This window comes from Aotus nancymaae, unplaced genomic scaffold (genome assembly GCF_030222135.1).
Source record: "Aotus nancymaae isolate 86718 unplaced genomic scaffold, 86718_ANA_hifiasm-v0.15.2.pri h1tg000039l, whole genome shotgun sequence".
Classification (NCBI taxonomy): Eukaryota; Metazoa; Chordata; class Mammalia; order Primates; family Aotidae; genus Aotus; species Aotus nancymaae.
The window spans coordinates 4,527,724-4,596,234 of record NW_026988453.1 but is presented as its reverse complement, the minus strand read 5'-3'; the positions used below and the strand labels follow the sequence as shown (position 1 = coordinate 4,596,234).

The following is a 68,511-nucleotide window of genomic DNA, read 5'->3' as shown; positions in this document are numbered from 1 at the left end:
TGGAGGCCATGTCCGGGATGGAGGGCCGGAAGAAGATGTTTGATGCCGCCAAGTCTCCAACCTCACAATAGAGGTACCTAGAGACCAGCTCCCTTCTCTGGGGTCCAGCAGAGTCTAGAGGATAATGACGGAGTCCCCAGTCAGCAGGCGGGTTGTACCCAGTGTGGTGCAGGGGGGAAGGCACCGATGAGACTGATGAGGGCCAGCTAGCTGGCTCAGTCCTGGCTCCAGCACCGTGATACCTTGGGCATGTCATTTCTGTTTAGGGGTGCTTTTTGTTCCCCATGTCTATGAAATTAGGGGCTGTATCAAATCTGTGGTTCTTCGAGTGTGGTCCTGGGACCAGCAGCATCTTCATCACCTGGGATGCAAATGATCAGCCCCCACCCCAGATCCACTAAATTGGAAACTCTAGGGTGAGGCCAGCCTTCCAGGTGATTGTGATGCACACGAGAGTTTGAGAACCACTAGGTTAGAGGATCCCTGGGGTCCCTCCGTCTCTGACTTTCTGAAAATCTATGCTCTTTTAAACATCTCCTGGCGATGTCCTTTATTTGTGCACCCTGCAAAGTACCCAGCAGTCACAGTATGTGTTCCCAAGGAGCTACCACTCAGAGAAGCTAAGGCTTCTCACCCCCTGAGGAAATAGCCGGGGAAACTGGGCAGAGCAAGGAAATTGGGCCGCATGAAGCCCTCCATGGAAGTGCCGAGAAAACGTGCAGTAGGGCAGGCATCCACCAGATAGCACTGGTCAGAGCAGGCGCTCTGGAGAGGAGGAGCTCTCTGAGGATGTGATGGGTGAGTGCTAGCTGGTAAGGGGAAGGGCACGTCCAAGGGCTGATGGTGCCACAGAAGCATGGAGTTGGGAATTAAGCAGCCACAGCGTAGCGTGGTAAGGCCAGGTAAGAGCTGAGGGCCGCAGTGTGGAGGAGCGGTGTGAGGGGCCCCAAAAGGCGGAGAACTGTGCCCATGGACTGAGAAGCTGAGGTTTTGTAGGAGCTCCTATGAATGAAGATCCAGCCAGGGGTGTGCTAGGTGTGAGAAGCCCTGGGACCGCATGTGCTGTAGGTAAGTCAGGGATTCATGCGCTGCACACAGGTCCATGGGAACTGATGGCTTCGCCTCTTTGTCCCTACAGGCCAGCTTGCTGTGCTGCGCTCTGGGCTCCTGCTTCATGCTTCTTCTCCAACCCAGCTCACTCACCTCTCTGCCCATGTCCGGAGCATCCCTCCCCACCCCTACTTCTTCCCTCCAGCCTGCATGCCCTCCTCTGGAACTGGGAATACACAGATACCCAAGAGGCAGGACAAACGCGTGTCTGAAGACCTCACCCCGGCAGAGTGGGCTTCCATCCACCCATGAGGCACCTGGGGCTTCCTGGCCACCCCGTGGTGTCACAAGTGGAGGAAGAGGAGGGAGTGAGAGCAGCTTTCCTCCAGCCCCGTGCCACGCCCCTTCTATGACGTGTACAGTGTCCACAGGCATCTCAGCCTCTTCATTAAAAACCCAGTTTCCTGGTCATTTCTGCAGCTCTGACTGCGAGCACTGAGAAGAAAGGGAAGGCATGGGGCTTGTGAAGAGAGGGCTGCGCTGGGCTCCAGTCACTCTGCATCTGGAGCTCGGGATCTGAAGGGAGGGCTAAGGAATTGGTGGCTGCTTGCCAGGGTCCCCAGATCCCCTTCTGTCCAGTCCCCGTGACATTACACAGCACACATTCACCACCCAGGGTGCTCAGCTCACCAGAGCCCTGACCTCTGAGAACTGACCCAGTCCTGCCCCTGACTCTGGCCGTCAGGAGAGGCCTGTCTATTCAGAGCTGCTTCTCCTGCCGGGTTTCATGCTCTCCTTCCTCTGCAAACCTGGATTATCTCTCCCTGATGCCTGCTGGCTATACCTGAAAGTGTTCTGGTCAGAGCACTTTCAATCCCTCACCTGGCCCTGTGGCACAGGGCGGGAGGCCCTGCAGAAGGGATACTTGCAGTTCCAGACATGGCCACCAGGTGACTCTTTCCCTCTGTCCTGGGCTCTCCTGTCCGTCCCGACTCCGCTCTTCCCACCTTCACTCACCCTCCTCCCAATTATTTCCCCTTCACACTCCTGCACTGGTTCTATCCCCCAGGATTGATTCTTTCCCGGAGGTGGGGCAGCCACTCGTCTGTCCTCTGGGTCAGGTCCTTTCTCCATCCCACTAACTTCTGGGTCCAAAGCCTGCTGGGGTGGAGTAGAGGTCTGGGGCAGCCCCTCTTCCACCAACATACTCATGAGAGTGGCTCTTGTGAAGCAGAGACCAAAGTTCTGACTTCTTTTCTTTTCTTTTTTCTTTTTTTTTGAGACAGAGTCTTGCTTTGTTACCCAGGCTGGAGTGCAGTGGCGCAATCTCAGCTCACCACAACTTCCGTTTCCTGAGTTCAAGCGATTCTCTTGCCTCAGCCTCCTGAGTAGCTGGGCTTACAGGTGCGCACCACCACACCGGCTAATTTTTGTATTTTTAGTAGAGACGGGGTTTCACCGTGTTGGTCAGGCTGGCCTCGAACTCCTGACCTCGTGATCCACCCGCCTCAGCCTCCCAAAGTGCTGGGATTACAGGCGTGAGCCACCGCTCCTGGCAAGTTCTGACTTTTTAGGGCAGTAGGATGGTGACTTTTGAGCTAAGCCTGCAAGGGAAGTGGCTGGTGTCAGACCTGGGGTCCCTTGGCTTTGTGACCACCCCAGCACTGGCCCTAGGAGGGGCTGAGTTATCTGAGCAGCAACCCTTCCACCCACCCTACTGAGTCCCCATTCTGCCCTTGAATCCCATGTGTTATCTGCCATAAATACCAGAAACTGGTACAAAGTGCAGTGCCAGCTACTCCCTGGGGCATGGTCTGGTTCCCTGGGTTGCTGGGCTGCCAGCCCCTTTCGGAGAGCATGGCAGTGGGAACCAGCAACTTGGGCTACATTGGGGGAAGCAGCACTCTTGCTATAAATAGGTCAGTAGGCAGAGAGGTAGATGTGTGCAAAAAGCACAACCCCAACCACTCACACAAACCGGTAGGCACGGACACACCCAGTCTCAATGCACAAAGTTGGAGAACCTGACAGGGCTGGTCCAGGCCACAGAGGATGGGGTTAGGCTTCATGCCTTCATGCCCAGGCAGCCACAGAAACCCACCCTTCCCCGCCTCACAGGGCTCCTCTGGTTGGCCTGGGTCCAAAGCGGTCTCCTTGTTTCACCTCTTTCCAGCCCTTCCCTAGAGCCTGGCCCCAAGTTCCAGAGTCAAATCCCAGCTCTGCAGTCAACTATTAACCTGGGGCCTGGCAGATTGGGGTATCCACCCCGCCATATAAAGGCAGGAGACCTGCTCTGGGCCTGACTCAAAGCAAACATGTGGGTGCAGAGGGCCCGTGGGAGGCGGGGCCCACTCAACACACCTAAGCCTGTGGCCCTCTAGGAGGGGCAGAAGAGCCAACCAGAGGCTTCCTGGAGGTCATGAGGTTCCTCCTTCTGCTTCCAGGCAGGACCAGACCTAATTCATCTCCTGTCAGGATGGAGCAAGAGCAAATATAGGCATAGACACATTCAGAGCACAAGGATTGAGAGGGCCTGTGGGCAAGGGGGAAGGAGGCCTGGGGGCGGGAGAAGGATCTATGGAAGGGCTGTTGGAGCCCAGAATGGCGCCTGGGGGTGAGAGGCCTGGCCTCTGGAGAGCCCTGGTTCCACGTAGTCCTCTCTCACAATGGAGGGCTAACACCACCCAGCCTGGACACGAGGCCAGCAGAGCTCGGAGCTGGGGCCTGCCAGTAACAGCTCACACAGATAGCACACTTATGTGTCAGGCACCAGCGTGTGCACCTGAGTTCATTTAACCTTCACAACAACCCTAGGAGACAGTACGGCTGCTATTCTCATGGTACAGCGGGGGAAACTGAGGCATAGAGAGGTTAGGGACTTTTCATGATTACACAGCTAGTAAGTGGTGGGATCGGGATTCAACCCAAGAGGTCTGTTAGAATCCATACTCTTATCAACTATTTTAATGATAGCATTTCAGTAATAGTAATGTGTGATGCTAAGTGCTTTTTCTGAATTATATCATTGCATTCTCACAAAAATGGTACATTTGTTAGCTTAAATTTACAGATGAGGAAATGGAGGCCTGGGAGTTCAAGTAGCTTACTCTAAGTTACAGGGTTTGCTAGTTGCAGACTGGAGACTGGAACCCCAGTCACTCTGCCTTGGGGCTGCCCTTTTCTGAGATCAGACTGGCCTTCACAGAACCCAACCAGCCACTTTCTTGGAGGGACAGAGCTGAGGGTCAAGGGCCCTGCGTATGCACCCAGGGAGTCCCCACATCCCCACCAAAGGGGAAACATTCAAAGGAGACTCAAGGGACATCCAAATGGACTAAGGCGAGGCCTTCTGCAAACACGTGGGTGCAGAAGGCCCGTGGGAAGTGGGGCCCACTCAGCACACCTAAGCCTGTGGGGCCCAGGCTGAGGGTAGAGGAATGGGGTGCTACTTGGGTGATATCTGTTCTAATCAGCACACAATAGCTGGGTGGACACCCCCTCTCTCTGCAGCTGGTGGAGATGGGCCTGATGCTCCTCTCTGCTTGGTAGGAATGACCAGGGCAGGACGCCACCTGCTACACCCTTGCCTGTCCCAAAGCCCTTGGGAGACCAGCTGTTGCCCCCACCTTTCCCCACAAGGTGCCCGGTCCCTGTGGGGCAAGGAGGCCAAGCCCAGCTGCATGTCTGGAGCCCACTCAGCAGCAGGCATGATCAGGGCAGGGCCAGCGCTCAGGGCTGCTGGGGCTAAAGTGCCCTGCTGAAGGAGGGGCAGAGTTAAACATTAGCCACAATGGCCCCCCACGAAGTGAGTCACACTCCCCACAAGGCTCTGGGCTGGGCAGCAGGGGGAGGGGGGCGACTTCGTTCCAGGTGGGTGACCAAGCTGCGGAAACCCGGGACAGTTCGCTGAGACCAGTGCAAATGGCAGCCTCTTCTCCTGACCCCCATCAGGTCTCTTCCCTCAGGCATCCCCAAAGCTTGTCTGCCTCCAGGCCCTTCACTAAAGGTGAGGGGCAAGGATGTTTTCTCCCTCTCAAGACACACTCCTAGGCTGCCCTAGGTCCCTAGGTCCTCAGGTCCCCTGAGGCCAAGGCTGAGCAGCATGAGCCTCGAAATCCCCGTAGCAGTGGCCTAGAGCACTGTGGTCGATGTTCGAAGGCCCAGAGAGGGAGAGTGACTTGCTCGAGGTCACAGACCTAACTGGAGCTAGGAATTGGTCCCCAGACTCCCAGTCTGAGAAAACTGTATGTGGACAGGGCTTTGCTCTCCCTGCCAAAGGCAAAGGCCCAGGGACCTGAGCCGGCTGCCCATCTCTGGCCTCAGCTGAGCACCCCAAATGGCTCCAGTGCCAACCACTGCCCTCTCTCACTGGTTGGCACAGTCTGGGTGAGCCTGGTCCTTTGCCCTGGGTTTAAAAGAGAGGTATAGCCTTGCCTGGCAATCAGGGGAAGTGGGGTGTGTGTGTGTGTGTGTGTGTGTGTGTGTGCAGAATGCAGGGTAATGACCTGCCTGCCAGCCCTGAGTGTCACTGACACCTGTGTGTCCCCTGTACTACTGCCTCCCAGATGCTTTTCTCCTGACTGGCTCCTTGTGACCCGAGTTTCAATTGCTCCACCTGACAATGAGGAAACCAGGGCCACAAATGTAGTGAGATATTCATAACGCTAAATGTGTTCAGTGGAAATGGCTCTGATCTGAAAGCATGGATGCCTTTGTTTTATTACTGGAGTATTAAATGAGCCCTTACTCATGGAATAGGACAACAGTAGGTACAATTGTTTTCTAATGCTCTTACTTCACAAAATAAAATGGTGGTAGCACAATGTCAGTATTTATATTAAACAATATTAATAGCTTATTAAAACCCAAAGCCAGGGAGCTTACTGCCCTGGCTTCTCCAGGGTGTGGGTCTTATCACTTCATTCATTTCTTCCCCTCCTCCAAGAGTGCAACAAGCATGGCAGTTGCTCAGCTGAGACACATGAATGGGAACAGAACCTGAAATGTCAGGATGTGACCTCGAGGTAGCCGGTTGGGGCTGGGGATCCCCCCGGATCGCCACTCTGTCCTCTCCGAAAAAGGAGAAGCTGCCTTATGAGTCTTTTGTCTGGGAGATTCCAGAGCTCGAACGTCTGTTCTGAGGCTTCTCAGAACCTCAAGGGAGGAGACGAGAGAGATAGCTCCTTCCCAACCACTGGCTGAAAAATCTTGAAATTCCCTGATTTTGACCAGGGGCTTCCCAGTTGTGCTAAGCCCTGCCTGGTGGAAATTCCCTGGAGGAAGTGAGCAGCACATGCGTACATTTTTAACGTACGTATAAAGAATCATAAAGTGAACACCCATCTGCCAACCACTCATTTTAAGAACTAGGAACTTTTGAAGCCCTCACGCACCCCTCCCCAGTCACAACCCCTTCCTCTCCACAAAGGTAAATACAATCCTTAATTTTGTGTCTGTAACCCTCTTGGTTCTCTTTATAATGTTACTACCTATTTATGAATTCCTAATACATCACTGAGTGTTGCGTCTTTTTGTAAACCTTAAGTGCATGCATTTTGCTTTCTCCCCTTCGATGTTAAGGTTGTAAATTCATCCCTGTTGAATAATTGTAGTTTATTTATGCTCACTGCCATGAAATGATGGAAACACCATTTATTCATTCCCTTTCCTGCTGATAGACATTTAGATTTCTGCTACTACCAATTGTGCTGATCTGAATATGCATGAGCCTCACTTCTGATGCTCAAGTTCAAGAGCTTCTCTACCCAGGAGTGCGACTGTTGGTCAGCAAGCATGGCATCCCCAGCTTTGCTAGTTGTACCACTTATACTCCCATCAGCAGCTCTGACAGTGGCTGATGCTCCACACCCTGGTTTCACCGGGTCCTGGATGTTTAAACTCCCATGATCTCAGCTTCCCCCCGACCCAGCCCCCTAATGTTACTCTTGGCAGGGGCTCTCAGGCTATTTGGGTTTTCCTGTTCTTCCCAAGTCAAGTTAGTGCAATTCTCTAAACCTTCATTAAGTACCAACTTTGCCAGGCAGTGTTGAGAGGGTACGGAGGCAAATAAGACACCTTTTTCTTCTCAAGGCACCACAGGATGCTTGGGGAAGCCAGGACGGGGGCACAGAGAACTTGAACTCCAACCTCTCTGCTCACAAGGAATCATTCCCTCCTCCTTCGTACTCAGCATTGGCCTTTGGGTGCTACAGCACACACAAGGCAAAGCTGTCTCCTGAGCTCCCCAACTCCAACATTCAACCATCTATTGGGCAGTTCCATCTGGCTGTCTTCAGGGACCTTAAATTCGAGTGAATAGAGGCCAAGGATGCTGCTGACCATCTCACAATGCACAGACAGCCCCCCACAACAAGGAATGATCAGGCTTAAGCAGCCGTAATGCTGAGGCTGAGAAACTCTCAGTGGTCTAAGGCCGCCCCTCCCCAGATCCCCTGCTCTCACATCCTGTCTCATCAATGGCACCTCATTCACCCAGTCCCTCCAGCAGGGAGGTGGGAGTCACCTAGATTTCTCCTTCCTCATAAGCCATAGTCAATCAACTCAGTGCTGGCCATCCAGCCTTCCAAAACTCCTGCCAACACCTTCTCCTCCCCTTCCTCCTGGTGCCTTTGCTCAGGGACCCTTCATTTCTTTTGTCGACTATAAAAAACAGCCCCCAAGCAGTCTCCCTTCCAGTGTGACTCTTGCCACACTGCTCCAAACGCTTCTCATTTTCTATTTTCAACTTCAACTTTATTCTATGGATAAAGGCTGTTTTTTTTCTGTTTGTTTGCTTTTTTGAGACAGAGTCTTGCTCTGTTGCCCAGGCTGGAGTGCAGTGGTGTGATCTCGGCTCACTGCAACCTCTGCCTCCTGGGTTCAAGTGATTCTTCTGCCTCAGCCTCCTGAGTAGCTGGGATTACAGGTGCACACCACCATGCCCAGCTAATTTTTGTATTTTTAGTAGAGATGGGGTTGTACCATGTTGCCCAGGCAAGTCTTGAGCTCCTGACCTCAAGTGATCCGCCTGCCTTGGCCTCCCAAAGTACTAGGATTACAGGCATGAGTCACCACACCCAGCTATTTTTTTTGTATTTTCAGGAGAGATGGGGTTTCACCGTGTTGCCCAGACTGGTCTTAAACTCCTGACCTCAAGTGATCTGCCCGCCTCAGCCTCCCAAAATGCTGGTATTACAAGTGTGAGTCACCACACTCAGCCAAGACTGACTGACTCTTTAGCACAACACACAAAGTCCTTACTGTCTGTCTCCAACCTTTCCTTTCAGTCTTGAAGGGGCTCAGGGCTTCACACAGACCAGTCTTCTCTCTGTTCCAAACACGCGTTTCATTTTTATGTCCCAATGTCTTTGTTTATGCTGTGTCCTGTAGCTGGATGCCCTTACGCCCTTTCTGACTATTGCATTCCACTCACCCTTCAAGGCCCAACCTAGATGTTCTTTCCTGTATGAAGACTTCCCCAGTCCCTCCTGATGACACAATTTCCATTTTTAACCACAGTCTGACTTGAATGAGGCTTGGGGTGTCTGTATGCTTGTGTACGTGTGTGTGTTCACCAGCATGTGTGTGTCTGCACTGCTAGATTGAGAATGTCCTGAGGTCAGGAGCTGAGTCCTTCTCATCTTTGTGTCCCTGAGTGTCAAAACCACTTGTTGATTACAGTGGGCAGAATGAGTTATAGTGGGTAGAACACGTCCCAAAAAGATGTGTTCAATTCATAACTTCTGGTACCTGTGAATGTGACCTTCTCTGGAAATAGGGTATTTGCAGGTGTAATCAAGCTAAAATGAGGTCATGCTAAATTAGGGTGGAGGGAGACTTGGACACCAACGCAGAGACACAGGGAGAATGCTGTGTGACAACAGAGGACAAGCTTGGAGTGATGAGCTGTAGGCGAAGGAGCTCCAGGAAGAAGCAAGGAAGGACTCTCCCCTGGAGCCTTTGGAGAGAGCCTGGCTCTGCTCACATCTTGATCTCAGACTTCTAACCTTCAGAACTGTGACAGAGTAAATTTCTGTTGTTTAAAGCCACCCAGTTTGTGGCACTTTGTCACAGTAGCCCCAGGAAATGGATGCGCTGATCCAGCACCAAGCACAGCAGCTGGCACTTAGAAAGTATCTTCGTAAGACCAGGCATGGTGGCTCACGCCTGTAATCCCAGCACTTTGGGAGGCCAAGGTGGGCCGATCACCTGAGGTCAGGAGTTCAAGACCAGCCTAACCAACATGGAAAAACCCCATCTCTACTAAAAAAAATAAAAAATTATCCGGGCGTGGTAGCGCATGCCTGTAATCTCAGCTACTAGGGAGGCTGAGGCAGGAGAATCTCTTGAACCCGGGAGGCAAAGGTTGCAGTGAGCCGAGATCGAGCCATTGCTCTCCAGCCTGGGCAATAAGAGCAAAACTCTGGCTCAAAAAAAAAAAAGTGTCCGGTAAATGTACAATGCCTGCCCTTAAGGAACTTTCTGGGCACTAACATGTGTGTCATTCACTTTTCCTTACTTCTAGAGTTGTCTGCATACAAACCTTCCAGGTCTTGGGGCTTTTATATCTGTAGAGAGACTACTAGAATTTGGGCTTTTAGAAACTGGGCTGTTCCCTGGCTTCATGAAGTGTCCCTGGCATGACTTCAAATGACTTCATAGGATTATTTTTCTTCCTGTGTTGAGGTGCCATCACTGACCAGCCATGGGAAGAACATTCAGTAGGTCTCTAGGGAGACAGGAGCTTCCCTGACAGTGGCAGGCCCGGGGTCAGAGGATCCAGGGATCTAGACTTTTGCCGTTCCCTCTTTCTCTTTCCCTGGAAAGAGCAAACGGCTCCAGGGCCTGCCTTGGCCTCTGCTCAGAACTCCCTGGGGCCTTGTCAATGTTCATCTGCTCCCTCCAGTGTCACTAGCAGGGAACTCATTTGATTTCCACAACCTGGATGGAAGCAGAGCAAGGTATCATCACTCCCACTCCACAGATGAGGAAACTGAGGCAGTTTGCACCAAGTTGCATAGTGCGCAAATGTCAGAATCAGAGCTTAAAGTCAAGTGTGCAGGTTACCAGTCCAGTTCTCACGCCCTGGATCTCCTCCCGCTCCTCCTATGCCAAGAAGGAAGGCTCCCTGGAGGAGGGGGTACTTTGGGAGGAGGAATCTCAACAGGCTGACTGTGTGTGTGTGTGTGTGTGTGTGTGTTTCCAGGCTTCTGCCCGGCAGCTGGCTTGCCCTTCGCCATGAGACCTTAGCGCTGGAAGCCTGGAAGGTTGAGGCTGGGCAGTTCCGCCTCGGCTCCCTTTTGATCTTCTCATCTTGGCGCTGGGGGCTGTGCCTCCTTTTCTCAGGGCAGGAACTGCAGCTGGGCGGACCCTGCAGTTCAGATCCATCAGGGAAGATAAGAATCCTCATGCTCAGGCCCTGACCCTCTCTCAGCCCACCTGAGGCTGGTCCTGGATAGAAAGCACCTGGCACCGCACCAGCCCAAATGCGCGCCTGAAGGGAGCCAGAGGGTGCCGGGGGCGCCTGAGCTCTCTCACGGTGCTCAAAACGTCGAGTCCTAGATATCTGTGCTTAATATTTCCTTGGGGGAGAAAAGCTGAGCTTCCTCTGCCCTTATTATACACCCTGCCACTTCAGCCCAAAGTCCAGTATCAGAGAGCAAGGACAGTGCCTTTGACATATTTGTGCTTTCAGGCCGTGGGCACACAAATGTTTGCTGAATTGAGTCTAAGATTCTCCCTTTGGGTGGGGCGGGCTCTACCAGGGACATGCTTTGTGTGCTGCTCAGAAAGCAATGCCCCGTTCATCTCAGCGAGGCCTACTGGGGCGGTGGGCCCGGGGTGGGGGTTCTGAAGCCCGGGAGTTGGGAGGGCTCTCCCCTGGAAGGAGCCCAGAAGGCGCGGGCGCTCTAGACCCGAGATTACGGTACCTGCGCTAACTTTTCCGCTCAGCTTCTTGCCCCTAGCCCAGCTCCCCGGCACCCCGGGCCGCGACACCGCGCGAGGAGGCGGCCCAGCGCCAAGCTGGTCCGACTGGTTCTGAGCAGGAAGTCTCCCGCCCTCGCCTGGGGCAGCCGACCAGCCCCACGCGGGCCCCGGGCGTCCGTCCGTCGGTCCCGCGATCCGTCCGAAGTTCCACCCAGCGCTTGCGGCCTCGCGGCCCGGCCGGCCTGGGCTGCGATCAATGCAGCTTTGTCTGGGACGCCCACACCCCAGAGGCCGCTCCCGGGTCGGCAAATCGGAGCTCGGCCGGGGCGCGCGGGGGTGAGATAAGCGGCCATGTGACCCCACCTGGGCGGGCGGGGGAGGGGCGCCAGGTGAGGCGGCGGCCGGCGGGGCGCGGGCGGCCACGCGGGGCTCCTGCAGCATGGCTGTCAGCAGGAAGGACTGGTCCGCGCTGTCCAGGTGAGCGCCGGAGGGAGCCGGGCGGGGCGGGGGGTCCGCGGCGCGCCTTTGGGTCTCCTCTCCCCAGGCACCGGCCTCCTCCCGGCCTGGGACCCTGGCACCGAAGCCGGACCCTGGTCTTGCTGAGACTTGCGGGAGACAGGATTGGGGCCAAACTCGGGATCCCTGAGGTTACAGGGTGGGTCTTCTCCCTTCCGGGCCTGAGGCTCCACACTGGGTGCTTCGGGAAGCCTGACGCCCCCTGGGGTCTGGGCCCCCTGTGGAAGGTGGGGGCGGGAAGGAGCGATTTGGGGGATTGTGGAGGTGTTCAGAAGTAACCTCCAAGCCTCATTCCTGAGAGAAGCCTCCCTCACTGCTCCCCTGTCTCTGGCAGAGAGGACCCCTGGGAGGTGTCCTACAGCCCTTCTTGGGAGGGGGAGCAGGGAGCGCCGCCTTGGAGGGGTCAGTGAAGAGGACTTGAGGGAAACAGACCCATTTTCCACTAAGGAGGCTCAAAATCTCAGCATGGCATTTTGGGGTGGCGTCTGGGCAGGGAAACTTAAGATAGCTGCCATCCCCATCTGTGCTGCTGCATTCTATATTTGTACACTGGTCCCTAAAGGGTCAGGGGATGAGGCATCCTATCCCTGCCTGCTGGACATCCCATCAGGGTCAGAGAGGCCTGGGGAAAGTGGGTGTTCAGAAGGCAGCACCCCTCGTGGAGATTGGTGACCTTTAGCGACCGCGCTTGGAGCGACCCCACACCTCTCCCAAGAAGGCCTCCTGTGAGCATCTTCACTCCTCCACTTGGCGCCCCCCTCCCCTATCTTGTCCCTAAGGAATAGCCCAGAGCTGGAGCCTGCTCTTTTGATCTCTTTCTAGCCAGGCAGACACTGGCCTCTTGGCCCCTCCCAGGTGGGCATTTGGGTCTTGGCCTTTCTTGAGCCAGGGCTCTCTCTGCAGGTGCAGACCAGCACCCTCCAGCTGTCTGGGTCCTGCAGGCCTTCCCCATCAAGGCATCTTTCACAGGTTTTTCCAGTGCTCTAGGATGTCCTCTACCCCACTCCTGCCCTCCTTTAAGGGCTCCAGAACTACCTCATTATCTCAGGCTTAGCCTCTCCATGGCAGCTCATCCCCGGGGGCTGGGGGGCCACCTCCCCAGACCCTCAAGGCCTCACAGTGCTCTGAAGCACAGCTGCCCATTAACCCCTTTGCGGGCAGCCCATGGGGTCTAGAGAGGGGAAAAGGTAAGCCCCACGAATGGAGGGAACTCAGTGCTCTGGAAGAGAAACCCCGGCTGCTACAGAGGAAGGTCTGTGCTGAGGGTGCTGCTGAGGAGTCAAGGTCTTGGACTTTGCATGTGGGTCAGTGTGCCTGGGGGTTGATGTGGGAGTGTCTTTGCTTCTAGATGTGGGCCTACCTGTGCCTATGAATGTATGCTTAAGTGTGTGTGTGTTGCGGGGGGTACGTGTGGACAAATGTGTTTATAGCCTATGAAGAGATGAGACATCTGTGTGGGGAGTCGCTTCTTGTGTGACTGAGTCTTGAGCTTGTCAGTCTGCATGTGTTCAGTTTAAATGTTTATTGAAGACCTCAGTACTGTGCATTGGGTTAAAAATACAAACCAGACACTCCTTCCTCAGAAGTTCCTAGTCTGGTGGGATAGATGTGATTTTGTGTCTGAAAGCATGCCTGGATATGCATAGCGGGTGTGTGTGAGGGGAGGCAGCTGGGGCACTGGAACTTTGAAAATGGGAGCAAGGTCTGGCCTAAGCTTGTCCACTGCTCAGATGGACATGGCCTCATGTGGCTGTAGCCAAGTTCCCATGAGATGTCCAGGGTAAGTGCCAGGGAGGCCCTGGGGAACCAGTCCTGCCACTGGGGCCCCTGACCGGCCCTCCCTGCCTGGTCCCAGCCCTCATAGAGCCCCGTGGGCAGACGCAGCTGCTGCCAACAGTCACCCTGATGAGACACCTGGAACAGAGGACCGCTCCCGCTCTGCTCCCTGGTTGAACAACAAGCCTCAGCGGGCAGGCAGGAAAGGGCTGTGAGTCACTGTCAACGGAGCCTCCTGGGCTGGGGAGGACCATGCCAGGGTGTGACAGTGTGGTCCCAGGTGGGGAGGTGGGTGGGTAGCTGGGGGCCAGCCTGCAGCCCATCCTTGGCATGAAGCAGAAATTCAAGTCTGCCAGTCCTGGGATGGGGCAGTGGGAGCTGGCTGGCTGGGTGCCTTGGTCAGAGGCCTTGTCCTTTTCTCCCTGGACTGGCCTGGTGACCAGTGAGGCTGGGCCAGGCCTGTCTGCAGGGGGTGAGGGGTGGATCTGAGAGTGCCTGGGACTGAACAGCCAGTGGTTAATCATTTCCCTGCCTGGGCCTTGAGCCGCCCTCCTACCTCCAATCATTGCCCTGGGTTCTCCCGACACCGCTCCCTAGAACTTTGGGGCTGGAAGAGACCTCAGTGACTCCCCAACACAGTGACCATGCAGAAGGGGAGCCTGAGGCCTGCCCTGCTCAGACGCAGAAGACTGGCCAAGGTCATGGCCATGCCCACCCCCATCTCTCCTCTGCCCTCCCTTCCCTAACCTCAGCCCCCAAGATTTGCAAATTATGCTCCTTGAGCCCCAGGGTTCCACAAAATGCTTCTGGGACAGCCTTCTCACTCTCTCCCAGCTGTAAGCAGAGCAGCTGAGCCTTGATCTGCTATATAATGGGCTTCTATCTGTGATTCAATTTGGGAAAATGAGTTCTACTGTTAAACATGACTTTTAACAAACACTTCACTTAAATCCTTGCCATCAGTTGCTGCAGAATACATGGAATTTAGACTTCAGGAAGAAAATTCCCAGTATAGACAAGCTCTCTAGCGGGTAGCAGGGCAGAATGTCCTTTAGAATTATTTAAGAGGAAAAGAGGATCCCCATCCCCAAAGGATGGAGTTAAAGTCTGGAGTGGGGAGGAGGATAGCAGCATTACGCGGCATCTCAGAGAGGGATGTGTGTCCCCAGATGAAGGCAGGAGGTGGGGAAAGTGTTGTTGAGAGGGAAGGAGTGGTGGGCAGCTGTGTGGGGCTGTGCCCTCAGCTAGTAGGAGCAGCTGAGCCTCCCCACCCGTTGGGGTCTGCTGGTTTCACCCTGAGCCTGGCTCTGGGGCTCGAAGGTCAGCGTTGCACTGGCCATGGGGTTTCCCCAAACCTCTGCCCTCCCCGGCTGTGCCTTGGGGCCCAGCCTGTCCCTGGGTAGGGATACCACACCTTCAGATGCCCTCTTGGCCTTCCGTTTCCTCCCCTGAATGTTGAGCTGTTGAGCTCACTCTGGTTAGGGCCAGCCCTCCCTGGACATCCTTTTCTGGCACTTGGTATCATGGTTAAGGGTAGGTGATTTTGAGAGGCTGATGTAGGTTTAAATCTTGGTTTCTTGTTTTTATTAGCTGTGGGATCTTGGAAAAGTATTAACTCTTTTGAGCCTCAGTTTCTCAAGTCTCACTCTGACACCCAGGCTGGAGTGCAGTGGCACGATCTCAGCTCACTGCAACCTCTCCCTCCTGGGTTCTAAGTGATTCTCATGCCTCAGTCTTCCAAGTAGCTGGGATTACAGGCGTGCACCACCACACCCAGCTAATTTTTTCTCTTTTTAGTAGAGATGGGGTTTCACTGTGTTGGCCAGGCTGGTCTTGAACTCCTGGCCTCAAGTGATCCGCCTGCCTTGGCCTCCCAAAGTGCTGGGATTACAGGTGTGAGCCACCACGCCTGGCCAGTTGTTTTAAAGATGAATGCTGGGGATATTAGAACAGTTCCTGGTGTTAGAGCAAGCACTCCATGTTAGAGGGCTCACTCCCCACCTTATTCCTTTAGTTATTGATTTATTCATATTCACCATGTTCAACAAGCGTTCAGCACCGTTTTGAGTCCTCAATTTTTTATTACTGGAGTTTCAACAGCTGCACCCACTGAGGCTCCTCCTGGGAACTGTCCTTTGCCCTTCCATCCGGTCCATTTTTATTCTCATAACTTGTGCTTACTGGAGATAACATTTCTCCCCAGGGTTGGGTGGTGCTGCTGAAGGGACTCATTTTTTGCCAGGTGTCAGGGTTGAAGGCAGCCCCATGATTCCCAAGCAGCAGGGGTGGTGGCCACATCATCTTGGGTGAGCTGTGGGGTCTTAGTATAAAGCTTGGGGACACTCAAGGATGCCTGGATTCTGAGTCCTGCAGCCCAGCCCTGGAGACCCCCAGGATTAACCTGGGGAGAGACTCATTTCCAAGGAGACCAGGCTCTGAGTGTTCACGCACCATCTAGATCCTCACAGGAGGATAAATAGGCCACTTCCCCAAGGGCTGAGAGTGGCGTGTGGGAGCTGGGTGGCTCAAGACCCAGGAATCCTGGAGGCTCCAGCTCCACCAGCTGTGGGTATGGTCAGGGGAGAGGCACTTTGGGCTTCCTGGGTCACTTTCCCCAGTATATAGATCCTTCAGCTTTCGGGGGCAGAGCTGTTTCCAGACTGTGGACAAGGGACAAGGGTCCATCCAGAGAAGCAGGGAGCTGGCGATGTGGCCTCACATGTAAGCCAGCAGAAGTTGGCATTTCTGAGTCTGAATAAGAAAACCGAGGACAGGTGGGACATTGGAGGCTGCCTCGTAAGAGAGCATCAGTTTGTGTGTAGTGAATGAAGGATGAATGAACAATGAATGTTCAATCTACAAATACCCTGATCTCACAGGAGTCCTGCAGAGGCCCAGGGGAGTCTTGTTTTAAGCTCCATGGCCAGGGTCAAAGGGGGAAAGCTGGATTTGGGCCCCTCTCCATCTCCCCTGAGGAAGTAGAGGTGTGACTGACAGGACGATTGAGGTTCTCACCAGGAAGAGCTGCCCTGCTGGCAGAATTGGGAGGGTCTGGAAGGTTCTCCTCCAAAGGCACCTCCTTTCCCATGGGGTGATTGCCTTTGCCGGGCAGACTGCCTTTGGGGGAGGCGTGGGCTTTGTGCACCTCGGCATCCAGGCAGAGGTTTGGTAATTCCTAGGGAGGAGGAGAGCCCGGCACTCCTGAAACGGACGCTGACTTGCCCTTCCACATTTGTCAGCACCTGCTGGTGCCAGGCGCCGTGCTGGGCACTGGAGATGGAAGACACCCTGCCCCGTCTCACTTTGTTGCCCAAGTTGGTCTCAAACTCCTCGCCTCCCACCGTGGCCTCCTAAAGTGCTGGGATTACAGGCCTGAGCCACCGCGTCCGGCCAGTCAGTCTCTTCAGCCCTCTCAGACCTTCTCCACTCTCCTTTGTTTTCTCATCCAAAAAAAAAAAAAAAACAGCGAAAGTTAACATCTGTACCTTTATGTATGCCTCAACTCAAACAAGCATTCTTTGAGCCCACATCCCCTCTAGCTACTGTCCCATTCTTTTTTTTTTTTTTTTTTGAGATGGAGTCTTGCTCTGTCGTCCAGGCTGGAATGCAGTGGTGTGATTTTGGCTCACTGCAACCTCCACCTCCCGGGTTCAAGCGATTGTCCTGCCTCACCCTCCCTAGTAGCTGGGATTACAAGCGCCTGCCACCATGCCCAGCTAATTTTTGTATTTTTAGTAGAGACCGGGTTTCCCCATGTTGGCCAGGCTGGTCTCGAACTCCTGACCTCATGTGATCCACCTGCCTCGGCCTCCCAGAGTGCTGGGATTACAGGTGTCAGCCGCTGCACCCAGTCACTACCGTCCCATTCTATTTGCTTCTCAAAAGAGTTGTTGCTCCTCACTAATTCCATTTACTGGTTTCCATTTACCCCCGCCAGCCCGCTCAGGCTCTGGCACACCCTGGCATCTGCTTTTCCTGTGGCACGTGGCGCCTCTGTGCTCACGATTCTGTCCTGGTCTCGCTCCCCTCGCAGCAGCATCTGAGTGGGGCCCTCACTCCCCTGTTCATGCCAACACCTTCCTCTGGTTCCCTTCCAGCTTCCCGGCTGCAGCATCTTGATCTTTGCTTTTCACTGGTTTCTTCTCCTTCGGAACAAGCCAGAAACACAGCTCTTCATCTCCCTCTCGTCCCTCCCCACTACCACCCAGCAGCCCACCACACTCCTTCCTCCCCTGGTCTTCCCCATCTTACTAATGGCAGCTCCAGGAATAGCTCAGGCCCAAAATCTAGCAGTTCTCGATTCTTCTCTTTTCCTCCCCCTCCTCCCGCCTGACATCCAACAGCAAACCCTGGTGGTTGTATCTTCAGACCATGTCCCGAATCTATCACTTTCCCTGTGTTTTCTGTCCCCACCCCAGTTCAAGCCACCATAGTGCTAGTTCTCGCCTGCGTGACTGCAGGTGCCTTCTGACGGGTCCCCTGTTTCCCCTCTCCCCTGGCCCCGTCAATTTTTTTCATACAGCAACCAGAGAGATTAAAAACAGAGCGATCCTATCACGTCGCTTCTCTGTGTACCACTCTCCAGGGCTCTCCAGCACACCTGGAACCAAACCTAAGTCCTTTCCATGGTCCCCAAGGCCCTCTGCGCTGGCCTCGCCTCCCTGTCCAACTTTTCCGTGGGCCACTCTGGCCCCGGCTTTCCATCTTCCCCTGAATAGCCAGCTCCTCACATGTGGTCTCTGCACTGGCTGGATCCTCTTCCCGGAACACCGGCTGCCAGATCTCGCTCTGCTGCCTCCTCCTCATGAACCAGGTCTCTCCGAGGGGGCTTCCCCACCCAGCCACCTTCTCTCATGTCACTCACTTTGTGCCCTTTTCTAGTGACACTTTGCTGGTGTCGTTTTGTGCATGGGCTGGTTTCCTTGCTCACTGTCTGACTCCCCCCATGCTGGATGTGTGCTCGGTGAAGGGAAAGACCCTACTGGTCTCACTCCCCGCTGTTTCCAGCCCCTGGAATCATGCCTGGCACACAGTAGGTGCTCAAAAGTAATTTTTTAGTGAATACTGGCTCCATCCAGGGGATGTGGGACCTAGAAAAACATCAGAGTGGTCATGTGGTTCATCCTTCTCGTTTTACAAGGGAGAACTGACAAAGAGATATGGAAGTGACTTAGCCGAGGGCAAAAGGACTCGAAACCAGACCACGTGACCCTGCCTTACCAAAGACTCCCTGAGGAATCGTTTAGGCCCTCCCGGAGGAGAGAGGCTCAGTGGGAACTTGGGCTGGGCAGCAGCAGAGGCTGGGGAGCAAAGAGCAGAGAGTTTGGCATCTGGCAGTGGCAAGGGGAGGACTTGCGGTCATTGCTGTAACTCTGGGAGGAAAGGCAGAGGCCTTTTCTACAACCTTTCAACCTGATTCGCAGACAGTGCAGGGGGAGCCACAGGGAGGTGCCAGGAAGGGCTTCCCCGGCTGACTTTCACAGCCTGGTACTCCCCTGTTCACACCCTCTCCTGTCTCCCGGGGTGAAGCTCAGCCTCCCACCCCCGGCAAACCCTGAACCTCGGTTGCTCGGTACCTTCCCTCTGCCTGGACTGCCAGCCGCCCCATTGAAAGCCTGTGTGTTCCCCGAGATGCAGCCCAGGTTCATCTCTTCCGCGAGCCTTTTCTGATCATCCTGACCTATAGCATTTGTTCTCTCGCTCTGCAGAGCAGCTTCTGCACTTTGGTGGGGGAGTTATTGGTGGACACACTTCTCTTTTTCACTAGATTGTCAGTATCTCCAGGGCAGAGACCCTGCCATGTTCTGTGACCTCACACGATTCCTGACATGGTGCTGGCCTGTCACAGTCACTCAATTGTCATTTGCTCTTTGGTTGGATTGGAAGGGGTAGGGTGGATGGAAGATGGGCTGGTGGGCGGTGGTGGGCGGATGGCAGGGCAGGTGGATAAAGATGGTGGAAACGGGTGGGTGGCTGAGTACATGGGTGTGTGAGCGAGCAGTAGATGGATAGACTGGTGGGGTTGACTGGCTGGCTGTAGAATGCCTGGTTGGCCCCATGAATGAAGAGTGACTGGGGCAAGAACCAAAAGTAGGGTGTGGGGTCCCCTTGCTCCCCAGACAAGTGAAAGTTGTCTGGATTTCCATCCAGATCTGTGGAGCTTCGTGGCTCAACTCTTTCCATGAAGCTTTTTCCATCTGAAAGGTGAGGGAGGCTCCAGGAATCCCTGGGAAGTGAAGGGAAGGTGATGTTAGAGTTTTTTTCCAGCTGTAAGTCTTCCCTTCCCAAAAGCTAAGAAAATCCATGGGGAATTGAGTAACTGAGGAAATATCTCCATGACTGTACTGAGGGTTATTACCTAAGAATCCCAGGGCCAAAAAGAGAAAGGCGCTTGGCAAGTGCATCTATTTCCTTCAGGCAGGACCAAGCCTGCCCTTCCACATTCCTGGTCACCCCCAGGGAAGGAGGCCCCCCATTCCCGTCCTGGGGTCCACAGTATGGTCCATCCCAGTGGTTCCTATCTGGGGTGACTTTGCCACCCAGGAGACATTTGGCAATGTCGGGAAACATTTTGGGTGTCCCAGCTGGGGAATGTACCACTGGCACCCAGCAGGTAGAGGCTGGGGATGCCGCTAGACATCCTGTGATCCAGGACAGCCCCAGACACAGAACTGTCAGCCAAAGTGTCAATGGTGCTGAGCGAGAGAAACCCGGGTCTAATCCAAAGCCCTGCAGCTTTACTGCGAATTTAATAGATGTATAATTTGAACTACATTTAAAATGTTAAGTTATTTTTGAGATGGAGTTTCGGTCTTGTTGCCCAGGATGGAGTGCAATGGCACTTAGCTCACTACAACTTCCGACTCCCAGGTTCAAGTGATTCTCCTGCCTCAGCCTCCCTAGTAGCTGGGATTACAGGCATGTGCCACCACAGTAATTGTTTTCTGTATTTTTATTAGAGACAGGGCTTCACTGTGTCCTGATCTCAGGTGATCCACCTCCTCAGCCTTTCAAAGTTCTGGGATTACAGGGGTGAGTCACCACACCCAGCCTAAAATGTTAAGTTTTTGAGTAGTCACATTAAAAAAATAAAAAGCAGCCCAGCTCAGTGGCTCATGCCTGTAATCCCAGCACTTCAGAAGGCTGAGTGAGGTGGGAGGATTGCTTGAGCCCAGGAGTCTAGGACCAGCCTGAGCAACATTGTGAGACCTCATTTCTACAAAAAATTTAAAAATTAACCAGGTGTAGTGGTGCACGCCTGTAGTCCCAGCTACTTGAGAGGCTGAGGTGAGAGGATCACTTGAGCCTGGGAGGTGGCAGCTGTAGTGAGCTGTTTTTGTGCCACTGCACTCCAGTCTGGGCAACAGAGGGAGATCCTGTTTCAAAAAAAAAAAAGGCCGGGCGCAGTGGCTTATGTCTGTAATCCCAGCATTTTGGAAGGCCAAGGCAGGTGGATGACTTGAGGTCAGAAGTTCCAGACCAGCCTGGCCAACATGGCGAAACCCCGTCGCTAATAAAAATACAAAAATTAGCCAAATGTGGTGATGCACCTCTGTAATCCCAGCTACTTGGGAGAGTGAGGCAGGAGAGTGAACCCGGGAGGCGAGGTTGCAGTGAGCCGAGATTGCGCCACTGCACTCCAGCCTGGGCGACAGAGCAAGACTCCATCTAAAAAAAAGAAAAAGAAAAGAAATAAAAAAAAACAGGAAAGAAATAAAAGTAATTTTAATACTCTAGCTCATTTACCCCAATATATCAACAATATTACCATTTCATCACATAATCAATGTACGCAATTTTTTCTTTCTTTCTTTTTTTCTTTTTGAAACAGAGTCTCACTGTGTCACCCAGGCTAGAGTGCAGTGACACAATCTCAGCTCACTGCAACCTCTGCCTCCTGGGTTCAAGTGATTCCCATGCCTTGACCTCCCCAGTAGCTGAGACTACAGGTGCGCACCACCACACCATGGTAATTTTTAATTTTTTGTATTTTTAGTAGAGATGGGGTTTTGCCATGTTGCCCAGGTTGGTCTTGAACTCCTGAGCTCAGGCAATCTGTCTGTCTTGGCTCCTGAAGTGCTAGGATTACAGGCATGAGCCTCCGTGCCTGGCCAATGTACAGAGTTCTTAATGAGACCTTTCACTGGTCTTCAAGATCCAGTGTGTATTTCACACGGCACGCCTCGGTTCACACCAGCCATGTTTCAAACGCTTCCGAGCTGCCTGTAGCCAGTGCAGGCCTGGAGGGCATTTGGTCTCTTCTCCCAGCCCCACAGGAGCCTGCCTTGGATGGGTGCTGGGTTTCCCGGCGGTGCTGACTCTCTTCTCCCCTCCCCTAGCCTTGCCCGGCAGCGGACTCTGGAGGATGAGGAGGAGCAGGAGCGCGAGCGCAGGCGGCGGCACCGCAACCTGAGCTCCACGACGGAGGATGAGGCTCCCAGGCTCAGCCCGAATGGAGACCGGCGGGCCTCTGCTTCTGAGAGGTAGGCGCTCAGGTTTCTATCCTGAGTGATGGGGATGGACTGGCTGCCTCAGACTAAGTGCAGCATGTTCAGTCTTCCCAGGGCGCTGTGGCCCAGGAAATGCGGCTGAAGGGTGTGAAGATGAACTGCAAGCTCCCCGCCGTCCCCAGACTCAGTCCTGCCGGCTTCTATCGTCTTCATGACAAGCTGGCTATTATTTATTGAGAGCTTCCATGAGCCAATGCTGTGCTGGACGTTTTATGGCCGTAGCTTACGTAATGCTCACAATATCCCTGAGAGAGAGGTATTGTTAACCCATTTCACAGGCGGAGAAGCAGGGTTGAAGCGTGCTTAGGTGACTAGCTGAGATCATGTACCTCAAGAGCGGCAGGGCCAGAGTTTCCTTCCAGATCTGTCAAGCTCCCGCCTCTTTCCTTTATCCAGGCTGCCTGCCTCTAGCCCTGACCCTCTATAATTCACTTCTTTTTTTTTTTTTGAGATGGAGTCTTGCTCTGTCACCCAGGCTGGAATGCAGTCAGCTTACTGCAACCTCCACCTCCCAGGTTCAAGCGATTCTCCTGCCTCAGCCTCCCAAGTAGCTGGGATTACTGGCACCTGCCACCACACCCAGCTAATTTTTGTATTTTTAGTAGAGATGGGGTTTCACTGCATTGGCCAGGCTGGTCTCGATCTCCTGACCTCAGGTAATCCAACCTGCCTCAGCCTCTGGAAGTGCTGAGATTTCAGGCGTGTGCCACTGTGCCGGGACTATAATTTACTTCTGAGGAGAACTCTGGGGCTAGCTTTGCCATCTAGATTTTGGGATTATGAGGCAAGAAAGAGCCAGGGGTTTACTGAATGCCACTGATGTGCCAGGACTGTGCTGGGCACTCTCATGAGTCTCATTTTGCTTCCTAACAAGTCCAGTTAGCAGATTTGAAAACTGAGGCTCAGAGAGTAAGTTACCTCGCCTGAAATCACATGGAGAGCAGGGTGGTGAGGAAGGAAAAGAATCTCCTTGTGCTGGAGGCCAGGCGCTACGGGTTTTAGACAGTCCTGTCATGTTGCTTTATCTTCTTCGGGTCCACTGAGAGGGGAGAGCAGGGCTGTGCTGACCCTCTCCTCTCCTCCCTTCCCCTAGCCTTGCCCAGCAGCAGACTCTGCAGGATGTCCAGAGCTGGGCTGCACCAGTACCTTTGGCAGTCCCCTAGTCTTGGCCGCACCCACGTAACTGACAGGAGTGCGGAATGGTGCATCGGAAGCCTTAGTTCTGCTCCCAGTTCCCCCGCCAATTAGCTGCGTGGCCTTGGCCGCATCCCTGCACATCTCGAGTCTTGATCTAAGGTCTAAGGGCAGCGACTGTGCTTATTCCTTTTGACCCCATGCCCCGCCTAGGCTCTGGCACACATTGAAGTCGCTATTGAGAGTCCGTTGACTACGTCTGAGCATGGAGCAGTTGGACTTTATAGGAATGTATAAGCGTTTAAAAGCATAGAGTGCTTTGTTCAGCTCATACCTTGGAAGTGCAATATATCGAGTGGATACAGGTGGTAGTGAGCTGGGACGGCCAGGGCCTGACTTCCTCACCCCCTCCTCGGTAGCCCTGGCAGCATCTCCTCTGGGTTAGGGAGACCCAGGATCCCTTCCACCTCTATCCTCTGATTCTGTGTCTCATCTTCTGACTCAGACTGCCGAGTGTGGAAGAAGCAGAGGTGCCTGAGCCACTGCCCCCAGCCTCCAAAGATGAGGACGAGGACATCCAGACCATCCTCAGAACGCGGCAGGAGCGGAGGCAGAGGCGGCAGGCGGTAGAGGCCGCACAGGCCCCCATCCGGGAGAGGCTGGAGGCAGAGAAGGGGAGGGACAGCTTGAGCCCTGGACAGGCCACACAGCCACCCCTAGTCCCCAGGAAGGAACCGGAGACCCCACCTCGCCGGAGACTGAGTCGTGAACAGCGGGGCCCCTGGGCCCTGGAGGAGGAGAGCTTGACGGGCAGGGAGCCAGGAGGGAGGAAGAAAGGGGTTCCAGAGAAGCCCCCAGTCTTGGAGGAATCCTCCACACCAGAAAAGACGGCACCCAAAAAGAGCCTGGTCTCTGAGAAAACCTCCATCTCCGAGAAGGGGCTGGCCTCAGAGAAGACATCCCTATCGGAGAAGACAGCGGTGTCAGAGAAAAGAAACAGCTCAGAGAAGAAGTCTGATCTAGAAAAAAACAGTGTCTCCGAGAAGTCACTGGCCCCAGGGATGGCACTGGGCTCAGGAAGAAGGCTGGTAACTGAGAAAGCATCTATCTTCGAGAAGACACTGGCCTCAGAGAAGAGCCCAACTGCAGATGCCAAGCTGACCCCAAAGAGGGCCACAGCCTCAGAGCAGCCCCTGGTGCAGGAACTGCCAGCCTCTGGCGGAAGCCCAGCCACCACCAAGGAGCAGAGAGGAAGGACTCTCCCCAGGAAGAACCTGCCCTCCTTGGCAGAGCAGGGGGCTTCGGACCCTCCAACCGTGGCCTCCCGCCTCCCACCCATCACACTCCAGGTTGGCAGTGTTCCATCCCTCCCACCCTTCCACCCTGCCACCTGGCTGGCCCGGCTGGCCAGTCTTACCCAGGTTCCTGGTTCCCTGGCTGCCTCCATCCTCCCACCTGCAGGCTGGCCTTGGCTGTCTCCTCTCTCCCTGCCTGCTTCCAGCCATGGTCAGAGCAAGGACACTAAGATGGGGCAGGCTGCTGGAGCTTAAACGGTCACCAGCTGTGGGGCAGGGAGCCCCTGGTGCTCCCCACCACATCCTCCTCCAGGGCCTGGGCTACAGGACCCCAGCAGACTCGTGGGAAGCCTCAGATCCTTCTAGAAGCTCCCCTAGAAAGCTCTGCCTGGTGCCCTGGCCCCAGGGGACCGTGTCAGCGAGCCACTCCCACAGCAGATGAAGGAGGCAGGAGAGAAGAAGGCACAGGGCTGTCTCACTCTCCCCTTCTTCCTGCAGCTCCTGGGGTGAGCCATGGGGTCTATGGCTGCCCCGGCCTGGTGGGCCCTAGACCTCTTGTGTGACACTCCCCCTGCTCCTTCCAGGTGAAAATCCCCAGCAAGGAGGAAGAGGCAGACATGTCCTCACCCACCCAGCGAACCTACAGCAGCTCCCTCAAACGCTCCAGCTCCAGGACCATCTCCTTTCGGGTGAGAGCCCTGGGCACCTTGGTCTGTGAGCCGCTGGAGGGCAAGCAGAGGAAGCCCGCATCCATTACAACATAGGAGCCTTAGGTTAGGTAGGAAGGTCCTCTGGATAGAGAGGAGCTTTTGATTTCTGTGGGTGGCCCGGAGCAGACCGGGCTGTATTCAGCAGAGGAGAGCAGGTTAGTGACCTGGGAGGTGGGTGCCAATAAGCATGAGCAGCCCCACCTAGTGGGCAAAGCCAGGGCTGCAGGAAGACTGGACAAGCAGGGCTGGCCCTGAGCTGCAGGGAGGTCCACACCTGCCTTCATCTGTTCCCGACCTCACCTAGGAGGCTTGCCCAGGAGGGGAGGGGAGGAACGCAGAGCAGCAAGGCTCTCCCTGCGCTCCCTGCTCTGTCTCAATAGTACAAACTCTGTAGATTGGGGAAATCTCAGCTTGCTTTGTCCCAGTGTTTGTTCTCAGTTCTTCTGTTCACTGGGTCGTTCACTCATTCATTGGATATCATGCTTCTAATGTGTGCCAGGCCCTGGAGGGGAGGCTGGAGGCCCGATAGTGACTGGTGCCCCCACAGAGCTCACGGGCAGTGGGAGGCAGATAGGAAACAGGTGGTTACAGGTCCCCTGAGAAGGAAGCCTGGGGAAAGGCTTCTGACCCAGATTAGTGGGTGGGAACCTGTGTCTTCAGATACAAACGCTGTTCTTTAAGGAAGGTTTATCCACATATTTCTCTGGTGGGGGTTGACCCCTGGTAGAAGGGGTGGGAGATCTGAGGAGGAGGAGGAGGTGGGGGAGGAGGAAGAGGACATGTCCTGAGAGCCAGTCTCCTCAGTTGAGGGGGCCACCGATTTCCCCAGGACTCCCAAACACCAACACCTTTCCTTCTCATTTCAGATGAACCCCAGGAAAGACAACTCAGAAACAACCCTAACTCGCAGGTGGGAGGCCTGGAGGCTCTGGTTCTTTCCTATCTGGCCGTGTTCAGGCTATTTTCTGAGTACCTGTATCTACCCTCCTTGTGCCAGGCTGTGCCGTAGGGCACATGAGGGGAAGGCGTGGTCCTTGCCTAGGGCTCCGGATCTGGGGGGGAGGGGGATGGGATTAATAGGAGGGACTCTGGCTGGATGAGATGGAACAAGGAGGGGAAGGATTAGGGAGAGCTGCTCAGAGGAGGCAGGGCTTGGGTGGGGCTACAAAGGGGGAGGAGGGTTTAGCCTTGAGGTTAGGAGAGGGAAAGGGGGCTTTCTGGGAGGGATACCACAAACAGTGTAAGGGAGGGGAAGCCCCTGCTTCAGCAGGCCTGGTCGGGGGCTGCGGGTCTGCAGGTTTAACAAGGATTCCTGGGCTCAGTGGTGTTGATACAAGTAACCTGAGGACTATGCTTTGAAAAATAGCAAAACTGAAATAGGATCTGAGAAGCAGATGTGTTTATGTGTTAGGAATGTCATCCACTCATGCTGTATTCATCTGCCCCACGAACATTCAGGCTAGGCCTGGGGACTGGGGTGGGGACAGAGGAGGAGGAGTACAAAGATGAATGACGCAGCTGCTGCCCTCAAGCGACTCATACCCACCCAGCGAACCTACAGCAGCTCTCTCAAATGTGAGACCATTACACACTGGCCAAGCGGAGAGGGACAGAGGCACAGGAATGCGAACCCAGGGCTAGGAGCTCAGGAGTAGCTGCACCTGCTCAGCCTGGGAGAGCTGGGGAAGGTGTCACAGAGCAATTGATGTTCCCTGACCTAGTAGGAAGTTTGTACATATAAAAACTGGAGGGATAGCATTTTAAATAGAGAGAACAGCATGTGAGAAGGCAGAGTGAAGAGCGTGGTGTCCAGCTGGCTGGCACACAGGCATACTGTGGGGCTGGGGGGGAAGGGGAGGGCCCAGATCACTAGAGCCTAGTGTGCTGTACCAAGGCCTGCGGGGTCTGAGCTGGAGGGACAGGATCCGAGGTAGGAGCGGCCTGGTGGAGAGGTCATGGTGGCCGGCCAGGAGAGCAGGTAGGTGGCGATTGCTGTGATGGGGAAGATGGAAAGGAACGGCCTGCTTCAGGAGTTGTTTTGCGGGGGAAATGATGAGGTATAGAGGAGAAAGGAAGGAGGGACATCCTGGGGATGTCCTGTGAAATGGGACGTTTCTCGGGAGTGGAGGGAAATCCCTGGAGTCTGTAAATTTCTCACCTTGGTCAAGTCAACACAGCCTGCTGTGTGATGGAGGGCCACGCTCTCTGCCACAGTGAGGACGTGTGATGGGGCTGCTCCTCAGGCCCTGGAGGCAGGCCTGGTCTCCCTGGGTGTCTCATTTGGCTCCCCTGTTCCATCTTTCATCCTGCAGCGCCAGCGTGAGGCTCCCAGCCAACACAGTGAAGTTGGGAGAGAAGCTGGAGAGATACCACACAGCCATACGGGTGGGTGGGGGCTTCTGCGAGGGGCGGCGGGGGCAGGAGGAGCAGTGGGCGTGGCCCTTGCCCCCCCACCGCAGGGGTCAGCTGTTGGTGTTCTTGGTCCCTAGAGATCAGAATCCGTCAAGTCTCCGGGCTCCTCTCGCACTGAATTCTTCGTGGCCCCTGTGGGTGTAGCCAGCAAGCGCCACCTCTTTGAGAAGGAACTGGCGGGTCAGAGTCGAGCAGAACCAGCCTCCAGCCGGAAGGTGAGGGGCTCAGGCCCCACAGGGTCCTTAGGCTGATTAGCCTTGAGGTCTCTAAAACCTGAGTCTTGGCCGTGGCAGTGCTAGAAAACTGTTTTCATATGTCAGTTAATGTTGGCAGAACCTTTACTTGAGTTTCCATTCACGTTCCTGAGCCTATCTCCTTAGCGGAGCACACAGCTCCCTGGGGGAAGTGGGGGGCTGCCCCGGGTATATGTGGCATGCACTGGATGCATACGGGAGTGAGGGAGAGTCCTATCCCATTCCAGGGCCTCTGAACGTGCCTCGCTGCTGCCAAGGGCCCCAAACCCTGAGATGGAAGGTTCTCTTTTTAGGAGGATTTGAGGCTCTCAGGGGTTGTGACATCAAGGCTCAACCTGTGGATCAGCAGGACCCAGGAGTCCGGAGATCAGGACCCCCAGGTGCCCTCGCCCTCCCTGACGTCTCTTACTGCGGATTCTTTGTGGTGGGATGATCAGGGACAGAGGAGGGACAGCCGAGAGAGACTGAGTCACTTCAGCAGTGGAAACAGTGGGGGATGGATGGGCGTGTGGGTCAGACTCCAGCAGAGAGAAGGGGTGGGTCTGGGTTCCTTTTCTCTTTCGGGAAGAGAAAGGATGTCCTGGGCTGGTGGCTGGGCCTGGGGGATGCTGGGACCCTCGGAGCCTGGCCTTAGTGCCTCGTCTACACCCTGATGCCCTCAATCAGGAGGCACAGAAAGAGTCGGCTGCTACCAAGAGGACTCAGTGGGGAAAGAAACCTGACTCCTCTCTGGATGCTGAGGTGAATGGTGGGGAGGGGCCTGGCCCTATGGGGGAGGGCCACAGTGCACCGTGGGAGACCCCATTGCCCCCCTGTGCACATGCTAATTGGCCTGCAGTCGCACAGTCCACCCAGAACGCCCCATCCCTACGCATGCAGGCTGGTCTGAGCCAACCGTGAGAACAAGGTCGAGCCCTCAGCTGGCTGCGCTGCCCACACGTCTGCAGAGCCCCTGCCCCTCCAGCTGGCAGATTGCAGGGCTCCGACCCATTGTGGGTGTGGGGCTTGGGCAAAGGGATGCCTTCCTGTCCAGTGGCCCCCTCCTCCTTCCGTCCTGAGCACTGCCCTGCCTTGTGCTAACAGCCCTTTGCCCCACAGGTGTGACAAGTTCTGCCAAGACAGACCTGCATGTCTTCGTCTCGAGGGGCCTCCCTCATGCCCGGCCCCTGCCTCTCACAGCAGCACCCCTGCCTCCTCTCATTGCCCCTGTTCCCTTTTTGCCTCTGGATCTGTTTGGGCGAAGCCTCTGGGGTAGGGAATATTTGCAAGACTCAGCCAGCTCCTTCCCAGCTCAGCCTCTTGGGGCTGGAACCTTCTCGCCTCACTGCAGGCGCAGCAGATGCTGGGACCCAGCCTCTGCCCAGGACACAGCACAGGTGCACATCAGCACTATGGGGCCTATGTCCTGGCCAGAGGCATCTGCTCCTTCCTGCTCCCATCCAGGGTCGGGGCAGGGCGTCCTCAAGAACTCCAGAGTCACCTGTCTCGTCGGCTCCCAGCAAGTGCCTCTGAGTGTCTGTGATGTCTCCATCACTGAGGCCTGGGCCCACCCATCTTAGTCCCTGGGACCTGTGCCCAGCCACCGAGGCCCACTCTGGTTAGATCGGGAAGGAGCTGCCGTGCATCTTCCACATGCCCCATCTCCCTGCCTTGTTCCCCCCTCCCTTCCCTGGCCTGCTGCCCTGCCCAGGAGCTAAGTGCCTTTTTGTGTGCAACCACTTACCCTTTCTCTGAAAAACCTATTCTCAGGAAGAATCTGATAAACTCATTCACTCTCAGGTGCAATTGACTGATGAGACCTGAAAAGTGATTTCCTCTCTAGAGGCCTTGCTTTCTAGCAGAGATCATCTGAAGTGTGTGAGGATTATTTTGGCTGGGGGGGAGGATCATCATTTTCCTAGTCCCCACTCTTCTCACATTAAGGTGGTGGCTGCCGCTCTGCAATCCTAGCTTGACGACTGGGGAACTGCCACATACAGGGCCAGGCCAACCCCGCTTCCCCACAAACTCCCTCCAGCCCCCGCCCCCATGCTCCTAACACCATGGCCCCTGTGAGCTTGGAGAATGATGAACTATCAGAGAATCTAGAACCAACCAAGCTAGGAACATCAGCCTGGTGCTGTGTTAACCCTTAAGGCTGTAGTTTAAAACTCAAAAGTTTTTATCATTAGAACTCTCCGTCTTGATTGGCTGCTTTAGTTTTGCTCAGAAGCAGCCGGGTGTGTGGCCAGGTGCAGAGCCCCTTGCCCACTCCTCCCTTTTGCATACCTGGGGAAGCTTCTCAGAGCACGACCCTTAACACGGCTCCTGAGGGTATCACTAGTCCAGTTCCCCAGGTGTGTGGGAGGTGAGCCCTACCCCTGCTCTGTGACAATGGGTGAGGGCTCCTCCGATCTGTGTCCCAGGGGACAGGCCCTCAAAGCCCCATCTGCAGAGGTCCCAGTGCCCCAGGCTGGCCCACCTCTGGCCAGTGAGTCTCCTGTTCCTGAGTGAGGGATATTGGGACCTGGGGGCCCTGCCCCGAGCACCCCCACCCACTGCTGGGGCTGGAGCTTTGTGAGTGTTCTAACTTCACAGCCGAGAGTTGAAGGACAAGGCTGGGGCAGAGCTGAGGAGCGGGTGAGTCCTGCCTAGAGTCTCGGGGCGTCTAAACAGCTCTGGCTCTGCCCAGACCTCAGGTGCGACCCTCAGCCATTCCCTTCTCCCAGCCTCAAGCAGATGACCTCAGAGGACTTTCACTTTCATGCCCTGAACTTTTTTTCTGAGACAGAATCTCACTCTGTTGCCCAGGTTGGAGTGCAGTGGCATGGTTTGAGCTCACTGCAACCTCCGCCTACCGGGTTCAAGGGATTCTTCTGCCTCAGCCTCCTGAGTACCAGGGATTACAGGTGCATGCCACCACGCCGTGCTAATTTTTGTATTTTTAGTAGAGATAGGGTTTCACCATGTTGGCCAGGATGGTATCGAACTCCTGACCTTGTGATCTGCCTACCTTGGCCTCCCAAAGTGCTGGGATTACAGGCCTGAGCCACTGCGCCTGGCAGCTCTAAACTTTGTAAAGTCCCCCTGACAGTGGAACTTTCCCAGTAAGCAAAACTGTCCCCACACAGAGTCAGGAGAGGCTCCTGGAAGCCTTTCCCGGCAGTGGGGCCTAACCCTGGAGTAAGAGCCTGCGAGGACACTGAGGGGCCTGTTCCTGCAGCTGCAGCCTCAGCAGGGCCCTTCACACCTGCACCCCTCCCTTGGATGCCCAGTGAGGGCAGGCTGCCAGGGGAAACGTCCCGGGGCAACACAGCACTGCCCCCTCCCCTCCCCTGCGAATCCGACGAGTGAGGGCCCCGCCTTCGTTCCTGTTGGGGACACAGCCAGTTAACAAGGAGACCAGGATGTGCCCAAGATGACCTCAGCTGGGGGTAGATGAGTGGTAGCAACTGGGTGTCCGGGCGGGTAGGAGGCCTTGAGGGGTGACGTTGGGCACCCTCTGGAGACAGAACAGGGTTCCCATTCACCACTCCTGGCCCCACCCTCCTGCTAGCTGTCCATAGGGGCCCTGTGACCCCACAAGTGGCCCGTCCTGTTGTGGAGCCTCAAATTGACACGCGTCATTTCAGTATAAGCTTCTCCCATTCGACTCTGGCTCTGTTTTCTCTTTACATCCCTTTGCAAGGACAGGGATATCAATCAAATGGGCTGGGAGTAGCCCTGCTATGTCCAGGAGTGGCTGCTGCATGGGGGTTGGATTTCCTCATCTGAGTGGCTGTCTCAGTGCTCTGAACGGAGCTCCTGCCGTAGAGCAATTAGAAGCCGTACACGTGTGGGCCATGACACAAGGATCTACTGGGCTTTTCCCATGGGGCTCTGTAGTGATCTGGGTGCACAGAGCCCTCTTGTAGGCATTCATGCAAATAAACTGTGGCCTGTTTGAAGGGTTATTTGACTTACGAGGAGCAGTAACCCACCCTCAAGTTAAAAAAGGGTTTGGGAAAAGTGTTGATAAATTCTATGTTATTCCAGGCCAGGACCCAAGGCAAAGCTGGCCCTGCTCATGGGCTAGGATGAGGCAGAGGGATGAGGGGGCTCCCCTCACTTTCCTCTGGATAGTCTGGCTCCTTCCTCACCATCCCTCGGGAATCTGTCCCGTCATCTGCCTCTCTCTCTACAAAGTCTGCCTGCTTCCCTGTGGTCCTCCTCAGTCTCACGATGCTAGCCAGCAGGTGGTTGGCTTCAGCTTGCCCTGCCACGGGTCTGCTGGCAGCGTGGAGGCCCACGTGGCAGGGGATAAGCCCGGAGCTGGCCATTCAAGGCCAATGGACTCAGAGGCCACAGGGAACCATGGAAGGGATGGAGTCAGCTGAGTGATGGGACAAGGGTCTGATAGCAGCATGGGTGTGGAGCACATGGAAGTGCCCTGTGCAGGGGACATTTTCAAGGACATTAGTGGTGGAGGCAGCATAGTAGGTCCTGAGGTAGAGGGATTGAGAGAAGAGTTTGAGGACTGGGAAGGCGGGACACATGGTTGTGTGATGGGAGAAGACGGCAGAGAATAGCGGAATTGCTTTCTTTGTCTATGGAGAAACAGAGGAGTGTGGATCATGAATGGGCAAGATCTGGAAGGGTCAGGGGGGTCATGGGGGAGGGGAGGGCCTGGTCCAGAGCCAGGCAGGACCTAGGCTGTGAGGCTTTAGAGAGATGGAGGGAGAGTCAGCTCAGCTGCCCACCGGCTTGCTTTCCTCCTCTCTCTTTTTCATCATCTACCGAACCCCGCAATGGGCCAGCCCTGGACATACACGTGCACGTGCATGGTCAGACGCAGGCAAGCGAGCATACCCCTGGCCCTGACCTATGCATCTGCAGTCTTGTAGGGTTGGCAGATCATGGTCCTGCACTGGTTGATTTAAAGCCGTTGGGGGATGGCCTTCGGCAGTCCTCACCATCACGCTCACACCATGAGCCGGCTGTTCAAGGTTCTTGACTGGAAGTTCTACCTTGTGTCTGACCTCTTGTAGCAGTTTAAGCCGATTCCCTGTGAGGAGGGTGTGCCATGTGGCTTTGGGGGTCACGGAGAAGACCCATCTTGCAGATGTCCTCACTGAGGCTGGCAGAGCCGGCAACCTGCCCAAGGCTGCTCAGCCCATTAGGAGCCAGTAGCCCAGAAGACGTCTTTACCCCCTGCATCCGTTCAAGTGGAGCAGCACATAGCTCTTGCCCTCTGCCTTCCAAGACCCTGGTGCTGAGACGTATGGAGTGGCTTGGAGGTTACCTTCTGCCCCCTAGCCTTGCTCCCGGCCGGCCCTCCCTGGTGTGGGTTGCCGGCTTCTGCTTTATCAGGATTCTCAGGAGGGACAGCTGGTTTATGTTGCATGCCTGCTCCCTGCATATCTGCTCTGGTTTTAAATAGCTTATCTGAGCAGCTGGAGGACCACATGGGCTTATATGGTGCGGGGTACATGTTCCTGTAGCCTTGTCCCTGGCACCTGCCAAAATAGCAGCCAACACCCCCCACCCCCACCGCCATCCCCCTGCCCCGCCCGTCCCCCATCGCGCATTCCTCCCTCCGCAGGGCTGGCTCACCAGGCCCCAGCCCACATGCTTGCTTAAAGCCCTCTCCATCCCCTGCCTCACCCAGTCTCTGCTGAGGCTGAGCAGACGCCTCCAGGATCTGTCGGCAGCTGCTGTGCTGAGGTAAGGCTTGGGCATGGCTCTGGGGAAGGGGCGAACAGAGAAAGGATGGGGCGATGTGAGGGTCTTGTGCCCTGGCATCCTTACCCAGAGTCTGCCTGCTTCCGCAGACATCCATGGCCCCTCCTGGTGGAGGCCACACTTCAGAGGAGGGATTGCCAGGACTGGGCTCAAGATTAGTGCAGTAGAGCAGAGGGAGAGACAGAATCCCATGGTAGCCGTTGGAGACCAGGGTTGGAGGACCTGCCGCTGAAGATGCAGCGTTGTGGACTCCTGGATGAGTCACTTTCCCTCCCCAGACCTCAGCTTTCTCATCTGTAGAGTGGGCTAAGTATTTGCTAGGCTTCTGCTTGCTCTAAATACAATGGGGCTCTAACCAAAAGGGACTCCCCCAGATTGCTTGTTCCAGGCCGAGGGGCACCTATACCTTTCCAGGCAGGTCCTTCTGAGCCCCAGAGAGCAGAGTGAGACTGCAGCCCTGTCAGTCAGGTGAGTCCCCTGGTCACATTCTCAAGGCCAGGAACTCAGAAACTGTCCCACTAGGAAAGACCAGGTCCGCAGGCCCCGCTGCAGCGCCTCTCCAGGCCGACGCAGGAATTCCACTGGATGCGCCTGACTCAGTGCCACTTCTGCCCAGACAGGACCCAGAGCTGAGCTGCCCTTGGGGGGCAGATGGGCAAAGGCCCCACTGGGAGAATCTTTCCTTGGGCATGAGCCCAGCTGGTTGGCATTAAAGGGTTTAACGTGGGTCCCCAAGTGTAATCCTTGTCCCATCCCACCCCAACACCCCCTCTTGGGACAGGCCTTGCTCTATGCCCAGGAGTGGTACAGACAGACTCCCTCGGTTCCTAGTTTCTTCCGGGCAGGCTGGGGACTATTTGGGGAGGGAGTTGCCTGGCATGTAAGGAGTTTCAGAGCACATTCCTGGCCTGCTGTAGCCGGGAAGCGACCTGCCCTCCCAAATTCCTCCTCTGACCCATGTCTTACAGGGTGAATACTTCTCTCTGCAAAAGTGCAATCTGAGAGGATCAGGTTGCCTGCTGCCCCCTACCTTCTGTCCCCGCTTCCACTCCCCCTGCCCTCTCCCCATCCTCTTACCTTCGCTCTCCTGGTGGCCCAACAGCTGTTGGCTTGGGAAAATCCCAGCTGAATGCTGGGGACAAGGATTGAGGGGTGGGGCCCATGTTCCTCAGAAACTCAGAGACTGTTTCTACAAGGCCAGAACTGAAGGCTCATCTGTTTTATAGTTGGTTAACTGAAGTCAGAGAGGCTAAGTGACTGAAATAAGTCCACACAGCAAAATCTAAGTTTTAAACCCAGATTGTTTTGACCCGAAGGTCAGTATGCCGTATGCCTTCTATTTTCTTTGCTTTACTCCCCAAGAAAGGTGACTCTGATCTCTTGGCTGTGAACGTGTTAGGCTGGAAAGCTGCCTGTGGAAGTGGGTGGGGCTTGGGTGAGAGGACACAGGTGTTTCAGGACATTCTGTTCCCTTGCCGTGCCAGGTTCTTGACCCTCTCCCATTCTGCAGCCCCCAGTCTCAGCCACCTCTTTCCCCTGCAACAGGTCCTGCCTTTGAGCCACTGGCTTGGTGGTGTCCTCTGGGCTGGCTGCAAGCCCTCCTCCATCCTCCATGTCTGCGTGCTATTTTTGGGAGCTGAATGGCGCTCCCAGGAACAGGGAGAGGAGTCAAGCTGCTCTGTCCTCCTCTGAGCCCCAGCACCATGCCCAGTGGCTCTGAACTGGTGGAAGGGCAGGGGAGGAGAGGAGAGAAAGCTAGAAGCTATGCGGCTCCTCTGAGAATTTTCTCCCTCCCACTGAGTGACAGGCTCAGGTAGCAGCACCTCAAGTTCTCAAGTCACTAGTTCTGGCCGCTCCCCTGGGACTTTGGGCAACACTTGTCACCCACACCCATCCTGGGGTTAGGAAGGCTATTCTTTGGCCACGCTCATCCTAAGACTCATTTCGACACTCTCTGGGGTTTGAGTCTTTTTTTTAGCAGAATGAGGCTTGATTCCCCATTATAACACCTCACACATTTGATTTCTCTTCTTTTTCCCCACCCACCCCACCCTGGACATTGGGGCAAAACAGTGGCTCGGAGCTGCTGTCCAGAGCTCCTTGTAAACAGGGCTTCTCCCTCACTGTCCTCATCCTGCTCCAGCAGAGGGAGCAGGGGAGGGACCACTCCGGTGCTGCCCTGCTTGTCCCTAACCCAGCAGGACTGGACATAATGGGAGCAGGGTCTGAAGACAGTCAGTCCAGGGCTGCAGTGGGTGCTGAGTCTGGAGAAGTCTCCACCCAGAGGGGCAGCTGGGGAGTGGCAGCTCCCTTGGAACCACTCAGCCTCAAAGGGGCTGCCTTACGGCGGACATCACCCCACCTAACCAGAGCCCTGGCTCTTGCTGGATGTCCACAGAGGAGTGCCTGGGGTTGTTCTCAGCCACTATGGGGAGATGTGCAGGGAGAGATGGTGAGGGAGTGAGCAGGACTCTCTGTGTGCCTCTGTCCCCATCCTGCAGCTTGGGTCTGAAATTGGCGCTGCGGCATTGGCAGATGTGAGTGGGGCAGGGGGCGGGCAGCAGAGGAGGAGCGTCGGAGGATGGTCCTGAGCATCACCGTGATTCTTCTGCCACCTCACTTTCGCCTCACTCTCACATCGCCCTGTCCATTCTCTCCCTTGAAAGCCGACATCAGGGAGGTTGTGGGGCTGGCTTATTGCACTACAACAGGGTTGCTGTTCACGTTTCAAACAATGTGACTGTGTCCCTGGAGCAGTGCACTGTCATGGCCCAGGAGGGCTGGGTCACAGTACGTATTAGCTGAATGCCTACACTGCACACAGCTCTGTTCCTCACACCTGCCCGAGAAGAACAGCAACTTCACAGCAAAGGGAGCTGAGATGTAGGGAGGTTAAGCGACCTTGCCAAGGTCGCAGGCAAACGCACGCTAGAGCCAGCATTCAAAGCGAGATTAGTCTCACACTCAAGTGCTTGCTCTCTGCCCCCTCCCTGTGATTACACGCGCACTGTAACACCTGACATTGCCTAATGCCGTCCCCTTTTGTTAATATCAGCTGGAGCCTCACAAAGACACTGAGTAGCCAGGATGTGGACACTTTATCTCCATGAGACAGAGAAAGAACTGAGGTCTGGAGATGTTAAAAAGACTTGCCTAAACACCCTCAGAGAGCTAATGGAAGAGGATCTGAATCCAGATTATCTGTTCCCGGTGCAGTGAGAAGATGATCTCAGGATGAGTTCCCGGGGAACATTTTTTTAATCAGAATTTTCATTGAGATAATTAAAGACTAATACGCAGTTGTCTTTAACAGCGAGCGCTTACACACTTTACTGTTTCTCTCAAGGGCAACATTTGCAAAACTAGTACAATATCAAAACCGAGATTGGACATCAATACAACCGATCTATGATCTTATTCGGATTTGCCCACAATTACACTCTGTGTGTGTGTGAAACTCTATACAACTTTAACCTGTGTGGGTTCATGTATCCATCGCCACAGTGGACATGCTGAAAAGATCCCAAACCACAAGGATCCCACCTGTGCGATTTCTTTCTTTTTTTATTATTTTTTTTGAGACAGGGTCTCACTCTTTTGACCAGGCTGGAGTGCAGTGGACCATGGCTCACTGCAGCCTCAACCTTCTGGGCTCAAGCGATTCTCCCACCTCCATCTCCTGAGTTGCCGGGACTATACTCATGCACCACCACGTCCAGCTAATTTTTGTTTTTGTGGTAGAGCCGGGTTTTCACCACGTTGCCCAGGCTGTTTCAAACTCCTGGGCTCAAGGGATCCTCTTGCCTCAGTCTCTCCAAGTGCTGAGATGACAGGCTTGAGCCACCGTACCCGGTCCACGTGTGTTTTCACGGCCACATTCGCGCCCCTCCCAGCTGCCTCAGAGCCCTCGGCAACCACGCATCTGTTCTCCATGTTGCCATTCCAAGAATGTTATACTAATGGAATTCTACAGTATGTGACTCTCTGAGTTGGCTTTTTCTCCTCAATCAGTGGAATTCCCTGGAGGTGAATTCCCTGGAGATGCAGTGGTTGTATATATACACAGTTTATTCCTTGTTATCACTGAGTAGTATTCCACGGTACAGATGCTACAGCTGGTTTGACCACTCTCCCAGGGAAGCTTTGTGCAGTGCTAAACAGATCCTGTGGAGTGGGGGTGAGCAGAGTGGACGGAAAGGTTGAGAAACTGCAGACATCGTCTTGAGTGTCACAAACGCGAAACAGCATCCCAGGAGGTATTGCCTGTTCAGGGGCAAGGAATGAAGTGGACATCAGCAGGTGGCCTTGCTGCCATGTGGGTGTCACTGTCTCCCCTTGGCAGGGAGGAAACAGGCTTTTTGCTGCAGGTCACACAGCTAATAAGGGGTGGAAACAGATTCACCCTGGCCTCTCTGATCTCTGTACAACGGGGGACAGAGGTCTTCTGAGGAAGGCAGGCTTCCCTTTGCACCCACACTGACTGTGTTCTCTTTCTGGAGGGAGAGCAGAGACCATGTCCGACACGGAAGAGGTGGTGGAAGAGTACGAGGAGGAGTGAGTATCTGGAGCATCCTGGCTGAGTGGGGTCTCCCTCCCACCGCCCTCACACCTGGTCCGGGAGCCGCCAGCTGCCCTGGGATTCTGGGTGGAAGTAGCTGTGTGTGTTCTGGGCACCCGGGGGAGAGATATAGCCATTTCCTTTCCACCTGAGTAGCCAGGATATGGAAACTTTATCTCCATGATAAAGGTTGTAGATCCCAGGCAGAGCACAGGCTGGGGGACTTTGGGAAGCACAGAGGTTCAACTCCGGGGTCATCGGGGTCCTTGGCCCGTCCTGACTAGGGGACAGGCCATGAACAGAGAAGCTGACACGTTGGGTCTCCTGAAACTGACTGAGAAAGGTTCAGTGACTCTCCGGAGGTTACAGAGCTGACTGTGCCCCCAAAACCCAGCTCAGAACCTACTGTTATCACTTTGTCTTGGATCCCTGCTCTCCCCTGACGGTGACCTGCCCACAGTCCTGACCCAGAGGGAAACCAGGGTGTGGAACACAGCCGGTCCAATAACTACGGAGCATGGTGGTCACCAGGGAGGAGTCAGAGGTCTAGGCACGGCTCCCGACCTCACAGAACTTACTCTGCCACTGAGATGTTAAGACATAAACTGGGGAAGAAATTAGCCAGTGGGGCCCGGTGTGGAGGGCGGGCTGTTGGTAGTGCGGGGGTTCTAGGAGAGGGAGATCAGGGGCTGAATAGTCAGGGGGCTGTGGAGAAGGCAGGTCCTACCTGTGTAGAATTTGGAGAGAGGAGAGATTTGGGAGAGGGCAGGACTTTCTAGAAAGGGGTACAGCCTGGGCAAGGATGGAAAGAGTAAGTGAGCAGAATGCTGGTGAGACCAAGCCGGCTGGGGTGGAGACTTGCCGAGGATGGTAGGAGGCAGCCCTGCATGGGAAGGGCAGGCTGGGCTAGTGGGTGTCATTGCAGGGTGGGCAAGACAGCATGGACCCCACTAGACAACAAGGGAAAAAAAGTGGGGATTGTCTTTGGGGAAAGGCCAGTGTGTGCAAGCCTGTGTGTTCATGTGTGTGTATGCATGCATGTGTGCATATGTGTGCAGGCCCGTGTGTTTGCATGTGTGTGCATGTGTGTATGCATGCGTGTATGCATGTGTGTGCAGGCCTGTGTGTGTATGCATCCGTGTGTGCATGTGTGTGCATATGTGTGCAGGCCTGTGTGTGTATGCAGGCATTTGTGCATATGTGTGCAGGCCTGTGTGTGTGTGTGTGTGTGCGCGCGCGCGAGCTACTGACAGTGTCTCCTGTTGCTCTCAGGGAGCAGGAAGGTAGGCGTAAACATGTGTACTCATTTGGATCGCAGACAGCCTGGTTCGAAACTGATCCACCTCTTCTCTCTTCTCTTGCTGCCTGGACTTCTCTTCCAAGCAGAAGCAGCTGTTGAAGGTACGTACCTTAGGCAGGTGGAGAGCCAGAAAGCGGCAGGCTCAGGAATGTGGAAATCCTGGGAGCCCTAGGAAAGCAGCTCGTCCGTCCCTGCTCCTCACTCTCAGCTGAGCAACATCCTCCAACAGGGCCCCCTGAGATGGGAATCAGTCCTACCTGCGTTGCTCAGGTCTTGAGGCAAACGATTGAAACCTGGCTCTTCTTTTGCCGTTTGCTTCAAACACAATGACCGCTTTTCCTAATCAGTTTTGCTTCTTTTCCCTTTTATCATGGGAAAATTTTAAATACATATAAAGGTAGCAATAATAATAATAATAATGCCCGCCTACCCAGTGTACCCATTACCAGCTTCAACGATCGTCAACCGAGGGTCAATCTTCTTTCCTCTATACTCCGTTTTCGCCCAGTTACTTTGGAGCGACATCCAAAATCGTTCCCAGGCACCACGTCATTTCCTGCTTCAAGGTTTCGCTTCAGTGTATCTCTAGGAGATACGCACTACTTAAAAGCATAACCACAATGCCATGATCACGCCCACAAACGTTCCATTTATAATTTATCAAATGCGATTGCGAGTATGAAATTGCTCAGTGATCTGAGGCGCCGTATCTCGCGTGAAGCTTTGTCATTATTCTGACCTTGCAGAGGCCCCTCTCGCTGCTCCTATTCTGATCAGTTAACCCATTGCTTTCCTCAGCCCTAGGTCCCACACCTCCCTGAAAGAACGCCCTCACCTTCCCTTCTTCCTGAGAGCTTGGCACATGGAAATGATCCAGAGGCTTCGCTCCAGTCCTCCCCCTACCCCCCCAGGCAGGTGGACCCTGCCTTTTAGTGGCTCAGGTATCACTTCAGCATGTGGCGTGTAGACATTAGGAGAAGGATCTCTACCGAAGGTCTAGGGAGGGTGCCCAGTGGCCCCTCCCTTGCTCCCCATGGTTCAGAGGGAAAACAGGGACCCGCCTGCACATTTAGGGCTGTTCCAGGGGTGTCTGGTCAAAGAGGACACAGAAGAGAAATTCATGGGAGAAACTGAAAAAGACCACAGTCTTTTTCGGTTTTCAAGGAATACCAGCTACTTCAGAAGCTGTCGGAAATATTTTTTTGAATCAAAAATCTAGCTGGCTCCAAATTCCGCCGCGTTCCCTGAACAGACTCTTCGTATGACAGCCTCCCTTTGTTTCGGAGGATTTTCCACTTCCTTATAACAGGTTTGGGGTGGTGGAGTTTGAGACGTAGGTCTCTGGACTTGGGACCCATCTGCCTGCCACGCGCAGTAGAATCTGGCCTTGAGCTTACAGTCATTCTCCACTGCGCTGGGGTCTGAGCCATGTAGCCCCTGCCTTGCTTGCCTTTAATAGACGAGACCCGCCTCCCACACAGCGGAGGAGCTGGCTGCAAATGATCAGGAGAGAGCAACGTCCAGATGGGTGTCCACTAAACCTGCAGGATAGACAGTGCCACGTGTCTTCCTTCCAGAAGAGGAATTGTTCCACTTGCTGGCACTGTTTTTTGGGCAGATATTTGTGCACAGAACAACTATTGTAGATACAGTCTCTTCCCTTAGGGTTATAATGCTGGGCCCTTCTTAGATGGGGCAGCCTCTTCCCAACAGGCCGGGCAAATCTCTCCTGGGGCCAGGCTCTCCAGTGAGGCTTTCTAAAGCGTGGAAACTGGATATGGTTTGCAGAATATCCAAGAGCTTCATTCAGAGCAGGAACATGGGCAGGTTCATTGAAGCCAGGACATTCGATGGGAGCGAATTGCGCCCCACTCTCTGCTCTTTGGGGGCCTCTGTCTTAGTAAGAGGGAAGCCGAGGCTCTGTCGTGTAGACGCAGTGCAGTTACCACAGAGTGTGTGCTCCTCTTGTGCTGGGCACCTGCTGGGCGCTCTATGCACGCTAGGTCATTCAGTCCTCACAACGGCTGAGAAGTGAGTAGAATGATTCCCATTTTACTGATGAGGCGCCTGAGGCACAAGGAAGTAACTGAGAAGAGAGTGGTCCCTGTTGCTGGAAAGCGGTGGCTTGGGAATTGGAACGCTGGCCTAACTCCAAAGCCCACACTTGTAAAACCACTGCGCTTGGGGGCTGCTCCTGCCCTGGGCTGTCTGCTCCCACGCTAACCTGTCTCGCTTTTTCCCTCTGCTGCGGCCACTCCCTGAACCTCAGAAGAGGAGGACTGGAGAGAGGACGAAGACGGTAGTACAGCCTTTCCTTCTGTGGTGCTTTCTGTTGGCTGCTGTCCCGAGCGCAGCCTGCTTGTCCCGAGTGCAGCCTGCTGTCCTGAGTGCAGTCTGCTGTCCCGAGTGCAGCCTGCTTGTCCCGAGTGCAGCCTGCTTGTCCAGGGACCCTGCTCTGGGGGTGGGGGGTGTGTGTGAGTGAGGGGCAGGGATGGAGTGGGTCAGTCATTTCCTCCCCAGCCTCCGACGGAGCAGGGTCACAGTTCTGAGCTGCTCATCATGTCTGACCTTCAGGGCCACTGGCTTCTTTCCCTGGCTTCTGATCCTTTCCCTGGGCTGGGCAGTGGGAGGGACCCAGGCTGGCTGGTTTCCCAAGCTGCCCCAAATGTGGCCATAGAGAGGGCCCAGCATCTGGAAGCCAGCAGCACCCCCCTGCCCCCACACACGTCCCAGTGTTCTGTGCTGGGCCCTCCCTAGGAGCTGGACAGCTCCCAGACAGGGTGGCCAGGGTGTTGGTTGGGGTGTCTGGGGACAGAGTCCTCTGGAGAGCAGCCAAGGGGACTGGAAATAGCCAGATCAGGAAGGACATGATGTCAGCCTTCAGATGTGCCCTGCTGATGGGGGGCACAGGACCAGGGCAAGGGATTGAGACTAGGGCTTAATTTTAGAAAGTACGTTCTGACAGCGATATCTCAAGATGCAGTAGGTGGGCCGGGAGGCGGTGGGCTCCTCATCCTGCAATGTGGCATGGCCACTGGGTGAGGTGGGGTGTATTGTACACCTAATGACACGTCAGATGAGGTGGCAGAGGTGTGAGCAAGATGGCCTAAAGGTGGACCCCACAATGGCCCTGTTCTTCCTCGCTAGCCCTCGGCTCTCACACCTTCTAGAAGGATCATTTTGGGGCAAGCCTCCTGCAGAGATAAAAGAAAAGGCATCTCCAGACTTCAGAGAGGACTCAGACATGGGAAGGGAGGACAGAGAGCACGAAGGCCGATCCTTCTCCCACAACGGTGTCTTCCTCCTGCCTGAGCCTTTTTCTTTTCCCTCTGCCAAGAGGCCCCCACTTCCCAGTGCATCAACCATTCAACCATTGATCGCCCAATCAACAAACGTTGATCGGGCATCACAGATCACTTCCTGCAGGCAGAGCCCAGGCCAGAGCCCAGGCCAGGTGACATCCTGTCTGCCTTATCTGTCTGTCTAGTCCGGGTGCCTGATTGGGATGGGGGCCACATCCTGCCAATCAAATGGGTGAAAATAGAAAACTCCTGCCCGCTTTTTGGATAGTATGAAGATCCAGATATTGGGCGTGCCATCCAGCCACATGGTCATACGCTTTTGTTTTCTTTGAGATGTGGATGGAGGGTGTCCAGAGTCACTAGGTTCAGGAGAGGAGCTTCCGGAGAACTTAGCTTAAGCAGGGCGTGTCCTGTGGTGCCAGACACAGGGTGGAACCTCTGGGCTGGAGAGTTGGGGAATGGGGTGGAGTCCCATCATCAGGGAGGTCACTGGGACAAGCGGGCTAAGTTGGGTCGGAGGAGGCAGCCGACAGTCAAAACCAAGAATGGCAACCTCTCTGGCATTCATGTTAGTTGCCCCCCAGTTCATCCGGACCTAGACGTCTTAACCCCATCCCCACTCCTCACTGCCCGTTCTCTGCTCCGGGTTCTGCCTGATGGCAGGAGTGGGGCCTGCTTGTTCACTGTCTCTGCTTCACTTCTCCAGAGCAGGAGGAGGGTGCTGAGGGTGGGGCTGAAGCAGACGCTGAGACTGAGGAGACCAAGGCAGAGGGTAAGTCTCTGGATGAGGGTGCAGGAGCCTCAGGGGTAGTGAGAGCCCCCGGAGCCATTCCTGAGGCAGTAAGAAACCCCCCCAGAAGAGGCTCTCCCACGTGCACCTGCTCCTCCTATTGGCAGAGATTCAACGGTTGATTGCCCAATCAACAAACGGTGATCCAGGGCTTCTCTTGAGTCAGGCAGAGTCTTGGGTCCAGGGGAACATGCGTGTGAGAGACAGCTCTGTGACCCCCAAAACCAACAGGGTGCAGCTTGGCTAGGACTTATTTGTGGGGGAGGCGCTTGGTCGGGGGGGACTTGAGCTCAGAACAAGGACCTTGACTGATTTCTCATGTTTCATTTAGAAGCTGGAGAAGAAGAGGAAGCGAAGGAGGCTGAAGGTAAGGATAACAGGAGAGAGGCGGAGGGTGGGAAAGGAACCCCTCACAGCAGCTTTGGAGGAGACTGCCCACAGCGCTCCTTTCAGGGAAGTGGGTGGGCACTGAGAGGGTTTGGGAGAGGAGAGGACAGAACTTGGTGGCACCTGCAAAGTTTTCGATGTTGAGCTTTAAACTTTGCCCCTTCTCATCCCAGAGAAGCTGCAGTGGTGGGACCTAGTGGGAAAGGGGGCCACTGTCCAGCCCCCTGGTCTGGATAGAGCAAGGGGACCAGAAGTCATATCCACACATGAAGCTCCCAGAGCTTATGTGAAATCACTGTAGGAGGCGGTATCTGTAGAATGAAATCCCAATCCATAGATGGTCATGGTGGCTCATTGCTGCGGTCATCATCATGCTGCAGCCTTCACCAGGATTCCAGGTGGTCCCAGAGCCTTCTCCAGAGGGGAGGGGACAACCAGCTGGGGCTTGAAATCATGTCAGCTTCTGCCCTATGGCCACCAGGAAGTCCAGGGGGTAACAAAGGAGGCAAAGACCTGGGAGGGGACTCTAGGGCCACGACCCCTGGGGACCTTTCCAAAGGACTCCTCCTCACCGTGAAACCCAAAAGTAGCAAAATTGCTTTGCCCTGAACTGGTGAGTGAGAGAAGGCTTTATGTGAAGTTCCGTGCTGCATGAGTGTGTGCCCTGCAGAACTCCATGGAGAGGGAGGGTGGCATTTGCAACCCCTGCTGGTTTCATTCTCCTGGACGCCCCTGGGATCAGGGCTCCCCAGTGCTGGAGGGGACTCACTGTGCAGATGGAGACATGGAAACCAACAGGGGTGTAGCTCATCGAGGGTAGAGTTGGGACCACATCTAGGGCCACCTGACCCATGGCTGTGTGCTTCTGTCTCCTCCAGATGGCCCGACAGAGGAGTCCAAACCCAAGCCCAGGTGAGTGGGATGCACCTGGGTAGAACTGGGAACAGAGGCTCAGGGAGAGAGGATGATGATGGAACAGGGGTGCAGTGTGGTGCAGTGGACACAGCAGGGGGGTTGGTGGGTACAGACCACCACATACGGTTGTACAAGTTGTGTACTGCACAAGGGTCTCTTCTTAAGGGAATGAATGAGGGCTGAATTCCACCCAACACTCACCACCAGTCATCCACCCTGGCAGGGCAGGGCTATGTTCTTCTAGAGGAAGGGCTCTGAACATTCTCCTCTCACAGCATGGCCGGAACACCCTCCTCCATGGCTGAGGTGGGACTTGGGGATAAAAGGGAGCAAATTGTGGGGATCCAAACAGTGGAACTGTGCCAGCGTAGGCATGGCGGCTTCAGAGAGCTGAGAGAGGGCAGGGCAGGGTGGCTTGGTGCCACACACATGAAGCCCATCTGGAGGTGGTGTGTGCTGGGGGGCTGGGGAATAGGGAGTATTTCCCTTTTGATGATGCCAACCCTGCCAGCAGGTGGCACCTCTGCCCACTCACAGGCCTTTCCCATTTCAGTAGGGGCTTCTGAAACCAGCCTAAGACATTCCAGATCCATTCATTTGCCCAGTGCCTTTCCCTTTCCTGCCCTGTTGTGCACTGCAGTATCTCATTTCAGCTCCACACACCTGAGGGCGGGGAGCGGGGGTACACCAAGAATCAGAGAGCCCCCTGGGTCTCGGCATGTGCTGGCACCGGGACCAAACTGCAAGCGTCCCGGCTTCACGGCGAGTTTCTGCGGGGTCCACCACGGGGACGTGGAGTCTGATAAGCATGCCATCTTGTCACAGCTTCTTTGATTCCAAGTTGCGTGGCTTTGAGAAAGTCACTCTGCCTCCCCAAGCCCCAGTTCTCCTAAACGAGGTTAATGGTACCTGCTTCATGGGCACATCGTGAGCATGAAATGAAATTGCACATGTGAAAGAGCTTTGTGCATTCCTGGGTGCTGAGCAAGGCTGAGGACGCCATTGTTGACGTCAGTGTTAATATCGCTGCTGCGGCTGGTCGGGGCAGTGCTGGAAGATTTTCTAGGAAGGAGCAGGGCCCTGCCTGTCCTGGACATCTTCAGTCCCTAGGTCCAGAATGGGGCTGATGCTCACTGACGATTCCTCTCTCCAACAGGTCATTCATGCCCAATTTGGTGCCTCCCAAGATTCCCGATGGAGAGAGAGTGGACTTTGATGTGAGCGGTGGCTGTGGGTTGAGCAGGCCTGGGCCCCCGATGACAGGGATTTCGTGGCCTTGGGCTGGGGTAGCGCATAGGTGGGACGGGGTGCAGCACTAGCCAGGCTGAGTGAGGCTGAGTGCCCGTCCACGAGCATGGTCCTGGGTTCAGGCCACAGTTGCCCCTTCCCTGGCCAGGTGCCAGGCCCTGCCTGAGGTCTTTTGCATTGTGTTGGGGGGTGTCTAGCCCGCCCGCTCTCCCCTGGACTCTTTGGAGCGGCAGCCTCTGAGCCGCAGCGGTCCACCCACAGGACATCCACCGGAAGCGCATGGAGAAGGACCTGAACGAGCTGCAGGCGCTGATCGAGGCTCACTTTGAGAACAGGAAGAAGGAGGAGGAGGAGCTCGTTTCTCTCAAAGACAGGATTGTAGGTGTCCAGTCTGTCCACCTATCGTTCCCTGATGGCCCAATCTGTCCTCCATCCCTTTTGTGAGGCCCCCCTCCTCCAGACAGGCTTCCCTGGTGCCTCAAACCTGGCTGGGTGTGAGATCTCCTTCAGGGGCCCTCCAGCGCTCTGAACTGCTCCTGCAGCCCTGACTGGTTTCTTGGGTCCCTGCCTTTTTTCCCCACCAGACTGGATGCTTCGTGACCACAAGAGCTGAGTCTGATCTATTTCAGGCCTCCCTCAGGCCTAACTCAGGCCCTGGCTGTGGACTGACTAATCACGTCTGCTGCCCCAGCCCTGCCCTTGCCTCCTCTTCCCCGACCGATGAAGGGAACTTAGTGTGACCTGCAGAATCCCACATCCTTCTCCTGCAGAGTGTGGAGGCTGCTTTGATTGCTAACTTGCCTTCCCACAGATGTGCTGCTCTGGCTGGAGCAATGAGTGGCCATCTATCCAAGCATAAAGCACAGAGCAGCTGCCAGGGCAGGGTGGGATGGAGGCGGGGGCAGAGCTCAGGAGGAACCCACCGGATGTTTCCCAATTGTGGAGGGTGGTCTTGCCATGAGGAATGTTGGAGGTGGGTCACTGCCTGGTGTGCACGTCCGCGGAGCTGGTTGGAAGTAGAAGCCCTTGGAGGCCGGGCACCACTGCTTCAAAACTCTGGGAGGAACCCCCCCAGGAATTCCCTTGCCACCCCATGAAGTTTCCTGTACCTGCCACGTCACCTTCTCCCCATGTACACCTGGGCGGGCTTTGCCTCTTCTCCTTAGGAGAGACGTCGGGCCGAGCGGGCCGAGCAGCAGCGCATCCGGAATGAGCGGGAGAAGGAGCGCCAGAACCGCCTGGCTGTGAGTGACCCCCAGCCCAGGCCCACAGAGCCCCCCAGGCTCCCAGCTCCTGCTGGGCTCCCAGGCCCCTCTCTATTTATTCATCAACATGAATTCAGTCAAGAGACAGTATCAACCTAGGAAGTGCTGGGCAGTGTCTTGGCTCTGATAATACATCAGCAAACAAGAGAGGAATGTCTGGGTCCTTATGAATGTGTTATTTTATAAGACTCTCCAGTCCTCATCCCTTCCCCAGTGCAGACTTCATGGGAACTGAAGGCCCTGTAGCTCTTTTCCTGTGTGGCTGCTGAAGGCATTTCCAGAGCAACAGGTCTTCCTGGGGCACTCCCAGCTTGAGGGGATGACGAGACCTCATATTAGGGCATCAGGACCTAACCATTCATGCCGTCATTTCTCACTCAGTGGACTCCTGTGGACCAGTCCTGTGCTGGGAGCTACCCCCTCAGAAAGCTCCTTACCCAGCAGGGAGAAGGCTGAACTCACCCATAAACACCACAAGCTTCAGCCCAGAATTGGGGTTTTCCATCCTTTCCCTAATTTGTTTTCTTCCTCCTCCCTGTAAATCAGGAAGAGAGGGCTCGACGAGAGGAGGAGGAGAACAGGAGGAAGGCTGAGGACGAGGCCCGGAAGAAGAAGGCTTTGTCCAACATGATGCATTTCGGAGGTTACATCCAGAAGGTAGGTGGGGAGCAGCAGGGGTCGCCAGGAGGACCTGGTATAGCCCTGAAGAATGAGCTGTCCACTGCAGCAGGTAGACTTTAGATCAGATCCCAGGAAGAGATTCCCAGCTGCTGCAGGCGGGAGACTGATGTCTCCTCGTGCCTAGGCCCTGAGCTGGTTCTCGGCCTGACCGTGGCTTATACTAGGAGGGGCCTGCTGGGGTAGGGGCTACAGGCAGAGCCTGGGGCACCAATGGTGCACCCCATGTCTGGCCCCAGCAGTGCTCAGGAGCCCCCAGGGAGGATGGGTGCAGCTGGAAAAGCCTTGTGCTAAGAGTCAGAGCTCTGGCTGGAGACCCAACTCTGCCACATACGGTTGCGTGACCTTTTGCAACCTCTGAGCCTCGGTTTCCTCATCCGGCACTCATATTGCCTTGATGGTTCGAGAAGCTCAAATGAGCTACTGTGGAAAGTATCGATGTGCCACACAGATGTGAGGTTGTTTGTTCCTGGAAACTCACTCTCAGTCCCTAATTTTGTGCGCCATTCCTCCTACATCCTCCATTCCTAAGGGAGCAGGGCTATGTGAAATTGATTTCTCTAGGTAGTGAAGGAATCAAAACATTTCCTTAGATTTCCAGCTCAGTCCCCAGCTCAGAACTAGGCCATCCCTGCCTCTGCCCTCATGGTGACCACACCAGCCAAGACTTTGGCATCATCACCCTGCTATCAAAACAGTCCCTGCTGTAACCCCCAGACCCACGTCCTAGTAAGCCCGGCTGTCTACAGCGAGTGTCTGAATCTTCTCTTCCGTGTCTCTCCTCCCCTTTGTCTTCTGCCTTCTCTCTGTGTCTCTGTTGCGGTCTTGGTCTTTTTCTCTGGGCCTCTCTCTCATGGTTTCCCGGTTTAGCAGGCCCAGGTGGGTACCAAAACCTCAAACCTTCTTCCTCCCCGTGGTTTTGGGGAACTCCCTGGGAGGGGAAGGCACCTTGCTGGAGGGGAGGAGTGTAGAGATTGGGCCGGCTGGGGAGCGGGGAGGCTGGTGAGAGGTGGAGGAGGTTAGTTAAGTAAAGGAGGAAGAGGCTGACGTGATCCTCCTTGCCCCTGCCTCAGTTTCCCCAGGGAATGCATGTAGTTGGTAGTGTGGGATATGGCAGGAAAAGAGCGTAAGAACCTGGCCCTCCTGCAGGCTTGTTCCATCCCCAGAGGGTTCGGGGAGGGTTAGGGGACAGGGAGGGGGCAGTCTAGCCAGTTTTCTCTGCTTCCCACCCCCTTCAGACAGAGCGGAAAAGTGGGAAGAGGCAGACGGAGCGGGAAAAGAAGAAGAAGATTCTGGCTGAGAGGAGGAAGGTGCTGGCCATCGACCACCTGAATGAAGATCAGCTGAGGTGGGGGCTGGGAGGAGGGGTCCTGGGGCACAGCCCGCATCTGGTGGCTGTGTTGGGGGGGAGGGGGAATTCGGCTGAGGGCACTTCTTGCTGTGAGCCACCAGAGGGCGCGACTGCCCCACATATTTTCCCATGGCAAGTTTGGAGGGACCAGGGCTGGGCACCAGCAGGTCGGGCCAGCTCCTTTCTGGGCTTTGCTGATGGGCAAAGAGAAGTGAGCAGGTGTCCCACCTCTCTGAGCTTCATCTTCCCCACCTGCACACGGGTGTCAGGACGGGCGTTGAACTAGATGCTGTCCTGTGCCAGAAGGGCTTCTCCCGCTGCCCGCGTGTTCTCAGAGCTTTGCCCTGGCAGCCCCTGGTGTCCGTTCCTGAGCACTGGCGGCTGCTGTCTGGTCCCCAGGCTGGGCCAGGCCCAGGGGGTGGGCTGGGGTACCCTTGCAGGCCTGGAGGTGGGAAGGAGGGCTGGGACCCTGGGGGCTGGGCCGGGACCAGGACAGAGGCCCATGAGGGCTTTACTGGCCCTCACCGCATTCCCACCCTTGCCCCTGCAGGGAGAAGGCCAAGGAGCTGTGGCAGAGCATCTATAACTTGGAGGCAGAGAAGTTCGACCTGCAGGAGAAGTTCAAGCAGCAGAAATACGAGGTGGGGCGCCATGCTGTCCCCCGCCCAGCCTCTCCATCACATGCTCCTCCTGGTTCACTGGGCCCTGCAATACTGCTGCAGGTCACCGGGTCCCTGTCCCTATTCCCCACTAACCCCCTTCAGCTCCTGCGTCTGCCCCTGCTGTCTGGCCGTCAGCAGGTTCTGTGTCCACCGCGTTGGCAACTGCTTGCTGGAAGTGTCTGAGAGCTCGCTGGGGCTGAGCAGAGACACTTTCCTGGGGTTCCAACCCTGGGGGTCTCCAACACGTCGAGGCAGCAGCTCAGAGCACTGAGCTGGATACAAGAACCAGGATGCACCAAGCTAGGACCCACAGTGGAGGGAGAGGGCTGCCACCAGGGAGGCGCTTCTCCCCACGTACACCCAAGGCCCTGGTGCAGGCACAGTCAGGCTGAGCCTCAAGCGCACAGCCTTTCACGGTCCTGTGTGCGCTAACGAGGGTCCTAGGTGAACAAACACCAGGCAAGGAAATGGCTTAGATGACAGTGATGCTGCACACCTGAGCTCAGAGCTGGGTGCCAGCCCTTCCCTGCCACCACCGCCTCCCAACCCCCGCCCGCCCCGGGCCTCTTTGCGAACTAAGGGAAGAATTCAGCTTCCCCTAGAGGGTCTCCTCTGCTGCTCCTGCCAAACCACTCCTCCCTGGGCAAGGAGGCCCTCCCTGGGCAGGCTCAGGCACCAGTGGCTAGAGGGTGCTCCTACCTCCCAATACGGAGAGAGGCTGTACTGCCTGGCCACAGTGGCATGGACTTCAGAGCCATACTGCCTGGGCCCTTCGCTGGCTGTGTGACCTTGGGTGAGTTAGTCCACGGTTGCTTGCCTCCGTTTCCACAGGTAACACTACAGCCTACTTCGGAGGGTGATTGTGAGGGTGACAGAGATAATACCATTATTATTATTATTATAGTGTTCTGACCACTGTTCTGAGAATTTCCCATGTATTAACTTATTATGTCCTCACAGCAGTTCTATGGGTTCATATCTGGGAAAGCGCTCAGGACAGAGCCTGGCACCCACTAAATGCTCAGCAGCTGTTCAGCCACTCTTATGGTCTTATTAGGCCTGTGCCTTCCACTCCTCCCTCCCTCCCTCCCTCCCTCCCTCCCTCCCTCCCTCCCTCCCTCCCTTCTCCCTCCCTCCCTCCCTCCCTTCTCCCTCCCTCCCTTCTCCCTCCCTTCTCCCTCCCTCCTCCCTCCCTCCCTTCCTTCCTTCCTCCCTCCTTCCCTGCTTCCTTTCTCCCTTCCCTCCTCCCCTCCGCCCTTCCCCCTTCCTCTTTCACTCTTTCTCTCTCTCTTTCTTTCTCTCTCTCTCTTTCTCTCTTTCTTTCTTTTTCCCACTTAACTCTGGACTGGCCACCAGGACACATTTGCCAAAGTTTGGGGCAGCGCCCTGCAGGGGTGGTGCACAGGGATGCTACCCCTCACAGGGCATGGCTTCCAGGATGGTGCACAGCTGGGCAAGGGTGCCCCAGACGGGTCTTGGGCTGGCTGCTAGGAGGGCTCCATGACACGGCCTCCAGCTCTGCGCCCAGCTCTCAGAGGCCTTCCTTGTGGGACCCTCATCCTGAACCTACTGTGGCCCTCGGACCCCACAGCAAAGGGCCCATGAGGCATCTGGAAGCTTCTCCTTGTTCTGCCTGTGGCTCCCGGGCCCCCCTTGACCCTTCACTACCCTAAATCCTCCTACCCTCCTACTCTTTGGTGCTCCTCCTTCTCCTCCTGCACCGCTGCACTCAGCCCCTCTCCCCATCCCCAGGCCACCTGGAACCGGAGCCCGTCAGCTCCAGTGTTGCTCCTTGTCCTTCCCACTTTTCTTGCAGATCAATGTTCTTCGAAACAGGATCAATGATAACCAGAAAGTGTAAGTGTCTGAGGTCATCCGCGCCTAGCCCACCCGCCTCTTCCTTCCCCACCTTCCAGCCGTCATCCCACTCCTCCTCGGAGGGTCCCAGGCTCCCAGGGCTTCCTCCTCTGCTTCAGCCCACAGATTTCCTTCTCAGGCTCCTCTGGGTCTTGTGCTTCCCTCCCTGTGGCCTCTGCTTGCTGATGGGGGTGGGATGTGGGGTGGTGAAGCCTCCCTCCGGCCTCAGGCTGCTACCCTACTCTGCCCCTGAAGGCAGCTCCCAGCTGCTCCTCTCACCTTCGGCACCCCCATCCTACCCCAGCCCCATGGTGACCTGCAACCCTGCCTGTGTCCCCATGTCACTCAGTCCTGCTTCTCCTGCAGCTCCAAGACCCGCGGGAAGGCCAAAGTCACCGGGCGCTGGAAGTAGAGCCCAGCCTCCTTCATCAAAGATCTCCTAGCTCGCACCTGTCCCTGGCCTGCACGCCCCAGCTCCTGGGCCCTCCGGGGACCCCAGGCAGCTCCTGTTTGGAAATGGGGAGCTGGCTCAACTGGGAGCCAGCACTCCTGCCTGCCCCCACACCCACTCCATGCCAGTAATAAAAAGCCACCACACACTGACTGGCATTTCTGTCACTTCCCCTTCAGAGCGAGAGAAACTGAGGCATGACCTTGGTCTCACAGGCCCCGGTGTCTTCCAAGCCTGGAGGAGCTTTCCCCTGTCTGGTCTCCCTGCTTGCCTCCAGCTGGAGAGAGGGCGGGGGGCCCAGGGCTGCAGCCCGGCAGGTAGGAACAGTGGAAAGGGCTTCTGATCATAGCTCCTGGGAGTGACCAAAACAGCACATGGGAAAAGTGCTGTCAAGGGGGACAGAGCGTTCCCTGCATGAGTCACTCACTGGAGTACAATGCAGGCTCTTTGGATGGTTCCTATTCTCTTCCTCCTCCTAGCCAGGGCCCTAGGAACCAGGCGTCTGAGGGTCAGGGAGCCCTTGAGGAAGGAAGGAGGGCTGTTTGTATCGAGCAGCTATTCAAGCCTGAGTTGCTGAAAGGTGTGAGTTAGTCTGGGTGCCTCGGTTTTCCCCTCCCATGATCTGCACATCCTTAAGGGCTTAAATCACAGGGTCCTGAACTGAAGACGACAGCTTGGTGGCATGGATTTCAGTTGGCAGAAAGACAAGGAAATGAGAGGGTACCATCCTCCTCTCTGGAGGAAAGCCTGGGAGGACACATTCTCTTGACCCCCATCCCTTTGTCAGGTATGGAATTTCTCCAAATTCCCGATTCCTTCTCTGGGCTCCCCACTTGCCACCATCAGCAAGTGCCTGATGAGCTGTTAGGAAAGGCTTCCTGTGGTCTCCCAGGCAGAGCGAATCCACTTGTCCTTGCTAGAGCGCGTGCGGTAACAGCTCTGCCATCCGATGCCACACTCTGTTAGACACGTCTCTTCCTGCAGGCGTGGCTCTCATGCTCCCAGGAGACAATGCGGACCTGTTATTTTGTGCTGTGTGCCAAGCACTGGGATAGTAGCGATACAGAGATGCAGAGGAAATGGTCCTTGGGCCACAGGAAGGGGCTTAGCCTGGAGTCTCGGTCTCATTTCTCATTCATTCATTCAGTAAATACCTCCTGAGCACCAACTATATGCTGGCCATGGGGTGCTGTGATTTAAGCCAGCACTTTCCTCATGGAGTTTACAGAGCTCACACCCAGCAGCAGGGAGACAGCAAGAGGAGGTCCCAGCCCTGGGTGACAGGGGAGGGTGGGGGGTGCAATGCTGGGGAGGTGCATAGCCATGCACCACACCTGGCCCTGGCAGCTGGGAGGGCTTTCTGGAAGAGTGTCTAGGCCGAATGTCAGAGGATGAGGAGGGGGAAATCAAGGGGAAGAGGTCGGGGGTGGGACTGGAAACAGCACATAAAAAGTTTGAGAAGCCAGAGCCAGCATGGTGTGTTTGAAGAGCCACAGTTATTAGCAGAATCCAAGTATCTTCTGGCGGGGACAAGCAGGCTCCACTGGTTGGGCGCTGTGGCTCACGCCCATAATTCCAGCACTTTGGGAGGCCAAGGTGGGCTGATTACAAGGTCAGGAGTTCAAGACCACCCTGACCAACATGGTGAAACCCTGTCTTTACTAAAAATACAAAAATTAGTTGGGCATGATGGCGGGCGCCTATAATCCCAGCTACTCAGGAGGCTGAGGCAAGAGAATCAATCGCTTGAACCTGGGAGGCGGAGGTTGCAGTGAGTCAAGATTGCACCACTGCACTCCAGCCTGGGCAACAGAGCAAGGCTCCGTCTCACAAAAAAAGAAGGCTCCACTGTAAGTGCCCCCAAAATGGACAGGGAGGCAGGAGGCAGGCCTCAGGTGCAAGGAAGTCTCTCACCCATGGGCTCTGGGAGACCTGTAAGGTTTGTTCTCACTGAATTTAATAAGGAAGAAACTGAGGCCAACACAAAAAGATCCAATGTGAAGCGTTTATTCAGGCTCCCGGGCGAGGTTCTGCAGTCCGACAGGAGGGACTGGAGAAGTCGCACGGATTCCTCTCAGACATGGGGTTTTATAGGGAGTGAAGGAGCTCGATTGGTTGTGGGAGAGCAGGACTACTATTGGGTAAGGTTACAAGCCTTTGTTTGCATAAAGGACTTGGCTGCCATTGGTTAGAATTACTCGGCTGCCATTGGCTAGAAAGACTCGGCTGCTATTGGCTAGAAAGACTTGGCTGCTATTGGCCAGAATCACAAGACCCTGCTTGCATACTGGGTTCTTTAAGGGAAAGCCAGGCTGTACGAGAAGGGGAGAAGGGAACATGTCCGAGCATGTCCGAGCTTTTGGAAAAGGGGAGGGGTGTGCGTCCGAGCTCCTGGCGAGGCAACCAGCCTTACAAGACCCACTGGAAGCTCCTGGCACGCCCCAGCCCTACTCTCCCAGTTTGCTCAATAGGACAGCTGGGACAGTGCCCTAGCCCCTCTCCCCATGAGGGGACACTGCATGCTGCCCTCACCTGCCACCTGGCCTCCAACTCCTATGCCTCAGTGTCTCCTTGGAGCAACAAGAGGTCTCAATGGATCCTGTGTCTGGGGCCCTGTCTCCTGCTGCTCCTCTCCCAGCAGGGTCCTTGTGATCATTTCTCTAATACAGCGGTCCCCAGCTTTTTTGGCACCAAGGACCACTTTCTTGGAAGACAATTTTTCCATGGACGGGGGTGGGATGGGGAGGAAGAGCAGGGGTGGGTGGGTGGGGATGGTTTCAGGATAAAACTGTTCCACCTCAGATTGTCAGGCAATAGATTCTCATAAGGAGCATGCACCCTAGATCCTGCGCATGCACAGTTCACAATAGGGTTCTCACTTCTATGAGAATCTAATGCTGCTGCTGATCTGACAGGAGGCGGAGCTCAGGTGATGCTCGCCCACCCACAGCTCACCTCGCGCCATGCAGCCTGGTTCCTAACAGGTCACAGACTCGTTCAGTCCTGTCTGCAGAGCAAAGGTTGGGGACTCCTGCTCTGGTAGATGTGGTCTCTCTTTTAAAAATTGTGCCCAAGCCAGGCGAGGTGGCTCACGCCTATAATCCCAGCACTTTCGGAGGCTGAGGTGGGCAGATCACGAGGTCAGGAGACCATCCTGGCCAACATGGTAAAACCCATCTCTACTAAAAAAATAAAAAAATAAATAAATAAATAAATAAATAAATAAATAAATAAATGGCCAGGCATGGTGGCTCATGCCTACAGTCGCAGCTACTCAGGAGGCTGAGGCAGGGTAATTACTTGAACCTGGGAGACGGAGGTTGCAGTGAGCCGAGATCACGCCACTGCACTCTAGCCTGGCAACAGAGTGAGACTCCATCTCAAAAGAGAAAACAAAATTGTGCCCAGAGGTGGGCACAGAAGACGCTTGCCCTCTGACTCTGAACAACCCCTAAGACCAGGTCCCACTTGATCTCTTTTCTCCTAAGATCACCTGGTGTTCAGGAAGGAACTTCAGAGTGCCCCAGACACTGACCCCATGGGGGCCCCACCCAGCTGAGGTCCCCACCCCATCATCTTAAGAGCAACATCACAGGTTAACCCAAGTGCTGCCTTTAGGTAGGAGACCTGCAGACACCTGGTCTGCATGGAACCTGGGGCACTGGCCCATTTGTGGAGCCTGGGAAGGTGACCCTGTTTTATCCCAGGACAGAGGAGAGAGCAAGTGAGTGCCAGGGTGCAGGGGCACACCTGGTCCATCAGCCCAGGGCAGGGAGTCCTGCCAATTTCAAAAAGCAAGCGGTCTTGCGCTCTCCCCATGATATTCCTAGGGAACAGAGGACCATGGATGTGTGCACAGAACACACTGAGACAGCTTCATAGATAGGGCTTCCGAACGCCCTCCACAGTTCACCCGCCACTTCCTAGGGGAACAGAGGACCATGGATGTGTGCACAGAACACACTGAGACAGCTTCATAGATAGGTCCTCCGAACGCCCTCCGCAGTTCACCTGCCACTTCCATCACTTGTGCATGCGATGGCCCTGAACCAAATGGTAGGTGCAAGCAGCGGCCAAGAGCCGGCCGGGGCCTCCTGACCAGAGGAGCTGGATGCAGTGGGGTAAGCTGAGGCCTACCCAGACACCCTGATGCACACTATCCCCACTGTCCCCACTGTCCCCTGCAGGGACGTCCCTCTATGCCTCTCAAGTCCCATCACTCTACTTTTGATCCATGACCCATTGCCTCATGGGCCTCTCAGCCCTCGTGAGAGGTTTAGGGGAATAGCTGGCCTCAGGGATAGGCCCCAGGGCCAGGCTGTTCAATGGGCTCCTGATGGGTATGGAGCAGGCTGGGGGTGCAGGGGAGACCAGGCCGGACCCCATGTTTCCACAGAGTAGCCATCAACACTCATTCACTTCTCTGGGCTTGGCTTTTCCTCTGAAAGTCCAGTCTGCCCTGTCATCCCTACCAAGAAGAAGACTAAGTGTGAATTTGGGGAAAATGTTGCTGATCTGGGGCAGCTCATCTTCTCCCCTGCACGCATGCCCTTCACGTGTTTCTCGTTCTATCCCCCATGCAGGCACTGGGACAGCTCCTTTACATGTGTTCTCTCCAACCAACCATCCACAGTCCCCAGATCAGCCCGCATGTTGCAGATGAGGAAACTGAGGTACAGAGAGTTTAGGTAGCATGCTGAGGGCCATTCAGTTAGTAAGTGGCAAAGCTGGGATTTGAACTCAGGTCTACGTGGCACCACAGCCAGGATTCTCCCCATCATTTGGATCTTGTAGAGTGAGGAGCACTCCAAATCTCCCCAGACTTGGACCAGAATCAGAGCCTCCCGTGAGCTGGCCGGAGGTGAGGGCACAGGCCTCGACTCTCTCTGCTCCCCTCCAGCTGCCCACCTGAAACCTGGCAGGAGGAGATGTGCTCTGTGCAGCACAGGGAGGCGGCCTCTGGAAGGACAGTCAAGGTGGTGTTGAGTGGGGCTTTACCCAGCATGCAAGAGAACAGTAAGGCAGCCTCCTCCAGCTTGAGGGTAGTTACAGCCCACGCCTGTGTCCCAGAGTGACTGGGGGGACCTGGGGGTCATGGAGGCACCTGTCATTACCTTGTATAGGGGTTACCCCTCGACTCTGCAAAGACAGTGAGTAAACCTCAGGGTGGGCAGAGTCCTGGGTCTACATGCCAGCAGGGCCTATCCGGCTGTTGTTGGAGGTGGCAGAGATGCTTCAGGGACCCGCTGCGGTCTACCTCCAGCCTTACTACTTCTCAGTCACATGGAGCTAGCTACTTTTGTTTCTCCAACGTGTCCTATCCTCTCCTACCTCTGCATGGCTCTTTCTACCCCTAGAATGACCTTCTCTCTCTCTCTCTGCCGATCCAACTGCCCTCCCCTTTCCTCAGGGCCGTGGCGAAGTCCCTGTTTCTCCAAGAAGCTGTTGGGACTCCCACCCGAGCACCTGTAGCTTCCTAAGCACCAGCGATGCCTCCGGTGCTGCCCTGAGACCCACACATTGCAGGCCCATTCACTCTGGGCCTCCTGTGATTCACAGAAACCAGGACTGGGCGCCCAGCCCAGGCCTCCCTCCCTGGCACTGTTCCCAGGGCTTCAGCCCCACCCACCTGCTCATCCCAGGTTCTCAGCCCCCACCCCAGCATCTACAGGAATTTAAATTGTTCTCAAATGAAGACTCAGGAGAAAAATGTTTCCATACTTGTGCAGAGCGCCCTGTGGCCTGCAGAACACCCCAATCCCAAAGCAGTTTTCCCTGTAAAGTCAGGCCTGAACAATGCAAATCTGAAGAAGCCTGGGGCTAGGCTGGGGCTGCTCTTCAGGAAAGCGGTGGGTGGGGTGGGAGAGGTGGTGTGATTCCCAGCCTGAGAGGTGCTGAGATTGTGCTGGGCTTGCTAAATGCAGGACAGGGAGACCTGTTTAGGATGAGCTGCCTCACCCGGTCCTCTCCCCACCCATCTGTCCCCTGCCAATTCCCAGAAGATGATGGCAGCTAGGAATGCAGGTTGCTGAGGATAAAGGGAGAAGGTCACTTCACTTCTACTTGAGGGCAATGGACAAAGCAGTTTTTCCCTCTGAACTTCACACAGAGACCCCTCTGGCCCCACGTCTATTCAAGCTATTCAAGCTCAGGTGATGCAGTGAGCGGGGGTTTCTGCTGGGAGACACTTGGCATAATTTATAAGCCAGCTACATGATAATACTAACAGATGATATTGGCCTCCATGTATCAGGCACCTGTTGTGTGTCATGTACCATGTTATGTAATTTACATGCATTCTCTAATTACAGTACCATGCAAAATTAGGTCCTATATAATCACTCCATTTTATACACAAGGAAACTGAGGCTCCGAAGAGTTAGGTGACTCATCCAAGGTCATATAGGGCAGGATCCCGATTACTGTATTTTTATTACAATGTTAAAATTATTTGAATGGTATGCTTCCTACCAAATTAAATCAGGCATCTGATAGATACAAAAAAAAGCATATTTTCAAGAAATACTTTCTGTATTTTAGCCAACAAATATTTGAATAAATTCTGATTATATAATGCAAAATATGTGTGCATCAATCCTTATCACAGAAAAATTTGTGTAAAATAATGTTCAAATTTGTCTATTGCAAAAATTTGATCACTCACCTGGGAAATCCGGGATGGGGAATGTAAGCGCTTACCACTGCCCCTTGTGCATGCGAAATGGCTTGCGAATTCACTTAGCCCCTTGTGCATGTGAAGTGGCTTGCGAATTCACTTAGCCCCTTGTGCATGTGAAGTGGCTTGCGAATTCATTTAGCCCCTTGTGCATGTGAAGCGGCTTGCGAATTCACTTACCCCTCACGCCATCAGTTGCGGTCTTGATTTCCTCATCTCTCCTCTACTTCTAGCCTCGGCACTTCTTGGACCCTGGGGCCCCGGGTTGTTCATCCGTAGATTCCAGTGACCTCCATGCATGGGAATGAATACATGAGAAGAATCATTCTCAAATTAGATGATCTCGTATAAGGTTTGATGTTAAACATGAAATATTGTCAGAGAGGGAAAATGTGACCAGCTAATCACATTAGCGTTGCACTGGCTTTCACGGTTGTCAAAGCACTGTGGCAAGTCCGTGAGACGGTAACTTTAGAAAAAAGAATAACTTGGATCTTGGAAGGGTCATATGTTTACTTCGCTCACCTCATATCGATGTAAGCATGACATCTGCTTGATTCTCAATGTTTCTCTTAGCAAATAGGGGTCATCGACACATTGGTTCAGCCATTGTGTAAATCCGACACATATTGATTGAACGCATACTCTATTCCAGGTACTGGCTGGTTATCAGGGTTACAACCGCGGACAGACCAAGACTGTCCCCTACCTTTACAAACAAGAGGAGAAAAGTATTAAACAGGCATTAGATCATTAGATAGATAGACAGACAGATAGATAGATAGACAGACAGATAGATAGACAGACAGACAGATAGACAGACATATGAGAGAGAGAGAGAGAGAGAGACGGGCATGGTAGCTCATGTCTGTAATCCTAGCACTTTGGGAGGCCAATGGGGGCAAATCACAAGGTCAGGAGTTCGAGACCAGCCTGGCCAATATGGTGAAACTCTGTCTCTACTAGAAATACAAAAATTAGCCGGTGTGGTGGTGGGCGCCTGTAGTCCGAGCTACTCAGGAAGCTGAGACAGGAGAACCGCTTGAACCCAGGAGGCGGAGGTTGCAGTGAGTCGAGATTGCTCCACTGTACTCCAGCCTGGGTGACAGAGTGAGACTTCTCAAAAAAAAACAACAAAAAACATAGATAGATAGGATGGATATAGAAATAGACAGACAGATAGATAGATAGCAGATAAGTAGATAGAGAGGAGATAGGTAGACAGATGGGAGAGAGAAGGAGAGAGAGAGAGAGATAGGTGGACACATACATACATACACACATACATGCATAGATACATACACATGGATATATAGCTATAGAGTTATACATGCATGTGCCTGAGTCTCAAATTGTGAAAAGAGAAACTCAGGAAAACAGCAGTGTGCTGTGAGAGAGAACAGGATGGACATAACTTAAACAGAGGTTTGGATGAGGGAAAGCCTCCTTGTGGAAGCTATCACTGAGTTAAAAACTAAAAGATTCATAGGCATTGGCCAGAGGAAGGGAGTGAGGTGCTGGGAGCAGAAGGAAGAGCAGGTGCAAAGAACCTGGTGTGATGGATGGACGGAAAGGAGGAGGGAGGCTGCGCCGTGGCTTTGGGGCCATGTTAAGGGGACTGGATTTTACTCTGAGTGTGATGGGAAGTGTTTGATAATTTTAAGCAAGGGGAGGATGCACTGACTTATGTTTTTAGATCACTTTGGCTTTAGAGTGACCTGTTGGTTGGAGGAGGACAGGAGGGGAAGCAGGGAGACTAGTTAGGGGGCTGTTCTTATGGGGATGGAGGGGTCATGCTGGTGACCTGGGCTGGTAGTGTGGACGGAGAGAGGGGGACTGAAGATCTGAGGTGATGCCAGCAGAAGACAGTTTCAGGAAGTGGCGGTAGAACTGGGGGGCTTGGAGAGAGTACACTGGGGGTGGGATTTGTCTACACGAGTCTCCTTCCTCCCCCAGGTTCTGATCCACTTCCCACCCCGACCCATGCCATTCTCTGCAGCACCACTCTTACAACCAGGCAACGGGGAGTCAGGCGTTGGGCCCTGCACTTTAAAAGGCCCCTCTGTGGCTCTCCTCTGGCTGCCCTCCTTCCTATGGGACGAGGAGTCTGCAGGTCCCAGGGACATGCCCACCCAGACCCAGCCTTTGCTAAACCAGAGCCACTCAGGAAGACAGGTCACATGAGACACAGAGTTTGACCAGAATAGAGGTCAACTCACTACTTCCTTCATTAGGAAAGTCTTGCAACCAATGACATAATACAATACAATATGATATAATACAGTACAGTACAGATCAGCTGGAGGTGCAGGGACACCAAGACAGCCTTGGGTACTGAGGAAGGAGCTCCTTCCCGGGCCCCGGGCCCACCCCAGCAGGAGAGGGCTCATGGAACAGGGACCCATGAGATGGCAGAGCCCTACCCTGCTCCCTGTTGGCCCCCAAATTTACTCTGCTGAGCAGGAGAAGGAGGGGAAGGGGAGCTTTGAGTTGAATAGGAGATTGGAGTTTGAAATGGATGAGGACAGAGACTAAATAACCAAAATGTGACCTTGTAGGACTCAGCAGTGGCTGTAGAGTTTGGCAACCTTTAACAGCACTCACTCTCCAGCAGGGCAAGCAGGGCCTTCCCCAGTTACTGGTAGCAGTAACTGAGAAAAAATTAAAGCTCTTTGTAGTCAAACCTCACTCCTTGAGGTCCCAGGGACATGCCCACCCAGACCCAGCCTTTGCTAAACCAGAGCCACTCAGGAAGAGTGGCTTCAACATGGCCCACAACAGCCAAACTCTGTCTCAAAAAAATTTTAAAAAATCTAAAAAGCTCCTATAAATATAAGTGCCCGGAACAGTGCCTGGCACGAACGTCCTTGAGTGGGGTTTGACAGCAAAACCTTCTTTCAGTCCTCACTCGGCCTTCCCTGGGAGGCCGCCCGGCGATAGTCGCTCACTTTGCAGCCCCCATCCTTCCACTCTGTGCTCTGAGTCTCCTCCCCTGTCTGACTTTTCTCTCTGTGCTTTTTGTCTTTTACATGGAATATGTTTTCACTGTTTATCTTGTTTCCTGTTCTTTTTTTTTTTTCTTTTTGTCTGTCTCTCTCCACTTGATTGTAAGCTCCAAGAATTCAGGGATGTCTCTTCTGCTCACTGGGCACGTGGTGGCCCTCAATACCTACTTGCTGAATGAATGAATGATGCTTATGCCCAGGAAATTGAGGGCTCTTATGGAATAGAATGCATATACACAGTGTTCCACAAAGGGCAGAGGGAGCATCTTGCCCAACAGAAGATTTGGGGGCTCCAGAACAGGGGTAGTTGGGTATTTGACAATCTGAAGGGTTCAGGAAACACTGTTTTTGGCTAGTGGAGCTTTGGAGGCCAGGGCCTGCTTCACCCTGAATGAATGAGCTGGGGAACCAGTCAGAAAGAAGATTTTCATGAGAAAGAGACTGGGCTGCCTCGCCACATGGGACAGAAGGATGCTATTGTTCCCGCCAGCGGCAAACCATTTTACATCTTACTCAGGCAAGGGTTGGAGTGGCAGGGAGTGGGAGGAAGTCACATGTGCCCCAGAATCTACTTGGAGTTCTGGAAGCCTCTCTGAAACTGGTGTTCTGTTAAAAAGTTTTCTGCACGGAAGTAAACTGGGAGGAGCTTCTTGCCACCTTTTCGTCTTTTTCTCTTTCTTTCTCTGCTATGATACACATGGGCACGTTAAAGCTTCTGAGAATCACGAGGAAAAAAAAAACTGCTTCACCTCATTTAGCCCAGAGTTTCTAAAACTCAGACCTCCTTTGTCACTTAGCGTTGTGAACATTCTCTGGAACTCATTTTGGGAAATGCTAATCTGATTCCCTTACACTTACATACATACACACACACGCGCACACACACACACACACACAGAGCAACTACTAAAATTTCTTTCTTTTTTTTTTTGAGATGGAGTCTCACTCTGTCACCCAGACTAGGGTGGCATTTGTAGACTTGGATCAGAAACTCACAGGCCATGCAGACCAATACCACTTACCAGCTTTCATCCCCATACTGAATGACACTATTCACTTTTATTTTTAAGATGAAGTCTTCCTCTTGTCCCCCAGGCTGGAGTGCAATGTTGGGATCTCGGCTCACTGCAACCTCCACCTCCCGGGTTCAAGCAATTCTCTGCCTCAGCCTCCCGAGTAGCTGGGATTACAGGCGCGTGCCACCACACCTGGCTAATTTTGTATTTTTAGTAGAGACCAGGTTTCACCATCTTGGCCAGGCTGGTCTTGAACTCCTCGCCTCATCCTCCCAAAGTGCCGGGATTACAGGCATGAGCCACTGCGCCTGGCAGCAACTACTAAGATTTTATGCAAGGCTCTTTGAATACTGCAGGACCCTTGAGCTGATTCTCTGAGTGAGCAGCTGAGTCTGGTGGTGTTGAAGAGGGTCTGCTGAGGCTTCTCTTCCAAATCCTTTCTGGGCAGGGCAGGGCTGGTACAGGCATTGCCAACTCACCCAGGGTCTATAGGGGGGCTGTCCTTACCAACCTTGATTTCTCCTGTATACTGGGTGGCTCAACTTTTATTTTGAGTCTCAAATGTTACTCATTCTCTCAAATCTGCCAATCTAGTCCTATAGTTGAAATTCCTGCCAGCAGGGAGAAGTTCCTGCCAGTTCCCATGGGGCTGGTGGTCATTGTAAAAGGTGTCCTCCCCAGCCGAGGGAAGGTGGGAAGGACTTCTGCAAATCCAATGCTTGGGCTCAGTGTATGCAGGGAAGTTCTATTTGCCTTGCTCACCTGGAGAGTGGTGGCAGCAGAGTTTTCCAGCCAAACCTCAACTTGCCTTTTGCTGACGCTGTGGTTAGATGGAAGGTGGAGCCTGCAGGGCCAGTTTTGACCCCTGACTCACGGCTTCTCTAGCTCCCCGCCACTGGTACAGGGAGGTTGAGGAGGCTGGGTGGGGGAGGGTGTGGGAATCCGTGCATGAATGCCCAATTGGAGGCTCCCCAGTCCTAGCCAGGGAGCTGGGCAGGCTGGGGCCCATGTTTGGGGTTTGTTGAGAACCTAGGGAAGCTGATGGGCATGGGAGAAGGAGACCTCGAGAGCACCAGTGCTCCGAGAATCACAGGGTGAAAGCAGAGAGATTTCTGTTCCACGAAAACTCACAAGAAGGTCTGATTTGGACGGGAAGGGACCCCAGATATGCCCTCATTTCAGCAGGAAGGAAACTGGTGAGGGGGTTTTTCCAAGGCCACACATCGACCTGTGGCAGGTCTGGGATCCCCGGACAGTTACATTGAGGCATCACTTTTTGTGGCATCTGGGCTGCTTCCCCAGCTGGAACTGTCACATTCAGACCTACCTGAGATAAATTTATCCTGAAGCTGTTCTATCAACTCTGCAGAATCCCATTTCCAAATACCAACATATGCCACGCCCAATTTCCTTGCTCCTCCTGGAGGACGTAGCAGAGTAAGATCCACCACGGGCTGAAGGTGCTGGAATATCCGGGGCACCATGCAGTCAAAAGAAATCTTTGCGTGAGTTTCTGAGGAACTGGAGTTTGGAGACCCCAGAACCTCGCAATTTCCAGGCCTAGATGACAGATTTGGGATGTCCAAAATCTGAAGGAGTCCAGCCCTGCTGCGCTTAGTGTAACTCAGACCACATCTGATGGCCCTTGACCTATTCAGAGCCCTTGACCTATTCAGAGCTCCAGTTCTTTTTTTCTTTTTCTTTCTTTTTGAGATGGAGTCTTGCTCTGTTGCCAGGCTAGAGTGTAGCGGCATGATCTCAGCTCACTGCAACCTGCGACTCCCTGGTTCAAGTGATTCTCCTGCCTCAGCCTCCAGAGTAGCTGGGACTACAGGCACATGCCACCATGTCCAGCTAATTTTTGTATTTTAAGTAGAGACAGGTTTTCACCATGTTGGCCAGGATGATCTTGATCTCCTGACCTCGTGATCCACCTGCCTCGGCCTCCCAAAGTGCTGGGATTACAGGCATTAGCCACTGTGCCCGGCCCAGAGCTCCAGTTCTTAAGAGGGGCAGTGACAATCTGAGACATGTTCAGAGAGGGGTGACCAAGAGGGACACTAAATTACACCCTCAAGGAATGGTTGAAGCAGCTGAGGAGGCTTAGCTTGGATATGAGAAAGCTCAGAAGCACCAGAGGGCTGTGTTCAGATACTGGAAGGATTGTCATGGGGAAGAGACTGGACCGGTTCTCCATGGCCCCAGTGAGGAAAGACAAGACCAGTGAGTGGAAGCTGTAGGAACCCAGAACCCAGAACCCAGAGCAATATCGGAGACTTGACTAATGGTCGGCACAGTTTTGGGTTCTCTTCCCCTGGAGGTGCTTGCAGGGTGCTGCTTGGCCAATGTGGAAGGCTGTTTACGAACCTTCAAGGGTCAGCCGGCGGAGGGAGGCCTGGGAGACTTTCAAGATCAGTTCAACACGCAATTATATTAATTTATACCCAGACCCCTGTTCCATTCAGCACATGTTGAGCATGTGCTCTGTGCGGGACACGGTGCCAGGTATGAAGAAAGGGCAAAAAAAGGAGCAAGTCACTGTCACAGAGGGGAAAACAGATGCACACACAAGCCAGGGCATGACTGGGGCCTCCACTCAGGTCTCACAGAGGGATGACATGCGAGTTGGGCCTCAAAGGATGCACAGGATTTTGGCAGGCAGTGGGAGGGGAAGGGCACACCAGGCAGAAGGAACAACACAAAGACTGGGATTAGCCCGGCACGTCGTGTCTGGGGAGATGCCTGTCATGGGTGGAGTACAGGGAGGGAGTGGGAAGCAGCAGGAGGCAGTGGCGGAGGGGCCGTTGGCGGGGGGTGGGGGGGGGGCGGCGGCGAGGGCCAGCCTGGGAGAGCCTTGGGTGACAGCCTAAGAATTCTGGCTACAGAAAAGTGGGAGCTGGCGATGCACTGAGGCCGGGGAAGGATGCAGTCAGCATTATTTAGAAAGACGGCTCTAGTGGAGGCACACCCTGGGGGCGAAGGGACGGGAAACAAGAGTCAGAGGGCCCCGCTAGGAGGCCTGGCATGTTGCCGCGGAAGGGGCCAGGCCTGACGGTGGCCCAGGATAGACAGTGGTGATGGGTGTGGAGGTGAGGTAACATTTTAGAGTTGTCAGGACTTGGTGCCTCAATGGGAAAGGAAGTGTGAAAGATGAGGCCGGAGTGTCTTGCTGGGGTGACTGGGTGGGTGGTGATTCAATTCACCTTTGTCTTTTGTTTTTCAAAAGCAGATGAACCAAAACACCTGTGGCTTGGGCTGGTTCAGAGCTTCGTAGAGCACTGAGAAAAGAAGGGAAGCCCAGGGAGGTGTTGGGAAGCTGGGTAAAAGCTCTGCGGGACAGCCAGGGGAGGCCGGAGGGTTGCTGTGTGAGTGCTCCCCTCTTGGGGCCTCAGTTTCCCCTGAATGAGCAGCAGGGGCAGACACAATATCCTGGCTCTCTAGGGAGGAGCCAGACCCTCTCCTCTGCGTCCGTCTTTCACAACTGCATCTCTCACTCCATATCAACCTCTCTACCAACCTCTACACCTCTCCTCTCAAGATAAGCTGGTAGGTTGATGACATGGCAAGTTGTCAGTGCCCCCTGCACCAGCCTCATGCATCCCCCTAGCTAGACTTGCTAGGAGTTTGGGTAACCACCAACCAGGATCTTTGGTCCACAGAGCTCAGATCTACTCAGATGTGAAGTACGGAGTCCTTCTCATTCTAATCTCAAGGGTTTCTTCCGGGTTATCTCTGGGTATTTGGAGAAGTGCTCATCTCTGTCCCCAGATGGTCTGTGTATTGACTGGCAACTATCACACGTGGAGTGTAGGATAGAGGAACGCTTGGTGCCGCCGTGAGCCACGTTTCAGTTTAGTCAAACACGTGTCTCATGTCATCACACTATGCCACTGCTGTCCCTTCTGTTACAGTCACTGATAGACCCCGGGACACTCCTCTCACTTCCCTGAAGATTTTCGCTCCAATCTACCCTCACTTTCTCAGTGTCAGTTCTATTATAATTCGTGGTGGCTTCAATAACTATGAGTACAATCCGTCTGACATCCTGGCCTCTTGGTTTCTTGATCTCTTCTCCAGAGACTTCCGTCCTCTATCCCACTTTAGCCATTTACTTTCATGGTTGGTCAATTCCCTCATATTCTCAATTCCCAGCAACACACTCTTTGACCACTGCTCTCCAAATGACACCTCGCTGCCTCAAGCATCCAGACCCTAATCATCCTTTGGGCCCTGCAATCCGTTCATTCTATCATCTTAATTTTAGTTATCTCTCAACCACCCCCTTGTGTTTTCTCCTTCCTTACCCAGGTTAAAGTTCATGGCCCATCTATAGCCACTTCCTTGCCCACATCCTTAACTCCCTTCCTCCTTTCTTGCCTCACTGACCTGCCTGGAACCCCCCCTGGTCAAGTCCTCTTCACTTACTCTGCACCTGCACCTGTGTGGTAGCAACATGTGGGTGGAGTAAGCACGTGACTGTACTGACCGGCTTTCCTTTACATTCACGACCACCAACCTGAAGCGGGTTCTCAGTGCTGCCCAGCATTCTAATTTGTATTTCACTAGTTCTTTAGTTTTCCTGCACTTCTCAACTATTTCGTGCCTTTTCCCCTCTTCCAGCATCTAACGTGTCCTCCTCTGTCCTCACTCTCAGATTTCACTGAGAACATGGACATATCACAAAGAGAACTCCAATAATCTCCCATCACCACGTCTGCCCGCACCTACCTCGGTAACCGTAGTCGAGCTGTCCACAGCCCAGCCAGGACCAATCCTCCCACTTGCGCCTATTCACCTACCCGAGGACAGCACACCAGCAATGTTTTCCTCTGTCTCTCAGGACATCGATTTCTCCTTTTCTGCTGTATTATTCCCGTCAGCATATTAGACGTGATTTTATTTTACAAAAAAACTGTTTATGCCAAACAGTTCACCACCAAAGCACCTAATTTATCTATTCTTCTTCACGAAAACCTTCTTAGAAAACTGTCAGTCCTCACTCTCTAAAATTCCTTTTCTTTCTCTTTCTCTTGAACCCACTCCAGTCAAGTTTCTGCCCCTACCGTTTAACCGAAATCGCTTTGGTCAAGTCACCAACGACTTCCATGTCACTAAATTTGATGATCAGAAGGTTCCAACAAATCATAAGCATCTTTCCTATAGACAACAGCTATAAACTCTGAGCAAAATATAAAAAGTAACAACTATGTGCAGACACTGGAGATCGATCAGAAGAAAGAAGAAACTGAAGGGAAACTGGCACTCAGATAAATAAAATTTCATTGTGTAAGTTTTCCATTGCAGCTTTTCATCAAAGGGCAGACTGCAATTGGCTTCATGCAGACTGTCTTAAAGTTCAAGTAGAAACTTGTAGTCTTATTGGCTTAGAGAACCAGAGGAGAGAGTTTGGGGCAGCTGGAAAGTGGAGGAGGGACATATTGCAAAGGAGAGAGTGCCCCAAATTCTGAATATAAACTTTGCCTAAATCTCTAACTCTTTAACTACACAAACATAGAGGAGAATCCAAAAGCCCAACTGAACTAACAGAACTGAACAGGGGGCGGGGGGGGGGGGCGGGGGGGGGCGGGTTTGAAGTTTGAGTTCAGCCAGTTAATTGCCTCTTAAAACAAAACATCAACACCCTTCAGAGAAGTGAAGAACAGAATCCAGAAGTGATACAATGTATCATTCATGAAGTCCAGGATGCAATCAAAAATTACTAACATAGTAAGAAACAAAACCTGACTCATAATTGAGAGAAAAGAT

General features: G+C 54.3%; 3 protein-coding genes across 7 annotated transcripts in view; all 3 read left to right on the top strand.

The window, feature by feature from the left end:
* The window catches only part of TNNI1 (troponin I1, slow skeletal type), a 6,147-nt gene extending 4,618 nt beyond the window's left edge, over positions 1 to 1,529 (top strand). Inside the window, exons 5-6 of the mRNA XM_012459511.2 lie at positions 1 to 73; positions 1,139 to 1,529. The exon at positions 1 to 73 is cut by the window's left edge and continues 37 nt beyond it. Coding sequence (XP_012314934.2) covers positions 1 to 71 — 71 coding nt within the window. The 3' untranslated portion in view covers positions 72 to 73; positions 1,139 to 1,529. The remainder of the gene's footprint in view (positions 74 to 1,138) is intronic.
* A 9,869-nt stretch (positions 1,530 to 11,398) lies between these two features.
* On the top strand, positions 11,399 to 29,362 carry LAD1 (ladinin 1). 2 transcript variants are annotated; one of them, XM_012459513.2, is made up of 10 exons: positions 11,399 to 11,454; positions 21,609 to 21,752; positions 23,419 to 24,262; positions 24,793 to 24,897; positions 25,785 to 25,828; positions 27,231 to 27,303; positions 27,408 to 27,545; positions 27,878 to 27,964; positions 28,251 to 28,325; positions 28,683 to 29,362. In XM_012459513.2, the coding sequence occupies exons 1-10, from the start codon at positions 11,417 to 11,419 to the stop codon at positions 28,686 to 28,688; spliced, it is 1,554 nt and encodes a 517-aa protein (XP_012314936.2). In that variant the 5' UTR covers positions 11,399 to 11,416; the 3' UTR covers positions 28,689 to 29,362. The 2 variants fall into 2 exon arrangements, 1 of the variants encoding a protein (XP_012314936.2); XR_001108512.3 differs by having other exon boundaries at positions 11,417 to 11,454; positions 27,878 to 28,325.
* Positions 29,363 to 37,782: 8,420 nt separating this feature from the next.
* On the top strand, positions 37,783 to 52,200 carry TNNT2 (troponin T2, cardiac type). Of its 4 annotated transcripts, XM_021677251.2 has the most exons (15): positions 37,783 to 37,838; positions 39,115 to 39,125; positions 39,229 to 39,243; positions 41,412 to 41,441; positions 43,151 to 43,216; positions 43,566 to 43,601; positions 44,500 to 44,533; positions 45,693 to 45,753; positions 46,046 to 46,162; positions 46,951 to 47,028; positions 47,596 to 47,706; positions 48,966 to 49,075; positions 49,629 to 49,719; positions 51,557 to 51,597; positions 51,964 to 52,200. In XM_021677251.2, exons 1-15 carry the CDS (start codon positions 37,798 to 37,800, stop codon positions 52,007 to 52,009), a joined length of 888 nt encoding a protein of 295 aa, XP_021532926.1. In that variant the 5' UTR covers positions 37,783 to 37,797; the 3' UTR covers positions 52,010 to 52,200. The 4 variants fall into 4 exon arrangements, with proteins under 4 accessions (XP_021532926.1, XP_064216294.1, XP_064216295.1 ...); XM_064360224.1 differs by lacking the exon at positions 37,783 to 37,838 and having other exon boundaries at positions 39,123 to 39,243; XM_064360225.1 differs by lacking the exons at positions 37,783 to 37,838; positions 41,412 to 41,441 and having other exon boundaries at positions 39,123 to 39,243.
* Positions 52,201 to 68,511: the final 16,311 nt, after the last annotated feature.

Excerpts from the sequence above, each read along its gene's own strand:
- LAD1 (XM_012459513.2), top strand. The coding sequence starts at position 11,417 with ATGGCTGTCAGCAGGAAGGACTGGTCCGCGCTGTCCAG. Across the intron at positions 21,753-23,418 it reads CGGGCCTCTGCTTCTGAGAG|ACTGCCGAGTGTGGAAGAAG; the intron begins GTAGGCGCTCAG and ends CTTCTGACTCAG. Across the intron at positions 27,965-28,250 it reads CCGGAGATCAGGACCCCCAG|GAGGCACAGAAAGAGTCGGC; the intron begins GTGCCCTCGCCC and ends GCCCTCAATCAG.
- TNNT2 (XM_064360224.1), top strand. The coding sequence starts at position 39,138 with ATGTGTACTCATTTGGATCGCAGACAGCCTGGTTCGAAACTGATCCAC. Across the intron at positions 43,217-43,565 it reads TGAGGAGACCAAGGCAGAGG|AAGCTGGAGAAGAAGAGGAA; the intron begins GTAAGTCTCTGG and ends TGTTTCATTTAG. Across the intron at positions 47,029-47,595 it reads AGCGCCAGAACCGCCTGGCT|GAAGAGAGGGCTCGACGAGA; the intron begins GTGAGTGACCCC and ends CCTGTAAATCAG.